General features: G+C 33.1%; 3 protein-coding genes and 1 pseudogene across 3 annotated transcripts in view; 3 read left to right on the top strand and 1 right to left on the bottom strand.

Moving 5' to 3' along the window:
* Window positions 1-21465: 21465 nt before the first annotated feature.
* LOC105628998 (DNA/RNA-binding protein Kin17, conserved region) lies at window positions 21466-23730 on the top strand. Its single transcript, XM_012210515.4, has 2 exons — window positions 21466-21606; window positions 22257-23730. Exon 2 carries the CDS (start codon window positions 22299-22301, stop codon window positions 23499-23501), a length of 1203 nt encoding a protein of 400 aa, XP_012065905.1. The 5' UTR covers window positions 21466-21606; window positions 22257-22298; the 3' UTR covers window positions 23502-23730.
* Window positions 23731-24694: 964 nt separating this feature from the next.
* Window positions 24695-30325, top strand: LOC105629026 (very-long-chain enoyl-CoA reductase pseudogene; annotated as a pseudogene).
* A 5929-nt stretch (window positions 30326-36254) lies between these two features.
* Window positions 36255-44549, bottom strand: LOC105628997 (ankyrin repeat family protein). The gene is made up of 7 exons (XM_089721645.1): window positions 43940-44549; window positions 43757-43844; window positions 40233-40297; window positions 37314-37382; window positions 37184-37233; window positions 36649-36803; window positions 36255-36518 (listed from the first exon to the last, which is right to left on the bottom strand). Exons 1-6 carry the CDS (start codon window positions 44015-44017, stop codon window positions 36692-36694), a joined length of 462 nt encoding a protein of 153 aa, XP_089577771.1. The 5' UTR covers window positions 44018-44549; the 3' UTR covers window positions 36255-36518; window positions 36649-36691.
* Window positions 44550-68195: 23646 nt separating this feature from the next.
* The window catches only part of LOC105628995 (uncharacterized), a 6273-nt gene continuing 2379 nt past the window's right edge, over window positions 68196-72089 (top strand). Inside the window, exons 1-2 of the mRNA XM_012210513.4 lie at window positions 68196-68562; window positions 69052-69185. Of these exons, the coding sequence (XP_012065903.1) occupies window positions 68491-68562; window positions 69052-69185 (206 nt within the window). The 5' untranslated portion in view covers window positions 68196-68490. The remainder of the gene's footprint in view (window positions 68563-69051; window positions 69186-72089) is intronic.

Below are 72089 nucleotides of genomic sequence, written 5' to 3'. Positions count from 1 at the left end.
GGAGAATTATGTAGGAAAGAGATATTTGATTTAAAAAAATTTATCTATTTAAAAATTTGATTGTAAACATTTTTCATTCAGACATTGAAATAAAAAGTTTTGAAAAATTCGGACACTAAATTAATAATTAACTAAAAAAAAACTCAAAGTCTTATATTTACTATTTATATTAATAATATCAAAGAATTTGATTGTAGAGCAACCTCAATGGATTTGTTAACATTAGAGATTTTTAAAAGAAAAGGCAGCCAACTTTAGTTTTAAAATTATCAATTTCAGTTCTGAAGAACCGTGAATTGAAACCCAACCACACTCTAAGACAATATATAGATGAAGCCAAAATTCCGATTCGACACTGAAATTAAATTTTTTTTTTTCGATTTTTTAAACTTTTTTTTAGTTTAGCATGCATAAATAATAAACAAAATTAATAATATAAAAAAATATTAAATGAGTAAGTAAAATGTTTTAAATTTATTTTAAAAATTATAATAAATAAAAAATAAATTTGAAATTCTTTACTAGTAAATTTTTTATATTTAAAAAATAAATATCGTAAAGTCTGAAAATGTAAAATTAAAAACATTTAAATAAGGGGCAATAAATTTTTCTTATTTTTTCATCTTTATTCAATTTCAGTTTATATTTTTTTTTTTGTTAGCAAATTTTGAAGTGACGGTATAATTACTGCATTTAATGGCAAAAATAGAAATTAATTTTGAAAATTAAAAGTCAAGTGTAATTTTTCTTTTTTCTTTTTGACATTTTTAAATGGAATAATTAATTTGAATATTTTGATTTTAACTTATAAAAAATCAGAATTAGATTCTCACTCCGATTCCAAATCCAGCGGAGTGAAAGTGAATTGAATCAATTAAAGTTTTTAAAATAAACCGTTTTCAAGTAGTTTAAAGTTTTTTATAAAAAAATTAAGGAAGTAATTAATTATTTTAAATTAGAACAAAAACAAAAGTAATTTAAAAAATTATATACACAGAAGTCTAAATAAATTTTTTACTGTATGATACGTTGGATTTAGAATGTTAAAAATCTAAAAAAAGCAAAAGTGAAAAAAGATAAAATGATAATTTATTTAATTACTTTATATTTATTTATAAAATTAATTAATTATATTTTTTATATAAGTATGTGCAATATAAAGTTATTTAAAATTAATTTATTAATATTTTTTAAATTCAAATACATTTTTTTGAAAAAAAATGTCCTTAAAACCGAATTATTTTTAAAATAATAAACATATATTTAAGATTGTGATCGAAATTTTCGGTTTATCAAAATCAAAATCACGCCGAAATAATAAAAAAAAAAAGACCGAAGACAACAATCAAGCACCAATTTTATTATTAAATTGAATGAACGGAGGATGCGAAACAAAAATAATTAGATTCTATATTTGTAAATTTTTTCTTTTAAAAGATTATTTAATAATATTTTTATTATATAATTAACTTAGAGTGAGATGAAAATAATATTAAAAAAATGTTGATTTTCAAAAAAAAAAAGTTGAAGAGAGAAGGAAGGTAAAAGCTGGAGAGTGTAAGAGAGAGAGTAGACTAGACGGACACAGCACAAGAAACAAAGGTACGGTCTCCTCCACAACCAAACACGCACAAACACGACACGGCACAAACCCTTCCTTCCTTCCTTACCGCACTCTTCCCGATAAGAAAGCGGCGCTAACACTTCTCTTTCTCTTTCTTTCCATCTACTTTCTTTTAATTTCATTTCTACCTTTCTCTTGCCCTCTACAGTTTCCATTTTTATGCCACTTCTTCTCTTTCCCAAATCACACTCTTTTCAGTAAGAAAATGGGTTTAAAATAAAATATCAATAGGAGTGAATTCTTTTTTTATATATATTCAATTGAATTGCCCTAATTTGATGTTAGGGTACAATTATTACAAAAATTGATAATTAGATATTAAGAGAGTATAAGTTTGATGTGAGTTTTGTTTTTTAGAAAAAAAGAACTACTAAATATGTTAGTTATTTTTCTCATGACGTGCACAACCCTTCGAGCACCGGTGGGAAATCTTACTCCTTTTCTATAAGATGATAGTAAGAATACCGCCTAAGGAAGCCCATTTTGAATAAACCAAGCTTCTCAACAGCAGAATCAATATTTAAATATCATAAATATATAAGTATCATGTCTAACGGGATATATTTATAAAAATTTAAATCCTGATCAAACAAGCAGATGATCAAACAAGCGGGAGTTACAATATAACAAAATATAAAATTGAATGTATTTTAAATTATTTTATAAATTAAAAAATCAAACTATTTGACATTTTAGTAGAAAAATCCTATTAAAATTGATTTAATGACTCAAATTTAAATAATTGTACAGAGATAATGAGTTCAATTGACAAACTCGTTACTCCTACAAAAAGTCAAGTACACGTCTATTTGTCAAAAATTAACGAGAAAAAATATATAAAAATAGAATTTTGTATCAGCATTTAATTAAGAAAAATACATTTTGAAATTTTACTATTTAATTAGAAATAAGTGAATGGTACCAAACATAAAGGAAAAGGGGGTGTGAGTGTGGTGCAGTAGCGTGAGGGTGAGAGTAGGAAAAAGGGGAAGGAGAGGAGGTGGATATTGTAATACAGCGCAGATCTAGTGTAGTAGGGGGAGGCAGCTTTTGAAGCGTAGGTTATGTAGATGCCGAGGCAGAAGTACCTCGAGCCCTGTGTCAGTTTCTTACTACGTGACCACTGCCTCAATTAAACCTCGCGAGAGCTAGATCTCTCTACTTTCTGTTTTGCTTCCCCCAACACTAACCATCTTTCCCTCTCCACGCGCCCCCTTTTTCTTCATTTCTCAACCGTTTCCCACCTGCCCTCTCCTTTCCTTGCTTATCCTTCATTCCTTTTTTTTTTCTTTTCCTTAAAAAAAATTATTAATATTAATTACAAGAAAAAGTAAACTCAAACCTATTTGTCTGTTTTCAATCTAAACCCTTAAATTTAGGCCAACTCATTTTCTAAATAACAGTGTGATAATAATATTCCTTTGTCCTTTCTGCATTTGTCAAATAATGTTATTCTTCTAAAAGCTTAAAAAAATAAGCCTATGTTGAGTTAGTGAAACAGTAATGTATAATAATAATAATAATAATAATATGCAGGCGGGTTTAATAATGCAGGCCGGACATATTAAAAGAGGTTTTAGATTCTATCTCCATTAAAGGCATTTACAGCTTGAGAGGAGAAGCTTTAACTATGACGACCACGACGACTATAATAATAATAATAATCTTTCCATTTTTATAATTATTGATTTATTATTATATTTTTTCTGGTATTTATGGTTAGAGAAAATGTTAAAATTTGTCTTTTGAGTGATGTTAAGATTCTATATTTTCACATTAATTTAAAACATTTAGAAATATCACTATTTGAAATTATTTTAAAATAAATTTTTATTTTCTATATAAATGTTATTTTGTACAACTTGCCCTTATTTAATTATATGAATTTAACTTTTAATATTGGTGGAACTCAAAGAAAAAGTATAACAATATATGTAGTTAACATAAAAAAATTTACTAAAATTGAGAAAATATTTCTTTCATATAATTCTTTTTAATTTTTATCCTAAAATTAATTCTATTTAATTTTAGGTTAAAGAAGTAATTTCCTCTTCTTTTTATTTTTGTGCAATTACTTGAATTACAAAAATTTAAATTGATTGGTATTTTATTGGAATACATAAATTAGATTAAAATGTGATGCTATATTGGGCCAGAAGAGGAAGTAAAGTAGCATAGGCCCATGGCTTAAAAATTAATGAGGTAGGCTCCCACGCACTTACTTGTCTTGTCACTACTCAGTTGTGATTTGCATGCTTAGGGTTAATCTTGGCCCCTCAAGTTTTTTACACGTGTCACTTTATGGCCTATATTTCACAATTGCTAGGTATCTCTAGGCTCAGACTAAGCCATTGCCCCTACATGTAACATGGTACACATGCTCGTTGCAAATTGTTTTGATATTGTATACTAATCACGTACTCCAATATTGTATTCTAATCACGGACTACAAGGCACATAGCCCAATGACGGTAAATACATGTATAGTCTCCAAGTTGATTCGGATTCGAATACCCTCTCATATTATTTAAAAATAAAAATTTTTTTATGGGATTTGATTTGGTGCAAAGAATTACAAGAATTATAAAATTATATTCCTCCCTCAACTAAGAGGGTTATAAAAAAATAACCAAAGGCATTATTTAATTTATGAAATAAAATGAAAAAGGATGAAAATAAATTTAGTCTTAATTTTGAGTTTGAATAAGAAATAATTATCTCATAAAATGGATGTATAATTTCAATTTTTAGTTGAAAATATTAAATTTGGAATAGTGCTAGATAGGATTAAGGAATCGTTTGCCTTTGCAAAATAGTGAGATAAGTATTACTTATTAGCTAAATGCTTGTGCTATGCACAATTTTAATAAATATTAATTTTAACATTTAATTTTAATATTTTACTTTTATTAAAATTATTTTTTAATATTCATATAACTTATTTGTAAATAATTTTAAAACTTGTAAAATTCAAATTTATAATACTAAATTTTTTTATTTTAAATAATAAGAACATCATGATAGAAATAATAAATAATAATCAATAATTATAATACTAAAATATTTAATGAGGATTAATTGAAAATAACACTTACAACTTACTACTTCCGTACCATAATACTTATCATATTTGAAAAAATAGTTTGTTTCAAAATACTTGTCACATTTGTGGTTTTAAGGAATAATAAATCTTCTTTTTTTTTCATGTTTACTATTAGTATATGATCAATAATTATTATTTCAATTTAATGGTTTTCTTAGAAAATTAGTATTAAATTAAGGGTAATATAGTCAATTTACTCATAATTTATTATAACTTGAACAAATTTAATAGTTTTCTCAAGGTACGTGAAATTCCTAATGTGACAAGTACTCCCTCCGTTCTTTTTATATAGAAACAACTAAATTTTCACCAAGATTAGGAAAGTAGTTTAACCAACTTTTTTTTATCATTTTTTTTCTTAATTTACCCTAATATCTCATTTATTCTTTCTTTGATATTATTGCATGCCTTAAATTATGTTTCAATCTTCAATCATGCCTTAAATTATGTTTCAATCTTTAATGAGATTTTAAATGCTTAGTTGGAATGAAATGAATACAAACAGTTGTAAAATGAAGTTTATCCTTTATTTGGGAAAGTTGGGTGGAAATAGGAAAAAATTTAACATTTCAACTGCTTTTGATTATTAACAATGTACTTTAAATATTCAGCGAAGTCCACAAGAATTCCTTTCAATGTGGTCAACTTGAAAATTTTGTGGACTTTTTTTATTCAAACTCCATTTTAATCGGTGCTCATATAAGCTATATGAGCACATTTTGTTTAACGAAAATTGATGTAAAAAATTCATTCTCCAAAATTTATGCACATTAAATACTTATCTATACTTTTGTCTGTCACTGTCTTGAGAATCTCCCACACTAAAAGCTTAATAATGGACTAAAATAAGTGTAAGATAGACTTTTATATTGGTACGGTTTCCAAAATTACCAAATTAGGCAAAATTTCTTATATAAAAAGAACACCAAAAATGAAAACTTTTCCTATATAAAAAGAACGGAGCAGTATCATAGAACAGAGGTAGTACATGACAGTTAATAAAGTGAGATGAAATGCCAAGTGTAGAAATAAATATTAATAAATAACATTTAAATAAATATTTAGTTTTTAAAATTTTTATGTCTCAATTTTTATTAAAATATTTTTAATATTTATATAATTGATTTTTAGATAAATAATTTTAAAATTTGCAATTTTCAAATTTAATTTAACAATTGTAGATAATATTTTGTAAATTGTAATTATGATATTAAATTATTTTTTAAAAATATAGGATAAAAAGGTTGCAAAATAAAATATTCTATTAGTCAATTCTATTTATTTATATACTCAAATAAAAATTTGTGATTTTGATGGTTATTTCATTTAGTGGAAAAATTTTGATCGAGCTAATTATTTATTTAATCTTTTATTTAGTCAAAGATTATTGTTTCATATATTATTATGTCTTGACATTTATGAATCGGCATTTAATTATTTAATTGCAACATATACTAAGTGGAGGCTAATTAACAAAAGGAAGAAGGTTCAATTTGCCCCTCAAATTTGGGACGAAACTACAATTTGCCCATATTTGATCTTTTTTGACACAAAACACACGAGCTTGGCACAAACAATACAAATTAATCATTTTTTATCTAGGTCAGCGCGTATCCTACAAACAGCTCAGAAAATGTGTTAACAATATTTCTTATTGTTTTGTGGGTGCCAATTTAGTTACCTAACTCATATCTAGTAACAATTGGTGGGAAAATTTCCCCCTAAATTGTTTTGCATAGTGAAGTAAAATGATTTCAAGAGAGAAAACAATTTAGGTTAAACAAATAATTTGAAAGACTTGGTGCAAGGGTGGCTTTGAGGAGAGAAAACGAGGATTGCGTTTCCGTTTCTAACTCTAGTGATCTTTCGACTACTTAGTGTTCTAGGTATGTGTTTCTGACTCTACCAATTCTTCTTCTTCTTCATCATCCTTTGCTTCTTTTTTTTTTTTTTTTTGAAAGGATATCATTATTAGTTATGGAAGATTATGTAAGATGGTGAGGCAGTGTGGTTGTGGGGGAAATTTTAAGTCTCACTGGTTGCCAAAAGAAAGTTTAGTGTCAAATGGGTTGATTCTCATAGAAAATGAGGGTACTGTGCATGACATGTTGGGTTGTGGTTATGAAAAGGATGATGATGTCCATATATATGTGGAACACTTAGTTGATATACCACATGTAACATTTGAAGTGCATATGTTGGCTACAATGAGGATATGAATGCTGAAAAATAAAACAAAGCATCTAATAATGAATGCAATGCTCAGAATGGTTCTAAAAATGTGGACAGTAATGGTGATGGGGTAAGCTCAGTCAATATTGGTATAAAGACAGGGGAAAATGATGAACATGAACAAGTGGAATTGGATCCTGTTTACCATTGAAATATAGGGAATGGAGAACTTAAAGATGATAGAGAAAATGTTAGAACTTTTCATGCAAATGAAAATGTTAATGATGAAGAAGACAGTGATGGAGATGGAGATGGACTTGAACCTGAACCTGCAACTGAGGAAGCTAATGTACCGAAAGCTGATCTTGAACCTGAGGAAATGTCCTCTGATGAGCTATAACAGGGAGGTGGAGAAGAATAACAAGATGGGAATGGTTATGATTTAGCTGATAATGGTGAAATATAGGAACTATCAGGTGATGAAGAGCATTACAATGTGAGAAGAAAGGACGTAAAGTGTGACATCCCGACCCGACAAAATGATCCTAAGCGCGGGGTAGAACAAAAGCTCCTAGCTAGCTTCTAGGATGACAGACTAGCTATGGGTAGTGGAATGCGGGACACAAGAATGAATCAGATCATATATCAAAAAGGGGAAAACTAATCATCAGAGGTACCTTTTGGTGAAATGATTTGGAGTGTTGGAAGAACTCCAAGGTTAAGCGTGCTCACTTATCGAAAATCCTAGGATGGGTGACCTCGTGGGAAGTTTTCCATTTCACCTGCGGGACAAAACCGTGCGGGTCTTGCCATTGGAGTATGGGATGGAATTGGCTTGATCCAGAGCGGACAATTCCTTTAGTGGTTGGAGTCAAGCGTGACAATTGGTATGAGAGCTAGACCCCTCCAGTAGATGTATGGTTCGAGGATGAACCACACAAAAGCTGTTGGGCCCGTGACATCCCGACCAGGCAAAGCTATCCTAAGATGGCGAGTAGAGCAAAAGCTCCTTGTTAACTTCTAGGATAGCAAGCTAGCTATGGGTAGTGGAATGCGAGACATGGAATGAATCAAATCATATATTGAAAAGAGGGAAACTAATCATCAAAGGCGCCTTTTGGTGAAATGGCTTGGAGTGTTGGAAGAACTCCAGGGTTAAGCGTGCTCACTTAACGGAAAATCCTAGAATGGGTGATCTCCTGGGAAGTTTTCCATTTCACATGCAGGACAAACCGTGCAGGTCTTGCCAATGCATTATGGACTTGATCTAAAGCGGATAATTCCTCTGGTGGTTGGAGTCAGCGTGACAATTGGTATCAGAGCCGGATCCCTCCAGTAGATGTATGGTTCGAGGACAAACCACACAGAAGCTGGTGGGCTTATGACATCCCGACCCAGCAAAGCGATCCTAAGAGGGAGGATAGAGCAAAAGCTCCTAGCTAGCTTCTAGGATAGCAGGCTAGCTATGGGTAGTGAAATGCGGGACACATGAATGAACAGAATCATATATTAAAAAAGGAGAAAATAATCATCAGAGTCGCTTTTTGGTGGAATTGCTTGGAGTGTTGGAAGAACTCCAGGGTTAAGCTTGCTCGCTTAATGGAAATGTACGATGGGTAACCTCCTAGGAAGTTTCACATTTCACCTGCGAGACAAAAACTGTGCGGGTCTTACCAATCGAGTATGGGATGAAAGTGGCTTGATTCAAAGCGGGAAATTTCTCTGGTAGTAGGAATCAGACGTGACATGAAGAGAATACATCATGACCCCAAATGTCAAGTGCTTTTGAAAGAAATGAGGCTGATAGGGTTAGATCGAAGTGCACATTTCAACGATGCCCATGGTTTATATTTGTATCAAGGAGGGGTATTACTGAGGATTTCAGCATTAAGACATATGTGAACCAATATAAATGCTTTAGGATTTTTTAAAAATCAAAGAGTGAATATAAAATCCCTAGTTGACTATTTCAGACCCACACTTCACCAATATCCAAAAACCAAAGCAAAAGACATGATTGAGCAAGCACAAAACCAACTAAGGGTGAATGTAGCCTATAGTATGGCAAGAAGGGTAAAGAAAAAACTAAAAGTGAAATTTGAGGGAGATTACAATGTAGAGGATAAGAAGCTAGAAGATTATGTTAAGGAATTAAGGTTGAGTAATCCAAGAACCAATGTAGTAGTGTAATTCAAAAACTCATAAATTTGAGTCTTTTTATGTATGTTTTGATGCACTAAAGAGGGGATGGAAGACTAGTTGTAGATCAATCATTGGAGTTGATGGCTGCTTTCTAAAAACATGTTGCAACGTAGAGCTACTCACTGCGGTTGGTAGAGATGCAAATGAGCAGCAATATCCATTTGCTTGGGTTATTGTAAGTGTTGAAAATACCAATACTTGGACATGGTTCTTAAATTTGCTATCCAAGAACCTTGGATTGGAGCAATGTAGAGATCTTGTCATCATATCTGACATGCAGAAGGTGAAAAGTTCTATAAGTCCTCAACTTTCTTTTTGCATGTTTTCTTTATTTTCTTTTTGTTTTTTTGGCTTCTTACTAATTATTTGTTGTATTTGTTTTAGGGTCTTATTGATGCTATTAAAAAGGAGCTACTTGATTGTGAGCATAGATGGTGTGCCATGCATATTTTCAGTCGTTGGCAAAAGAAATGGAAAGGGGGTGATTTGAGAAAGCAATTATGGATTTACTCTAAATCAACCGATTGATAGCGGTTTGAGGACAAGTTAAAGGAAATGGATGATTTAGCTTCAGGGTCGACTAAGGATTTGCTCAATTAGCCACCACCAAAATGGTGTAGAGCCTATTCCTCAACTTCAAGCAAGTGTGACATAGTTGACAACAACATGTGTGAAAGTTTTAATGGAAATATTCTTAGAGCTAGGGCAAACCATATTATAACTATGCTAGAAGAAATCAGGGTGATGTTGTTGAATAGGATAGTTGAGAGAAGGAGCCAAGCAAGTAAATGGGTGATAGAATATAGCCCTGCTGCAATTGAGAAATTAGAAAGGAACATATTAATAACTTGCAATTTTTCATGTGGAGTGTAATGGAGAGAATGGGTATGAAATTAGTAAGGGAAAAGGCATTCATTCTATTGACATAGTGAGGAGAATGTGTAGCTGTAGTTCCTGGGACCTTTCAGGAATCCCATGTCCTCATTGCATTTGTGTTGTGTGTCAGAAAAAGGGAAACATATTGGAGTACATTGACCAATGGTACACAAAGAAAAGGTCCTTTTTGTCTTACAATTATCCTTTGCAACTTGTGAGAGGAATGCAAATGTGGCCAAGGACTGAAAAAGCTCTAACATTGCCCCCTTAACTGAAAAGATGCCAGGAAGCCAAAAAGCAATGGAGTGAAAGAACCTGAAGAGCCTGAAAAGTGTGGAAAGAGATCAAGATATATAGTTGTGTACTGATATACTATATTTTTTATATATTGATATAGTCATATCAATATATAAAAAATAGTTGCTACTGATATAGTCATATCAAATTTACCAAATTTTTTTATACATTGATATACTTGCATACTAATATAGTCATATAACACGTCTGTCACATTTTACAAATTTACTAAAATAGTTGTCTGTTTGATGATTGACAAGTTTCCTGGGGTTTTGATATTAAACTAGCTTAATTTAATTGTCTGGTAAATTTTGGTATGTTGTGGTTTTATTTGCAGGCAAGAGGAATTTGAAAAATATGTTGTAGGCTTCTTGAGATTTTCTTTCTACTGATAAATGTACTTCTAGTTTAACATGTCAATAACAGGAAGGCTTCTTGGGTTGATTCTGCAATTGACATGATTTTGTCATTAACAAGATTCATTTGGGATAATATGGATAAGTGCTTCTTGGGGTTGGATATATTGCCTAGGAAGGCTTTTCAGTCCCAAATCTGACATACTCTTTACACCATTTGGATATCATTTTTCTCAATTTCTCTAACACTATGATCCCCTTTTTTCTCAATTCAATAATAGATATATTGTGTGCATTCACTATCAAAACTTGACAAGCATACTATTGCAACAAAAACATTTGAACCAAAAGTGTAATTTCAATTTCATTGCAAATAAAGAAGTTACAAATTAGTTGCAACTGATGCAATGTACAAATCAATTATTACATTTGGACTACCTACTTCCAACACAATTGAGGACAATCACAAACCAACTAAAACACAGTGCAAACCATAACTATTTAATCCTTCTCTTATACACTACACATTCTGCTCTTTTCTCACTCAGCTCTTGCAACACAGACTCAACTTCAAATTCCAATGTTTGATGACTAAAGTACCCAGCTGAAGTATTTTGATTTGCTGCCTTCAACTGTTTTATAACAGCAACAACTCTATCACTCATCCTCACATCATGCCACTCAAAGTAATGGCAACCCCTCTGCTAGAAAAAAATCCAAGTAGGAATCACACAAACTGAACCAATTAACCAATAGAAATAAAAGAAAATCATACTTTAAAGAATCGACAAGATCAGAACCTTTTTCTTGAGTTACTGTCACTCCAGGGAACCCAACGTGGAGCCTTTAGTCCACACCTGTAATACTTCGCTGGATCATTGTAATCATACTCAAGACGAGCTATACCGTGATTTTGATAAGCTTAGGATGTTCAGTATTGGCTGCTGGAGCTCATGCTTCGTCGATTTTCTTCAGATACAATTTGGAGATTTGTGTATTTAGGGATTTCAGTCCTTTGCCCATGTTTCACCCCTCTTTCAGATATACCCGTTGTAAATAAATTTACTTTTCTTTTCTTTAATTAGATTTTAACAATGGTTGACCGCGTGTTATTCATGCCCTAGACAAAGATAAAAAATTATTAATTTGTATTGTTTATGCCAGGCTCGTGTGCTTCGTGTCAAAAAAGGTCAAATATGGGCAAATTGTAGTTTCGTCCCAAGTTCGAGGGGCAAATTAAACCTTCTTCCTTAAACAAATTGTTAGAAAATTTTGAAAATGCTTCAAACAATGTAATTCTTAGTTAATAATTTAAAAGGAAAAAAATGTTAAAAATGATATAATTTTAGACTAAAAATTTCTCTTTTTTTTACTGTTTTACTCTTTTCGATTTTTAACTTTTAAAGTAAAGTGTGTTTTTAAAAAAAAATCTTAAATAAAGTGTATCATGTAATAAAATATTATTTAGACTTTTAGAGGTGTATATAATAGGCTAAATGATTATCATTTTAAAAATAAAAAGATAGAAAATTTCTGGTTCAAACTGGACCGGAACCCCTGTTTAACCACCGGTTCCGGGCCAGTTTAGATTTAGATTTTAACATTCACATGAACTTTAATCGGCCATTGAATCGCCGGTTTTGGTTCAAAATTTTGAATCGACAGTTCCGCTTAGATTCTGATTCATCTACAGTACGGTTCAATTTCGGTTCAAAATGAACTGATGGCAATGCCTAATAATAAAATATTTATTGGCTGTTAAAAAAAAAAGCATAAAAGCATATTTGCAGTATTGCTTAATTAATGAATCCATATTATACAATAACAAATATTAAAGGGTTAGAACATAAAATTAGTAATATAAAATACTAAAAAAGGTTCCTTTTATGATAGTGGTATAATTGGTACCTTTAGACTTTTAGTGCTTATTATATAAAATACTCTACAAATCACTCTAATTAAAATTTTAATTGCAAAAGTTCTATCTTGTAGTTTATAATTGCCTAACTTTAAGTGCTAAAATGGACTTACTTGTATTATATGTTTTTTTTATGTGAGTGTGCATTAGAATCTCTAATTATCTTTAAAAAAAAAATCTAATTATTCTTTAATACTTTTAAGTATCATGAAAAGTATTGCCTTTAATTAAAAAATTAGTTTGGAAAATATTATTTTCCTAATAAGTAAATGTTTAGAGGTTGGCAACCATATAAGTATATATATATATATATATATATATTAATGATTAATTGAATATGCTTTTCTTTTCTTTTGTTTATCATTTATTTTGGAACCGAAGAATTCATGGGTGACAGTTGAATAGGAAAAGAAAAAGGTAATATACCCAATAAATGGATTGTAAAAGCTCCATTCGATCATACTGTATACCCAATAAATGTCTTTTAACCAAGCAAACTAAAAAATTGTCCGTGTTTGTTTGTTTAACTTCCTCCGTTGGTTTGCATTAGTCTTGAGTTACTTTTAATGCATAGGCAATGTTATGGGCAATTTTATGCATAGACATCGTTTTCTTGACTAATACAGTCAAAATTAAGAAACAAATACACAAAAAAAAATTTGGGATGGTTGGAAAAAAAATATTCTAGGAGAATATTTGCTAAAATTTGTAATTGTATATAGTTTAATTTGGTTGGATTCATTTAATTATCATTTTTGTAATGAGAAATGCTAGTTCTGCAATTTAAATTTATCTCACCAATATGAATCGGTCCATATCGACTACAACGTGGGAGAGAAATTTCCACAGGAAAAGACAAGTTAATTATATAAAATAAATATATTAAATATCATATTAAATAAATATATTATATAATATAATAATAATAATATATAGCAAAAAGATAACTTAAATTTTTTAAATGAATCAAATTATTTTGATTTAGCATATTTAAGAAATAAAATATTTCTTTATATTTGCTATATATTGGATATTTTATAATCTAAAATTTACTATTATTTTTCAATGGGATTGTCATGACTGTTTAAGTTGTGAAGAGACGAAATAGAAGTGGAAAGGACAAGACCGCTTTCTTTTCTTCTTGTTGAGACACTACCAACCTATGAATCATGTCTAGAAGGTAAAATGACTAAGAGGCCTTTTCCCTTAAAGGGTAATATGGCTAATGATATTTTAGAATTAATTCATTCTGATTTGTGTGGCAATGAATGTCCAAGCTAAGGGCGATTTTGAGTATTTTGTTACTTTCACAAATGACTACTCAAGGTATGTGTATATTTACCGGTTGCGCTATAAGTCTGAATGCTTTGAAAACTTCAAAGAATTTGAGGTAGAAACAGAGAAGTGACATGGAAAATATATCAAGTAACTACGGTATGACCGTGGTGGCGAATACCTCTCTAAGGAATTCATTGCTTATTTATCAAAACAAGGAATCACTTCACAATTATCTGTATCTGGTATGCCACAACAAAATGGTGTAGCAGAAAGGAGAAATAGGACGCTTATGGAAATAGTTAGATCAATGATGAGTTATTTAGATTTGCCACTTTCTTTCTAGGGACATGCAATTGAAACAACAACATATATTTTGATTTTAATTCCTTCTAAGTTAGTACCTTTGATTGGGCGTAAGCCTAGCCTAAGACATGTTCAGATGTGGAGTTGCCCAGCCCATGTGCTGAAATGGAAAGCGGATAAGTTGGAATCAAAAACAAACTTATGTTACTTTATTGGATATCCTAGAGAAATGAAAGGTGGTTTAGTCCTAAAGATAAAAAGATCATTATTAGCACCAATGCACATTATCTTGAGGACTGTATTCTAAACCATATTCCTAAAAGCCAATGAGCCTTGCGAGAATTGAGAGGGGATACCATACCTACTATCACATTTCTAAAGAACATGAATTTGAACCATTCACAATCTGTGCTGACATACCATTGCGTCGTAGTGGGAGAAATGCTAATGTTAGTACTCAGTTTGATCAACACATAGTTCTAGATTTACCACTACAGCCCCAAAATAGTAGGAGTGATGTTGATTTACATACACAACAGGTGGAACCTACTGACATTTCTTGACTTACTAGTATTGAAGCAAATGTTGAGGAGGCTCCAGAACCTGACCAGGATTTTGTTGCACCACTCGTAGACTTGTCGACTTTATAACCAAAGCAAGATGACGGTGTGATCGATCTGGTGGTACCTCATCGTAGTGGGAGAATTAGACGACCACCTATTCAGTTAACACTTATGGGAGAATCTTTTGATAGGGTCCCTGAAGAAGTGAATACCGAACCGCTATGTTACGACGATGCACTACAAGATGATGATGCTGATAATTGGCTTATAGTTATGAAATCTGAGATGGAATCCATGTACTCTAATCAAGTTTGGAAACTTGTAGAACCACCTAAAAGGGTTAAACCCATCGGATGTAAGTGGATCTATAAGAGAAGGAGGGGTGTAGACGGTAAAGTGTAAACTTATAAGGTAAGGCTTGTTGCAAAAGGGTATACTCAAAAAGAAGGGATCGACTATAAGGAAACCTTTTCGCCGGTAACCATCCTTAAGTCTATTAGAACCCTTCTACCTATTGCAGCTCATTTTGACTATGAAATTTGGCAAATGGATGTCAAGACAACTTTCCTAAATGGAAGTCTTGATGAATGTATCTACATGAAGCAGCCAGAGGGTTTCATATCTAATGGCCAGGAATACTTTGTAAATTGAATAGGTCTATTTATAGACTTAAACATGCATCTCGGTCTTGGAATACTTATTTTGACCAGTTGATCAAAACCTTTAGTTTTAAACAGTGTAATGATGAGTCTTGTGTGTATAAGAAATGGAATGGTAAGAAGTTTGTGCTTTTAGTATTATATGTGGATGATATTTTATTTCTGGGAAACTGTGTAGGTATGTTGTCTTCTGTCAAAGACTGGCTGTCTAAGTGGTTTGATATGAAGGATTTAGGAGAAGTTGCCCATATTCTTGTATCAAGCTTATGCGAGATTGCAAGAAGAGAATGATTGGCTTATCTCAAGCACTTTATATTAATACCATTCTTGCTCGTTTCAACATGCAAGATTCCAAAAGGGTTTTCTACCTCTCAGACATGGAATAACTCCAAGGATCAATGCCCTAAGACTCTTGAAGAGATAGAAAGCATGAAGGCAATTCCTTATGCTTCAGCAGTAGGAAGTCTCATGCATGCAATGTTGTACACTAGACCTGATATCTGCTTTAATGTTAGCATGGTTAGCAGATTTCAATCAAACCTTAGGCGAGAATATTAGACTGCAGTTAAACATATAATCAAGTACTTAAAAAAGGACTAGAGATTACATGTTGGTCTACCAGTCTGGAGATCTTGTACCCCTTGGGTATATAGATTTAGACTTTCAGTCTGATAAGGATTCTCAGAAATCTACTTTAGGAAATGTGTTTGTCCTGGGAGGTGGAGCCATAAATTGGAGGAGTATTAAGCAAACTTGTGTTGCTGACTCCACCATAGAAGATGAATTTATGGCAGCCTATGAGGCAACCAAACAAGCAGTATGGCTTAGGAGCTTCCTAATGGATCTAGGTGTCGTTCCATCAGTTCAATTGCCTATTACACTTTATTGTTATAATAACGTGGCGGTTTCCAACTCGAAGGAGCCACGGAGCCATAAAAAGGTAAAACACATTGAGCGGAAGTATCATTTGATACGAGACATAGTTCAAAAGGATGATGTGGTGGTGACGAAGATTGTATCGGAAAATAACCTGACTGATCCTTTTATAAAGAGCTTACCAGCAAAGACTTTTGATAGTCATGTAGAAGGAATCGGAGTTAAAATAATATATGCATGGTTATGAGTCTAAGTGGGAGATTGATAGAGATATAATATTAACCATGCAAATGTAATATTATGTTTTTGGTGTTATTTCTTTAAACAATTATTTCTATGTATTTAATTCGAGATTTGCTTTACATGAATAAATTTTTCAGCATATTTTATAATAAAAGTGTTAGTACATTTTTTATGCATCTAATTGGATCAAGTAAAGAATGGTTGTTTTATACTGACTTTTAAAACATATCCTCTAGGACATTAGAAATAAGATTTATGTTCTTAATCTTGATTTAATTAATATGAGCAAATATACATTGCTTTGTACTTTAATTCATTAAAGAAAGTTTTATTTATCGGGACAATAATTCTCGGTGAATTGGGGAAAAATAACTTGTACTTGTGAAATATCAATTAATGATAGAATCCATGTCTCGGCTTAGAGAATGATGATGCACTTTAAGTAAGCTTATAAGGTTTCATTATGTAAACCTTGCAGGTGGATTTTTAATCCGATATATAAAATAAGTTAAGCGACAATCTTAAAGATTAAAATTGTTATTTAAATAAATTGTCAGTGATTTATTTTATTTGACAGACATCTATAATCTTTACCTAGAGAATATAAAGTATTATGTTATGAAAAGTTAAATTAATAAGGAGTTCAATTGTGAATTTTTAGTGAAGTAATTTATAATTAATTATAATAAGAATATACTCATCCTGTATGGATTCTTATTTATCTATTCCTGCAGTCCCTGTTGTGTCTTAATTATTTGGATCCTATGTTGATTATGTATTTTAAATAATTAATAGATTATTTTTTAATTAAAAAATTTTATTTATTAATTTTTTAATTAAAAAGGATAATCTATTTTATATAAAATATCAACTACGAGGGTAATAGAATAATTATTCTTATCGTTCGCTTCCCACGCGGATAAGAGAGATATTAGTTTTTTGAATACGCATTGTTTTTTGAGATAACAGAGTACTCAGAGAAAAATGCAGTAGTCTCTCAAGAAATAGACCTACAGTGTTTTTCTGTCCATTCAGAAAAATATAATTTATAGAATCAATTAAGGTCACACAGTAGAAGACTATAAGGTGACTTGAATAATTCTGAAAAGAACTCTAGTGAGCGATTTTGTGCTACAACAAGTCAGTTCTTGTGTGATTTGTGTGGTTGGTTTGCTTTCGTACTTGTTTCGATCTTGGATTATTTCTGCTACTTAATTCCCGGCTCCCTCCACTTTTTACATTATTTTAATCAAAATTTCGACTTTAGTTGCTTTTAGGGTGCATTTGCAACAAATTGAGAAGTTCATGGTGTTTAATTCACATTTTGGGTGCAATTGCACCTTAAAAGCAAATTATGGTGTAATTGCAACTAAGTTAATAAGTTTAGAGTGTCTAGGGTACAAAGGTTGATTTAGAGTGAACTTGCAACTACTGAAAAAGTTCGGAGTGAAATTGAAGGTTAGACCATTATTTTAAACTGTAACTTGGAAATAAAAATTAATCATAATGAGAAGCTCAATTTTAAACTTCTCTTTTTATATATTATTGTCTCAATAAAATTTCTAATTATAGTTACCTTAAAGAGTAATAAGGATTACACTTTTACTATAAGATTACAAAGCCATTAACACAAGCAGGGCAGAGGCATAAATTTTAGTCAGTATGGGCAAATTAAAGTTAATGGAAATAATAAAAAAAAATGTGCAAAATAAATTTGCCTAAAATATATTTCTATTTTTAATTTTCAATATAATAAATTGTTAATGTTGGTTCTCAAATTTATAGATTACAAGTTTTGTATTGAATCCATTGATAATATAATATCTCAAAAGGTAAAAAGTATCCATTGATCTATAATATTTCTCAAATTTCTTTAGTGGACAACAAGGATAAAAGGTGTAGCTAAATAAATTAATGTGTGTCTAGATAAATGGAAGAAGTATTTGACTATATTATATATTTTAAAAATTTAAATTTTCAGTATGAATATTTTTTTAAAATAATAAATTCAAGCTTATTTTTAATGAATCTTTTGTCCAAAATTTAATATATATTTCAAAGCCTATACTATATAAATTTGTTATATATGCATATGTCTCTCAATAAAAATTAAATGAAAATTTTATTTATTTATCATTAAAGCTATAACTAAAGTCTCAACAAATACTTCATATTTGAGGCTCCATTGGGTACTATGGGTCTGCAGCTTTCGCATGTGCCGCCTCCTGCACTAAAGTGGTGCTTAGATGCTAAGTTGGGGCCATATGGCCCAGTGTTTACTAGTTACGGGCTTCCGACCCTCCTTTGACTATAAAAAAAAAAAAAAAAAACACTTTATATTTGATCTTTTTGTCCATGTAATTACAAATTAGCAAATGCTAACAACAAGTCATATTCTTGTATTTAAAACATGAAAAATAGCATTATTTTAAGTTCCATCTAAATGCTTGAAAATTGAAAAGTTTTTTTTTTTTGTTAATTTCAGGGTGGGCACATGCCCATGCTAGGCTGCATGGGGCTCCGCCCCTAAACACAAGTGCTTGTATGTGAATATGATGATATTGAATATCAACAACCTTTCCCTTCATTCCTTTATTTTTCTGAGTGAGTGCCAAGCACAATTTCAAGATGCTTCACTTAAGAAAATACTTTATATTGTAAATAATAAATAATAGTTGGACAGAATATTCTTCATTTTTTAAAATTTTTGTTCCATCTATTTGGATGGAATATGTTCATCCGTGCGCTTTTTTTCTTGAGAGAAACTCTAGATTTTTCAATTATTTTTTGCTTATTGTAAATAATTTGAAGTAAAATTGATTCAATAATGAGAATTTGATTTAATTATATGTTGAATTCTATAAATTTTGATTTTTTTTTTTTTTTGAGAGTTAAGTTAGCATTTTCACTTATACCAAATATGAAAGTATGAAATTTCAAATGAACTTTACAAAATTGTGAAAATCAGTATCTAGAAAAAACTAACCCGTAGAAGGTTTGCATAATAATAAGGAAAAGTTATTTTTGGGTCCTTGAGATTTTACAAATACACAAGTTCCTCCTCATTGTTTATACAAATTATTCTGTAATTCCTAACATATGCATCTGTCCAACTCTTTATTCTTTCCGTTAAAAAACAAGCATTTTTTCGTTAATTTTACATAAAAAGATGGAAAAACTCTTATCATGAGACCCACAAACATAATTTTTGTTCACTGATTTCACCAAACCCTGCCTTCCTAGTGGTTTTAGGTGCTCCTTGCTCTACCATGTGAATTGCAGCAGATTTGAGATTGGAGAGTAGAGGTTGTTCACTGTTGGGTCTCTTCCTCACAGTAAACACTAAGAGGAGATTTGGGATTGGTTTTCTTCTTCAACAAAGAAACCGAGAACAAAAACAAGAAAATATCAGGTATTCCGTTTTCTCTCTTCATCTTCAAGAAGCCCCTCTTCTTCAATCACCGCACGCTCCTTCCATTGCTTATGTTCTTTTCTCCAATTGCCCCTTGACCCATCATAGGAGAGATTTTGCGCGATCTGGGCTTCAAGGACCCAGTGAGGAGGAGATCCCATGGGACTAAGCACAGGCAGGGAGTGAAACGATGTGGGCATTTTCTCCCATTGTGAGAGTCCCTGGATGTGTTGGCGGCAAGTGAATCAACAGAGAGGGCTGACAGTATTTTTGTCGGTCACTGTATCCACCAGTCGCTTTTTATACGTCCCATAATACTGCATAATTAAGAGTAATTAAAAATTAAAAATAAACATGGGTGTTTGTGGGTCCATAATAAGGGTATTTCTGTCTTTTTATATAAAATTAACAGAAAAAATATTATTTTTTCGATGGAAGGACTAAAGAGTCAGACGGATACATTCGTTGACACTACCGAATAATTTGTATAAATAGTGAGAATGAATTTATGTATTTTGTAAAACTTTAAGAACCCAAAAATAATTTTCTTTAAGAATAAATCAGTAAGCAAAAGCTAGGTAACTTGTCATGGTCCCGTGTTAGTGATCTGGTTAAAATTGTTGGTCCAAGGACTAATTAAAGAGAACCCTTAGATCTCATATACAAAAAACAATTCTAGAGGAAAATTAATAACTACCTTTTGTTTGATATTTCCTTCCAAATAAATAGTATTTAGATGATATGAAACAAAGTAACTCTATCATTTCTAAAATTGAAAGATAAACACTAATAAAAGAAAATATTTAATTACATAATATCAAAAATACATGTTTTTTACATCTGTTGACAATTAAAAATAAAGATGTAAAAAACATGTATTTTTGACATTTGTTTAAAATTGGACAATTTAATTAGCTTAACATATTAGGATTCTAGGCTTAGAAATAAAGAGGCATAAAAACTAAAAAATCAATGAGTTTAATTTTTAAGAGGACCATATTTTAAGAAGGAACACATTTTGAAAAAAATCCAGAATTGAATCGAACCATATTAATATTGGTCCAGATCACTGATTTTTAGCCGAATTTCATTCTGTTTTTACCAATTTATGTCGGTTTTTGAAGCTTTCAATTTTATTATCCAATTCAAACAGGACTACAGTCAAATTTTTTTGATTACATTGGTTGAACCGGCCAGTCTTATCAGATTTTTTAAAAATGTGATTTACATGACAAAAAATTAATAGAAAAAAAAAAAAATATATATATATATATATAAAGTAAAAAAAAATATATAAATTAAATTATATTTATTTATAACGATTAAAATTCAATGAGTATAAACAAAGTGAGTTTTTCAATGACCAAAGGTCAATGAGTACAAATAAAGTGAGTTCAAGTAGGAGGGAATGAGTTAAACCATAAACATGTATAGTGAGTCGCTAATCAATAATCAATAATGAATACTAGAGGGGGAACGAACCCTTCATTGAAACGACATCATTTAAGACGGGAGCAAAAACACGACGACGTAGGGTTTTCAAAGAAATTCGGTCTTCCAATACCGAAACTTATTTTTTCTTTCCTCAATCAAGCAATCGCTCATCATCATCGTCGTCGCTTTCTCTTCTTGGTTTATTGCCTCTTATCCAATCTCCAGAGATTGAATCAACGAGCGGCCATCTCCGCAACTCTGTGGCTCGCAATTCGCAACTCTGTAAATAAGTATGTGAATAATTTGTTTTTTTTTTTTTTTATTTCCGCTGTAAAATGAGTGTGCTGTTTGTTTTAAGGGTTGTTGATAACTTGATGAATTCTTAGGGTTTTGCTATTGCTATCCTTCGTAATTCTTAACGATTTTCTCTTCCACACGCATAATTGATATTCTTCTTGAATTGCTTCCTTGTCCTGCTGACCTGCTCTTTTTTTTTTTTTTTTTTTTTTTTTTGAGCTGCTGTTTCTGGTTTTGTTGTTAAATTTTGAAAATTCACAAGTGAATTGGAGTATGCTTATCATTATTGGGTAACGAGTTTATCAATAGAAGGAAATCCAGGCTACAAAAAAGGATTAGATTAATTAATTCTATTAAATTTTATTTCAAATTATAAAAATTATACGTATTATTATTTAGTACATTTTGTCATTGAATTTCATTATTCAAGTATGATGTATAGATATTGGTTAATGCCAGGCGAGAATTTTCGTTTTCTTTTGGTTTTGTTTTGCGGGTCTGATTGGTTGTGGGCATTATTATATGTGCTAAAGAGAAAAAACAAAAGTAAGAGGATTAACATGTTACATTTCAGTCTTCAATAGGATTTGGCAGCATGAAATTAACTTTTTCAATTGTTTTGTTATTGTTAAATGACAAGCAGGATACTCCTCTCCCTCTGCGATTAAGTTGTCATTAATCCCAAATGGGCAAGAACGATTTTCTCACGCCAAAAGCAATCGCTAACAGAATCAAAGCGAAAGGTCTCCAAAAGCTCAGATGGTACTGTCAGATGTGCCAGAAGCAGTGCCGCGATGAGAACGGCTTCAAATGCCATTGTATGAGTGAGAGCCATCAACGTCAGATGCAAATCTTCGGTGAAAACCCTCACCGGATTGTCGAGGGTTATTCCGAGGAGTTCGAAAACACCTTCCTTGACATGATGCGGCGGAGCCACCGCTTTTCCCGTGTTGCTGCCACCGTCGTTTACAATGAGTATATTCATGATAGGCATCATGTACATATGAACTCAACACAGTGGGCTACTTTGACTGAGTTTGTTAAGTACTTAGGTCGAACAGGTAAGTGTAAAGTTGAGGAGACGCCAAAAGGGTGGTTTATTACTTATATTGATAGGGATTCAGAGACTATTTTTAAGGAAAAAATGAAGAATAAAAGACTTAGAGCTGATTTAGCTGAGGAGGAGAAGCAAGAAAGGGAAATACAGAAACAGATTGAGAAGGCTGAGCAATTATTGACAAATGTTAGAAATGTGGATTCTGAGAAGGAAAATAATGAAGTAACAATGGAGCCAGCTTCAAAAGAGTTAAAAATGGATGGTGGGGTTAAGATTGGATTTGTTCTTGGTTCAAAAACTAATGTTAGTAAAGAAAAAGGAGAGACTTCTACTAGATTGGTTTTTGAAGAAAATGAAGAGAAGGAAAGGAAGAATGCAAAAAATAAAGAAAATGGTAATTTAGGTAAGAGTGGGAAATCAGCATTGGAGGAATTGATGAAAGAGGAAGAGAAGGCAAAGGAGAGGAGTAATCGGAAGGATTACTGGCTTTGTGAAGGGATTATCGTAAAGGTGATGAGTAAGACATTGGCAGAGAAAGGCTACTATAAGCAGAAAGGAGTCGTGAGGAAAGTGATTGACAAGTATGTAGGGGAAATTGAAATGCTTGAGAATAAGCATGTATTGAGAGTTGATCAAGAAGAGCTCGAGACTGTTATTCCACAGATAGGGGGTCTTGTGAGGATAATTAATGGAGCATATAGAGGATCGAATGCGAGGTTGTTGGGAGTGGATACAGAGAAGTTTTGTGCCAAGGTGCAACTAGAGAAGGGGATTTATGATGGACGAGTGCTCAAAGCTGTTGAGTATGAGGACATTTGCAAACTTGCTTAGTGAGTTTGATTATTAAATGTTACTTTGGTATCAGAAATATTCTTAGCTTTGTTGTTGTTCCTCAAAATTTTTGATCATTTCTAGAATCTCTGCTGATGCATCCTTTTATCGTGTTGTATCCTTCTATTCTTGATCAATGATCTAGAAACTGTTTATAAAAGGACATGATTTGAGAAAGTCCTCTTAAGAGTTCATTTAATATCACATAGCTGTTGTGAGTTTGATTCAAGTTTTTCTGCTTGTTAATTTGTCATGTGCCATGTAAATTTGCTTACTTTTCATCAATATAAACATGGCTGTTTTGGAAAATAGGATTCATATCCATGATTTATTTTATCCATTCTAGGTTTACATGAAAAGCTGTTACTTTGCTTTTTCTAACAGTCTAGTTACTCAAATTGATTTCCAACTCGATAATGAAAAAATTTAGCTGGATAATGTGATGAACATGTGAATGACAGCCGCCAATGGTTGACATCTTTAGTTTAGAAAGTTACCAACAGCAAAAAATAATTTCCTATTTATGGGTCTTACAATGTTAGTTGGAGTTGAGGTGTCTCTGTGGGCAAATGGAAAGGACCATATATATTTTGACGGGAGGAAATGTTCTTGCTGTTTTTAGGCAGTTGAATCTGAGGGGCAGGATCAACAGAATACTCACTTTCACAGGTTGAAAGTAATTGCAAGCGAAGTTAATAATTTGGCAGAATATTTTTCCTTTTTTATTCACTGAATCGGCTTATCATGTTGAAATTCAATTTGAATGGCTTGTTTTATTTGAATTATTGATTTAATGTATCATGCCTACTAAGAAGAAACTCATAGGATCATAAACTGCGGTTAAGATATTTATTTCTATGGTGGGGTTGGGTGGTGGGTAGTGGTTAAGTCATGTGCAAGATCTTTCTTTCAAGAACAAGAGACCTAAAAGGAATGAGATCATCTCCTGAGTGCTGTAAACAGAGTTAGAGAGTTCAAACGACAAAAGTCGCCACAAGATTGTCACTTTTTGAGAACTTGAGTATCTCTATTTCATGATTCTGGACTTCTTGGTTCTTTGACCGAGTATGTTCTTCAAGTTTGTTTGAAAGCGCAATCCTCATCTCAAGGAAAAATATGCAAATAAGTAATGTCTAGATATTTGTTGCATTTGCAGCATCAGATGTGATTTATTTTAATAACCTGTTTTACTAATGACATCAACTGCCAAAAATTTCTACCCTTCTAGACAGCGGCCGACCATCCCTCTTCTATAGGGATCAAAGGAGAGGTCTGTAGTCCTTAATAAGAAGAAGAGTTGAGGATTATTGTGATGGGAAGACAAAATAACTGTAGTCTTCAAGGACCTGGGTCCATGAGTTTCCTACTGTATCATCCTTGTTTTTTTGGGTGTACATGAGTCCTTTCGTTCTTTATTCCGTCTTTTACTTCTTTCCTGTTTACCAGTACTTTGGCTTCAAGGGAGAACTTGTCATCAAACCAGTTAAGACATATGCTTCCTCTACTTCAAATGTATCATGGAAACACTTTTTTGTTCTGTGATTTAGCCATGCACCACCACTGTGTAATGTGTTCCGAAATTGTTCTTCTTACTGGACATTTGGTTGCTACATGGCTTACTATGTAAACCACCCACTTTATGCTCCTGTTAGTGATCTTCAATGAAAGATTGGGTTTTGGCTTTGGTTTGATTTGTCAAGTTGCAAGCTTCTATTGCCATATCTTGTTGGAAAAAAAAAAAAAAATCTTTGCAGTCCAGATTGGAGTGGAGGGTATCAAATCCCACGTGGGTTTCTCTTTAACATGGTGACATGTTCAAATTACACAACAGAGGTTTATCAGTGGTTGGGTTTCAATATTGCTATGCAGACTGTTGCAGGCTACTTCTTTCTTGTGGTTGCTTCTATGATCATGACCAATTGGGCTTTTGCAAACCACCGGCAATTGACAAAGGTAATCTTCTGTTCTGTTTCAACTAGTTTATATTATTTTATATTCTACGTAAGAAGTTTACAAATCATGATTTTGCTTTAAAAACAGGTCTTGTCATTTTGAAGTTTGATATGTAAACGTGTGTAGCATTAGGACTCTACTGGTATATTAGACTTGCTGCTTTAGCTGATATCGATATCATAAGCGTATATCGAAATCTGGTCATTGGGGTTGTGTAATACAACTTCAGATACCAGCAAATGCAAATGTACTTGCATTTCAAGGTTTACATATATTTTCTTGCATTATTTTTCCTAGCTGATTTGGTTCATCCAGCTTAAGTGTTCACTAGTGACTAGGTTCTTTAATGAATCTGAAATTAATCTTTCTTTCATTTTTTTTTTACCCCTTCTCCACTAACAAGTATTGCCAATGCAATTATTGGGGAACAATGAGGGTGCTGAGAGGCAAATGATCCATCTAGATAAGATGGCAACAAATTAATGTATGAGCATGTCTAGAAAGTATGAGGTAACATTCATCTATTGTCTATGTTCTTGGACTTTTTAAAGTCTTGATACACATATGCCATGCTTGAAACTATATATTATTATTGTATATTGGAAGTTGCAAAAGTATTTTTATAATAAAACGAGAATCTTTTCTTTCATCCCATTTTTTGCTGTTACGTTTATAATCCTTAACTGCTAAATATCAAATCCACTCTGATGGTTTATACTGCCCCTATTCCTGTAGAAATTATAAGCTATTCTGCCACTTATCTACTGTTTTGGCACTTGTTTTTCATGGATCAAGAATCCATTTTCTGGAATTCAGTTTTGGCAAAACCAGCATAGCCTGTCATGGCCCAGCCCATGGTCAATATTGTCCGCTTTGGGGCTCCAGCCCGTACGAGTACCCCCTCACGGTTTTGTTTTCAGGCAGGCTTTGCAACCCGCCCAAAAGGCCTCAACCATGTTCTGGAACCACCCCTCTTATGTATAGGACCACCCCCTCGTACTTAACCGATGTGGGATTTGCCTAAGGTGTGCTGGCCTTGCCACATACACTCCCCCTTGGGGACTCAGCGTCCTCGCTGAGGTTTGCCCCACCACCGGCCAGAGGAACGAGGGTCGGCTCTGATACCAATTGTCATGGCCCAGCCCATGGTCAATATTGTCCGCTTTGGGGCTCCAGCCCGTACGAGTACCCCCTCACGGTTTTGTTTTCAGGCAGGCTTTGCAACCCGCCCAAAAGGCCTCAACCATGTTCTGGAACCACCCCTCTTATGTACAGGACCACCCCCTCGTACTTAACCGCTGAGTCCCCAAGGGGGGGTGTATGTGGCAAGGCCAGCACACCTTAGGCAAATCCCACATCGGTTAAGGACGGGGTAAACGATCTATACATAAGAGGGGTAGCTTCTAACTTGGTTAGCGCGCTTTTGGGCGGGTTGCAAAGCCTGCCTGAGGGACAAATCCGTGAGGGTTGCAAAGCCTAAAGCGGACAATACTGACCAGGTCAGGGCTATGACATAGCCAATATAATATTAAGAGAATTATTGGTTTCTATTCTTGATCATCATAATAATTCTTCTTCCATCAACAATACAAGCTCAGGTGGTGGCATTGGCTCTAATTTAGCTTCATTTGGAGCAACAAGGTGCTAAGATTGTGGAAAACCAGGCTAAGGAAGATCGTACTCATAGGAAGTGTAGGACTTGTTGTAATAGTCGTGGTTATGATTGTGTACTCACTTGAAGAGCATGTGCATGCCTGCTGCTCGGAGAAGAAAGCATCAGTTAATTGCAGCTGCAGCTGGTGTTGTTGGGTCTACTTCAAGAAACCTAGACTCATAAATTCATAGACCAACACTACTTCTCATTCTTATATTTCACCAAGAAGCTTTTGTTGAAATCTTTGTGATTAAAGTAAATATTGTGTTTCCTAGTTTAGGTTTATTCCTAATTAGTGTAAAGATTATGTTTCTTAGTTTATGGTTATTCCTATTTAGATTACTTTCTATATTGGAACAATTTTATATATATATATATAGTGGAGTAGGGGTTGAAAAAATATAACACAATTGAAAGAAATAAAACATATTCTTTCCTTTAATTTCTACATGGTATCAGAGCCATTGCCGTGAATTTTTCGGCAACGGTTTTGGTTTGAAATAGGGCTGAGATACACACAGTACCGTCGGGAGTGGTAGTTGGCAGTCACCGCCCAGCTCAGAAGGAAGAGGGACCGCCGATCGGCCCTCCATCCAAGCTGCGTCGCCATCCGACCATGCGCGTGTGCACACGTGCCTCCAGAAGATTTCGGCCGTTCTTCACGCGTCGGCGCGTGCAGCTGTTTCCGGTGAGCTTTGTCGACGTCTCTTGTTCCGACGAGCTCGACTTGTTGTGGCGATTTTCCCCTACTGTTCTTCAGCACCAGTTTTGCATTTGGAATTTTTTCCATTTTTTTTAGGTGTATTTCTGCCACTGCTGGTTCTTCACATTGCTATTTGAATATACTTTTTTTTAATCTGACAGTATGGGTGACGGAAAGAAGGTGGATATAAGTTTTCACTCAGAGAGTCCCTCACTTCATATTAGTCGAGTGAAGTCAGATGGAACAAACTTCCTGGCTTGGTCTTGTTTATTATTTATTGAAGCAAGAGGTTTGCAAGGATACCTTGATGGTGGAGCGATTAAACCAGTTTCAACAGATCCGGGTTTTAACAAATGGAAATCCGAGAATTCTCTTATTATGTCTTGGTTAATAAATTCTATGCAGCCAACTATTTCCCGAGGATATTTGCTTCTTGATACAGCTAAGAAGATATGGGATGCTGCTTCACATGAAACCAAGCAAGGAGATCTGACTATCGCTCAGTATTTTGCTAAACTTAGTGGGTTATGGCAGGAACTAGATTGTTATCAAGACTTTCAAGCAAAATGTACTGATGATGCGACTCAAGTTCAGAAGTTGATTGAAGTAGAACGTGTGTATGATTTTCTGGCTGGCCTAAATAACGAGTATGATCAGATTCGAGTCCAAGTTCTTGGATGAGATCCTTTTCCATCCTTACAACAAGCATACTCATTTGTACAGTAAGAGAAGACTAGGAGGAACGCTATGGTTCACAGATCTACCATTGACAAAGCAGGGTTGATTTCTAATTCTGCAAGAGAATATATCCAGGATGCAAAGAACAGTTCTTCAGATAAAGATCAATTATTTTGTGACTATTGCGGTAAGAACAGGCACACTAAGGAGTTCTGCTGGAAATTACATGGACGCCCAACTAAAGGGCGTGGAGGAAAGCGGATCAGTTCTTCTAGACCACAGACACACATATCTGATAGTGGAACTTTATCTGAGGAACCATCTACTGCTGAAAGCTTTTCTGATAAGGAGATTCAGTCCCTGAAACGATTATGGTCACAGCTTGATTAGTCCTCAACTCAAACTGCGGCCTCCAATTTTGTTAATTCAGGTAATGCTTTCCTTACCTTTCTTGCAAAAATTGCAAAACCCTCTTGGGTTATAGATTCAGGAGCAAATAAACATACAACAGGCTCTAGAAAACATTTCCTCACATATTCTAAATATCAAGGCACAGACAAAATTCGCATTGCGGATGGCTCCTTAGTACCAATTGCTGGCACAGGTTCTATTGATTGTACTTCCAATATTAAACTCTCCCATGTTCTTCATGTTCCCAGATTTCCTATTAATCTGTTATCTGTCAGCTTAATAACAAAAGCACTTAATTGCAAAGTAACTTTTTACCCGACTCATTGTATATTTTAGGAACTGAACACGGGGAGAATGATTGGCAGTGGTAGCTTGCGCGATGGACTGTATCTATTAGATGATGTTTGTCGTTTTTCAAATTCGGGTACCAGTCAAGCTTTGTTAGGAACTTCTAGAAATCCTTCTGATGAAATTATTCAATGGCATAGGAGGTTAGGACATCCCTCTTTTTTTATTTTAGGACATTTATTTCCCACTTTGTCTGCTAAATGTGATTTTAATTCATTAGTATGTGATGCTTGTGAACTTGCCAAACACACCAGGCATTCTTATTCTCCGATTAATAATAAAAATTTGATTCCTTTTGCTACTATTCATTCTGATGTTTGGGGTCCTACTAAAATTGTCTCTCTTTTTGGTTATAGATGGTTTATGACCTTTATTGATTGTTGCACTAGATTGACTTGGGTTTATTTGATGAAAACAAAAAATGAAGTTTTTTCGTGTTTTCAGAATTTTCATAAAATGATTTGTACTCAGTTTGATGCGCATGTTAAAATCCTAAGAACTGATAATGGTACTGAATACATGAATGCAGATTTTCGTACCTATTTAGATTCTAATGGTATTATCCATCAGACTAGTTGTGTCAATACTAGTACTCAAAATGGAGTAGCGGAAAGGAAAAATAGGCATTTACTGGAAGTAGCTAGGTCCCTTATGTTCACTATGAATCTTCCCAAACCATATTGGGGGGATGCTATTTCGACTGTTGCTTACCTTATCAATCGTATGCCTCTTCGTACTTTGAATTTTAAAACTCCATTAGAGGTTCTTCAAGGAAAAAACTCTTATATTATACCTCCTAAAGTCTTTGGATGTGTTTGCTTTGTTCATCAGAATGGTCTCAGCAAATTAGATCCTAGAGCCTTGAAGTCTGTGTTTGTTGGTTACTGTACTACTCAAAAAGGATACAACTGTTATCATCCTTCTTCTAGGAAATACTTTGTGAGTATGGATGTTACCTTTTGAGAGTTTGAATCTTATTTTTCTTCCTAGTCACCTCTTCAGGGGGAGAAATATCAGATGAAAGAGGTGATGGTTGACATTTCTTTCCAGGGGGAGATTCCTGTAGACATAGATTAGTAAGAGAGAGTAACCACCCAAATCTCTAGGAAGATTGGATAGACCTGATTTGAAAACCTACACACGGCGGACTAATACAGATACAACCATGGAGCATGAGACCTCTGATCAACCGTCCTCTCCAATTTCAGTCCCTGAAGATATAGAAGAGCAAGAACTTGGTGAGTCTTCTTTAATTCCCGTTGATTCTGATCCTAATCTTGATTCCAGTCCTTCTGAAAATGACCTTGATATCCCTATTGCTATTAGAAAAGGAGTTAGAACATGAACTAAACATCCCATCTCCCATTTCATCTCCTACAATGCTCTGTCCCCTTCCTATAGAGCCTTTGTTTTATCTGTTTCTTCTGTTTTTATATCGCAGGATTGGCAAGAGGCATTACAGGATTCAAAATGGAAGGCTGCAATGGTTGAGGAGATGAGAGCTTTGGCACAAAATGAGACATACAATCTTGTAACTCCTCCACCAGGAAGAAGCCAGTTGGATGTAAATGGGTGTTCACAGTTAAACATAGGGTAGATGGTTCAATTGAGAGGTACAAGGCTAGATTGGTAGCCAGAGGATTCAGCCAGACCTATGGTGTTGATTATCAGGAAACATTTGCCCCTGTAGCCAAGATGAACACAATTAGAATTTTGTTGTCTTGTGCAGTCAATCTTGACTGGGAGTTACATCAATTTGATGTTAAAAATGCTTTTCTACATGGTGATTTGAAAGAAGAGGTGTATATGGAGATTCCTCCTGGATTTGATGATGACAAAACCAGAGGAAAAGTTTGCAAGCTGAAGAAGTCATTATATGGGCTAAAACAATCACCAAGAGCATGGTTTGAAAGATTTAGTAAAGCTATGCTTTCCTTTGGGTATATTCAGAGCGATGCTGATCATACTTTATTCATTAAACATCATGAAGGTAAGATCACGTTGCTTATTGTCTATGTTGATGATATAGTGATGACTGGAAATAATGAAGAAGAAATGACTCACTTGAGAAATTTGTTAGCTAGGGAGTTTGAGATTAAGGATTTGGGAAAGTTGAGATATTTCCTTGGGATAGAAGTTGCTAGGTCAAAAAAAAGGATTTTTATTTCTCAGAGAAAGTATATCTTTGATCTCCTTAAAGAAACTGGTATGTTGGGATGTAAACCTGCAGAATCACCTATTGAAGCTAATCATAAGCTTCAAGCTGGAGTGGGAAGTTCAGTTGACATTGGCAGGTATCAGAGATTGGTTGGGAGGTTGATTTACCTTGTGACATCCCGACCCGGCAAAGCGGTCCTAAGAGGGTGGGTAGAGCGAAGCTCCTGGCTAGCTTCTAAGATGGCAGGCTAGCTAGGGTAGTGGAATGTGGGACACAGGAATGAATCGAATCATATATCGAAAAGGGGGAAACTAATCATTAGAGGCGCCTTTTGATGGAATGGCTGGAGAGTTGGAAGAACTCTAGGGTTAAGCGTGCTTGCTTAATAGAAATCTCAAGATGGGTGACCTTCTGGGAAGTTTCCCATTTCACCTGCGGGACAAAACCGTGCGGGTCTTGCCATCTTGTATGGGCGATTTGGCTTGATCCAAAGCGGACAATTCCTCTGGTGATTAAAGTCGGGGCGTGACAGTTGGTATCAGAGCCGGACCCCCTCCAGTAGATGTATGGTTCGAGGACGAACCACGCGGAAGTTGGTGGGCCTGTGACATCCTGACCCGGCAAAGCGATCCTAAGAGGGCGGGTAGAGCGAAGCTCCTGGCTAGCTTCTAGGATGACAGGCTAGCTAGGGTAGTGGAATGTGGGACACAGGAATGAATCGACTCATATATCGAAAAGGGGGAAACTAATATCCTAGGATGGGTGACCTCCTGGGAAGTTTCCCATTTCCCCCAAGAACAAAACCGTGCGGGTCTGTGTGGCCCAAAGCGGACAATATCACACATGGGCTGGGCCGTTATTGTATTTTGAACTTTTCAGTACTTGCAATTGCAGTCTAAATCTACTTTTGTATTTTAGGTACCCTAAACTATCAATATAGTTGCAATCACATCTAATTTGAATAAATATTCAGCTCATTGTTTTTAATCTTAAAATTGGTTCAATTTTAATTTTTTTTATTTATATGAATATTTAGGCTTGATTTTATTATTTATTGTTCAAAAATACTTGGATATGAATTCTATTTTTTAAAATATTTTAATCAAAATTTCAACATTTGTTTATTTTTAGAGTGCAATTGCAACAAATTGACAAATTCAGAGGGTTGTAATTCACTTTTACAGTGAAATTACACTCTAAAAGCAAATTAAAGTGTAATTGCAACTAAGTTGATAAATTCAGAGTGCTCAAAATATAAAGACCGATTTAGAGTGAAATTGCAATTATTTAAAAAGTTTGGGGTGATATTAAAGGTTAGGCTTGATGTTGACATATATCTTTGAAATTTTCAGTTTCTTGGTTTTGGTTTTCTTATTCTTGTCTATTTAGTTTCTCCAATGTAATTGCACTAAGCTGAGGATCACTAGAAGCTGCATTTTCTCACCACTAGTCTCATTCTGGCACAGGAGGTGTTTGATAGAGGATTTGCTTATTTGTAATTATGAGGTTCTTCACTTTGTGAGAGTTGGCAGGCATTTGTATATTCTGTCCGTTTGGTTCCAAACTGAACCAAACAGATCAAACCAAAAATTGAATTTTGCTTTTTATAAAAAACGAATCAAAATATAGTTAGTAGGAAGTCCATTTGAATTGAACTAAAATAAAATGTTTCGTTTTGATTATTTAATTGGTTAACTGAAGTTCAAAAAATTCGATAAATTATTGAAAAAAATAATTATAAAGACCATATTGATTAGATTTGAATTTTAATGCTCTTTATTAGATAAATTTGTTTTTGTCAATAGATAATTAGGTTATCCCACCTTGGTTCTTAATTTTGATTTTCTAGAAGGCGATCTATTAAAATAACACGTCTGGGTGAGAGTGATTTCCAATTGAATGATAAGTTGCCTTATTTTGGGTTAAGGGTAATTATCAATTATTTTTTACACTCCACTGTTTGATATGTTAAATCCGACGTGTCAAGCTATTGGCCTTTCTATTCAGTGTTGTTTTAAACATTAAGTGGGTTTCATATGTCTTATTTATGTTTTTGATAAACCACGTAAGATGAAAACACCTGATTAAAAAAAAATTATTGGTTCAGATACTTGATTGCAAATATTTTCTATTGAGACACAAATAAAAAGATTTTTCGAAAGTTTAAGCACTAAATTTATAATTAAGCTTTTAATTTTTGCAAACCAATGAATTGATTCAATACTTTTTCGTGCTAAAAATTTTTATATTTAACTTTTCCAGCACTTATGAATAAAAGTATAATTTATTTTAACACATCGCAAATTCTAAAAATGCGTAGTATACTTTTAGTTTGTTCAATACGAGAAATAAATAGATTTCATGTGTAATAAAAATCATTTTCAAAACGTTCAAATTGTACATATTTATCAATCAAAATCATAAGATAAGATGAAGAGAGGTACATTTTTTTTTTTTTAAAATAAAGAGAGATATAATATATTGCATGTGTTAGTTTTCTCCATATCACCATTAATTAATTTTTTTTAAATAAATGTGATCTTAACCATAGTGTCTACACATTAAAAGCACAGTGAAGAATCGCTGAAAAAATTAAATATAACATTTTTAATCATTTTAAATGAATTTATAAATTAAACTGACAGAAAAGATTAGATATGATCTTTTTAATTTTAATTTTTCTAAATAAGTTAAAAGAGTTAAATTAATCTTTCAAAAGCTTTATTTTTTTATTTTTATTTTTATTTTTTTTTGAAAAGAGGGAAAATAATGATTACAATAAGAGGAAACACTTGTGCAGAGCACAAGAAAGCATATCTGCAGTGTTGCTCGATTAATGAATCCATATTATAAAATAATTAATATTAAAGGGTTAGAACATAAAATTAAAATATAAAATACTTAAAAAAAAGTTCCTTTCATGATAGTGATATAATTGATACTTTAGTGCTTATTATATAAAATACTCTAATTAAAATTTTAATTGCAAAAGTTCCTTCTTGTAGTTTATAATTGCCTAACTTTTAGTGCTAAAATGCACTTACTTGTATTATATGATTTTTATGTAAGTGTGCATTATTCCCCAAGTCCCTAATCCTTAGCTTCTATTATAAAAAATATTCTCCATAAAGATTATGGGTAGTACTTCTAAGCATCCTCAAAAATATTGCCCTTGATTAAAAAATTAGTTTGGAAAAAATTCTTTTCTTACAAAGAAATGTCTTTTTTTAGGGCAAAGAAAAAAGTAAATGCTTAGTGGTTGGCACTCATGTAAGTATTATTTTAGAGATTAATCAATATGAAAGGGTAACTCTTAATGGAAAGAAAATATTTATATTTTTTCTTATTTTAGAAGCTACTAGTTTACATTTGTAAATCTTAGTCTTACATTACATATCATGCATATAGTAGGAAGGGTTTTTTCTTTTAAATATAATATATCCGTTCCATAATACTTGTCATATTTGAAAAAATAATTTGTTCCAAAATATTTGTCACTTTTATAATTTTAATAAGTAATAAATAATCTTTTCCATGTTTATCCTTTGAATATAACTAATAATTATTAATTCAATTTAATGATTTTCTTAGAGAAATTAGTTTTAAATTAAGGATACTATAGTGAATTTACTTAATAATTTATTGTAATTTACACAATTTTAATAATTTTCTTAAGGAACGATGAAATTCTAAATATGACAAATATTATGGAATAGAAGTAGTAATTCATTAATAATAATATCAAATATTATAATTACTCATATAAATCAGCCATAAAACTTTATCATATAACAAAACGAAAATTAAAAAATATAATATTATATTTTTCCTATCGAAGATGATTTTGATAAAATATATATGTTTCATAATAACAACTAGTCTATTGATTGTTTAGACGTTAAAATAATTTCTTTAAATTTTTTACGCTTGATGCAACATATGATAAACACATATTAGTTTCCATCACTATGCATTGATAGTATCAATAGAGGAACATGTCACACTATCATATTCATTGACTGAAGACTCACACTTGAAAATTAAGATCTAAATTTTCCAATCAAATCAAATCAAATATCATACTTTTATTCAATAATAAACCTTCATAAAAAAAAAAATCAAATCTTCACAATGAAAAGACAAAAACACTTTAAATACGGTATCAAAGTAACAATAAAAAAAACTATTTAATATATCTAAGTTTATTAAAGTGAATAAAAGATTAAGAATAAAAAAAAAAAAAAAAGTAAAAGGTAAAGCGAAAGAGAGTAAAAGGTAATAGCAACATCAACAACCTAAAGTTAGAATTATAAAATTAAAATATATAAAAAGGTATTACAGTTGTTAATATATGAATAGTAATGTTCTCCCTCATTCTTGAATCATTTTCTTTCAATTGGGAAGAATTTCATTTGTGGCCATTTCTCAAAATAAAAAAAAAAATAAATAAACAAATAAAATTATGAGCTCTCATTATTATTATTGGTATTTTCTTTCCTTTGTTATTTTTCTTTTACTTCCAAACAAAGAAATGTCTGAACAGAGGCAATAATTTTTATGAAAATAATTAAAAATTTAACCATATTGTTGAGTGTGTTTTGAACTGAAAAATAAACACAGCTAACATTCATGGAATCAAATTCCAAATTCTTACATTATAATTTCTTTTCCATTAGATACATAATCCAAATTATTAAAGTTAAAGAAAATCATTTACAGCTTTCATATTCTTTTTGAGATAAGATTTGTTCACATCTATTGTTTATATTATTATCATCATCATCATCATCATCATCATCATAGGATTCTCTTAGATTGTTCACAAAGGTAAAGGCATTATGAGTTCCATTTAAAAATAAAAATTCTCTCTATATATTACTTTCTCGATCAAAATTTCTAATCATACTACAAGGAGTAATAAGCATTGCACCTTTACTATAAAATTAGAAACCCACAATTTATAAACACGAAAGCCTGCATGTGATTATGGAGATAATGAAGATTAATAATCAGTCCCCTTTATTCCTCCATTTGCATATCTGAGTGAGTGGCAAGCACAATTCAAGATGCTTCATTTGAGAAAATTCTTCCAACCGAACAAAACATAAATAGCTGTTCGACAATTATAGACAGAAACTATTTATTCTTACTAAATAGATAAAAAAATTGTCTCAGATCAGATAACCAAGGACAATAATTAATAGTCATAAACCAAAATATTCAAACTACAAGCTTGCAATACCTGTAAAATATCAGCTCATGCTTTATATCAGGAAGTTGCTGCATTAGGAAACTTGAGCGCCAGCAAGTTCCAGCTGTGCCACAGCTTCATTAATTGCATCAAGAACATCTCTTTTTCCTTGGATAACAGCTTCATCTACAGGAGTGTGCTCGTGACTGCAAACTCATATAGTGATACAACTTCAGTAAGAGGACATCTCATTTGCATCAATTCGGACTGCATATATTCATGCGTGCATGTTATTTTTTTGAGAGAAACTCCAGTTCCAATTATCTCGTTTTACTATAATTGAATTTGAAATATCAAAACACATGCATGGCACACTGGAGTCGAGTCACTCTATTTGCCTTTCGCTTGCTTCATTTACAAATGGGAATTTCATTTAATTAGGTTGAATTCCATAAAATTTTGAATCTTTTAGAGTGAAAATAGAATGTTCATTTATATCAAATATGAAAAATATGAAATTTCAAACAAATTCCATAGAATTTTGTGAAATTCAGTTATTACCACACATGGCCTTGAAATAACATACCAGTTCAGAATGCTTAAATTTGCTCCAGAAAGGATCAATTTCTTAACCACCTGTACATATAAGTGTTTCGTTAAGAACCCAATAACAAGTATCATAGTACTGGTGACACAAAAAGGACCATGATAATTACCTCGATACGACCATTGAGACAAGCCCAGTGAAGAGGTGTATTCTTCTCCTCGTTACAAGCATTGAGATCCTGCTCAAAAGACATGCCAAAAAATTAAGCAGGTTTTTCAAAACAATTTACAAACAGCACTCAATACGAGGCCCAAGGGTATATAAACAAACAAAAATAGAAAAGACTACTTAAATAAGAAAGTAACAGGCAAACACAGCATGCTATAATCAAGAGGGTGCAATCTCATTCATGGCCTATGTAACTTGGACTTAGGGATAAATGTTGGATACGTATCAATCTTCAACATAGAGCTACATTATTATTCAACGAGCATCCTTCTGTGTGGAGGATTCCCAGGTAATATATTCAGTTAAGAAATAATAAGCATTCAATTCAATTGAGGGTTTATGTAAAGTATGCAACATTGTCATTGTTACTTTACAAGCATACGCTAACGGTTATACACACAAGTAAAGATATTTTTATACAGGAAGCTAATTACATGCAATATATTTTATCAAGAGTACACAGTTACTCACAAATACAAGTAGACCTACGTTATAGCAAAAGGCCTGCTTCTGTGAGCTGCTATTACTAATGCTCCCAACTCACGGGGAAAACAAGACATTTGTGTTGGATTTGCACAAATAATGCAGTTAATCTACTTAAAGTGGGAACTTCTCTCTTGCATTTGCCTAATCAATAAGTGGCTAAAAGAAACTAGCCTTTAGAATGTTTGCATAATAATACCACCGATTTACATATTTATCAATCAGTAAGCAAAGATTAGGGAACCGCCCATATTTGGTTTTAATTGTAGCAAAAACTATATTTTGAAAAGAAATCAACATTTAGTGATCTATTTTACATTAACTTCACAGTGTTGAAGATTATATCCTAATATAACAAAGACTAATCTCTAACCAAATCTAACATGTAAGGCATTAAGCTAGTAACGATGAACTTCTACCAAGCTTTAAATCAGATCTGGAAAGAAAGAAAGGAACATTAGATGAATCTGTTGCCAAGCTTACTTGTGCCAATGCTTATTTAGTGAACAAGCTAAAATGTGTTCAGACTAATTCCTCATATCAATAACAAAAAATAATTTGTATAAGCCCATCATAAGTTCAGTGAGTGCATTGGTTATTGACATTCCTCAGAATATTATGTTCATCAAGAGTTTGTGTTTAGGGTTTGGACCAAATTTGCTTGAATAACAGCTCATGTAAGACCAAACTAGAGATGCAAAGATAATAGAGAGATAAAAGAGAAAAGGCAGAAGAGGGATGAAAACAATAGAGAACGGAAAGTGGAGAGAAATGAAAAAAGAAAAGCAGCAACAAAAGAAAGAGGGGCAAAAGAAGAATAGAGCATTACCATGTTCCTTAGATTTGGATGCATGTGGTATGGGTGACAGGGTATGTGCATGGATTTAAAGTGTCTGGCTTGTCTACGTCCAAATTTAGGTTATGGAACCCCAGGGAAAATAATAATAATAATAATAATAATAATAATAATAATTAAATCACAAAATTAGTTCTTCTCATTCTTAATTTAGTATGCTTGTACATGTCACTCAATAAAATTCTGCAGTTACATTCTGAAATCAGCCTTCAGCCTCCAACACAATGAATTCCCTGTTCTTAAATAAATGTACTAACCAAACTTGATACAAACATTGAAGATAAATAAGAAAGACAACTAGTCCTACTATATCACTGTTTCACCTTCATTTAGCCTCGCTTTCCCCCTTTAGTCCATGAACTCTCATGGCTATGATAAGTTAATAACAATTTGATGCCAACCCCTAAACCAAGAGTTTTGAATTTGAATCATAAACACAAGCATGCAACAAAAAGATGACCAGAAGACAAAAGGAAGACAAAAACTCAAGTTAATCCTAGGGCTGTTTTGCATCACCTAAATGGCCTGTCCAAATTGCTAGATTTGAGATGAGGTCTCTGAGTTGAAATGTTTGACTAATGATACTATTTTCTTAAAAAAAAGGCCAAATCCATAAATTCACCCTCCTATATTACGTAAAAACTTTGTAACGCCCCCAACGTTTGGTTTCATCCATTGAACGCTTTAACTTATAAAATTACACATATTGAACACTTCAACTTGCAAAATTTTTCTATTGAATATTCCAACTTGTAAAATTAGTTCAATTAAACATTTATTAGGTAATTAAAAATTGTGAAAATTATTGTTCCAAAAAGTTGAAACGACCACACATACTTTGCATATAGAAGCCGAAAAGACCATAAAACTACTATTGGTAATGTGGAAATGTGTAATATTACCAAAATTTATAATTTTAGGGGCACAATAGGTTCCCTGTAAAGTTTGGGTGCCATTATGGTTTTTTTTGCGTAAAAGATAGGAGAGAATATATGTAATTGGCCACTTAAAAAAGTTTCCCACTAACTTAACATGGCCAGGATAGGCAGGGATATTATAAACCAGAGTCCATCTAGCTTCATTGGTGGGCTCAATTTAAGATCAAGCCCAACTCAAAGAGCATTGGAAAATTGCCACAAAATGCTGTGAACAGTAACCTGTTACACAAACATGAACAGTTCTAGACTTTGGTCCTGCATCATTGAGCCTGGCAAATGGTCTCCGGCCAAACCAAATTTACGAACCAAGAACTATAGATACGAAAAATATGTAAATAGTAGGAAAAAAAAATCTGCCATTAATGAGCTAATTTCCTTTTCAATGATGGTAGAAGTATAAAAAAAACATCGTAGTTAGGAAATGCCATCAAAGGATAAGCTTGACAGTAGGTTTATAAAATATGTAACAAGCAATCATACCAAACAAAAAATTAACTTTTCAGTACACCAATGATAAGTTATTAATCACAGACTCATGGTATAATATGATACCATGAAAAAAATTGAGAGCTAGACACATTACCACCCCCTGGTTGATAAGATACTCCACGACATCAAGATGCCCATTAGCTGACGCCATATGAAGTGCTGCAATTCCATTGGCAAAACATTAGTGAACCATGCAAAACTCAATAGAACAGAAAAATCATGTTCTAATGCATAATAAAATGATAAATTACTATCAGTAGCCAGGAATGCTAAAACACGATAAAATTACCTAGATGATAGTGGAATTTGTTTAAAAATGACACATACAACTCACACACACATGCTAAATAAAAACATAGAAAAAGACACAGAACAAAACACAAATTATTTTGTGTGATTCAACAATGTGCTTAGGAATAAATTACTTGTGATTGTTCACTATAAAACAAAAGGTTACGAGCATCAATTTTTAACTAAAGCTCGTTTGTTATTGATGAAATATAGAAACCCAAACTACAAATCAATCCCATAATTAGAACTGCCATAAGCTTAGCAAAATGTACCATTTGCCTTCCTCCCAAGATCACCCTTCTTTTATTGAAGCCTTTAGCACAAAGCACCTTCCTTGAATATAAGCCAGAATCTCAAAAGGATTGCCAATGTGTAATGAATTTGTCCTTCTGTTCTTCAGCAATGGAAGGCTTTTCCATTCTTATTCAAGAGAGGATAAGATGAGTGCAGGTTTTACAAAGCGAATGCTCCCATTTGAGTCCCTTGGGAAGTTAATAACCGAAAGGAAAATGGTGCAAATTTAATGATCATTACAGTCATTAAGTAACTATAGTAGGCTGCAAATTGTCCCCTTCTAAATCATTTCTGTACTCCTCTTTTTGATATAGAAAAGCTCCAAAATACCAATAATTTCTTAAAATTTCCAACCTTCATTCCATTTAACCAAGGAACCAAAAAAAGATAAGGTTAAGTCAGCACCATAGTGTTAAACAATCAGTTTCCTTTTTACGTTAGAATGCAATTCCAAGAGTCTAGAAGGAATCCAGTTTTGTGGGTTTTTGTATCCAAATTTACATAAAATGATTTACTTTCAAGTATAGTTTTAAACTACATTAATTCATACTTAATTATTTTAACAATAAACTTAGAATGAGAATGTTGGAAATGAGACATCTATTCCATTTTCAGTCCCTTTTCAAAGCAAACCAGGAATTTACTAAAGCTATACTAAATGATCAAATCAAAGTATCAATGTATTGTAGGACAAATTTGGTGAGCTTATTGAAGATTGTGGCTCAAATTCAAAGAAGAAATCTTACACTAAAAGCTCTACGCCCCTCTTTTTGAAACACCTCAGTGACTATCCAGCATTTTTTTTAGCCCATCAATAAATAAGCTGGGGGCAACGCAATGACTACAGTACAGCGTTAACAGCTTGACACATTCTCCTGCTACTAATTTAAAATGCAAAACCTCGTTCTCTCTACATATATAGGGGCTTGTAAGCTTTTCCTTCACGACAAAAAATTTCACATGGCTACCCATAAGTAGGCAAATTACAGAACCACATGGAATTTCTTTTTTTATTTTTCTCCGTTCATCAGTGTTCTTATTCTGATATGTGTGAGTTGGGTCTGTTACTTCTTCAACAAACCCATTATTTATGCTTTTTTGGTTACTAGGAGTGAGAATCAGAGGAAATGGGACGAAATTTAGGAAGAAAAAGGAGCTTTTATTACTTATATTTATTACCATTTGGGACCAAGTATTAGAAACCAAGATGAGAAGGAGAGACCATTTAGATTTTCCTGATCAACAGTAACCAAATGAAAGTTAGCTTGTTCAAAATCTTCAAAGGGTAGGAACTAATAAGGAAAGTTCCTTAGAATATTTAAAAGTAAGAAAATCTATGCCTTACAATGACAAGTAGGTAAAGGAATTTGAATAGATTTCAAAAGAAGATTAGACTCAAACGTTTGGGAGCTGTTGAAGTGCAGATTTAGTTTTCATAATAGTGTGATTTAGACAATTAAACCTGTAGCTTGCTTTGATAAATAGTGGTTCGTAAGCATCTACACTCAAGTTCCTATTGACATATAGCATTAAAATATCCCAAAGAAACATATCTCTGGAAAAATTCTATCTAAATTATTAATCAGAAATGCAGTACATGCATTGGCAGTTATGGACTCAAAAGCCCATGAAGAAATTTACTCCTAAAAGTAATTTTGATTAGACAGAAAAATAAGAGGGCATTAATGCTTTCCACCACTAAAGAGACTAAAATCAATAGCAAAAATAAAAATGAACATTCAAAACATGTCTTAAACGTCTGGTGCAATCAATTCAAGAAAATTAAGATGCTACCAAAATGTTCCTAATTTCTAAAATTGTACAACAATGAAAAATTAGCTAATTTAGTTTAACAAACATAATGCAAACCTCAGGTATGACTAAAAGAGGCTTTAAAAAGTCTCATACGAATCATGTATGTAAACTAGACCATAATTATAAATTTCCTAAGTCTCCAGAAAAGGAATATTCCTGAGTTTTATGCTGTTCGAATCATAGTAGCTGTAAAAGCTTATAAACATTTCAGCATCAGGAAAAAAAAATATCCATACATACAATAAGACCAAGAAGTAAGTGTCATTAGCTCATCAAGAAACTCCTGAAACTCCTGACACTACCAGAGTATTAAGCTTTGAACGAGTAAAGATGCTTTTCTTCAATATGAGTAAAGAGATACCAATAGTCATGTTCCTCTACAAACATATTAACATTGCAAGTCCTGTCACCAAATTGGATCTCACATTGAGAAACCCTATTCAAGAAAACACAATGAACAAGGAGAACAAATTTATGTCCATCCTAGTCTCAAGTGGAGAATTAAAACATAAATTTTCTAACGAACAAGAAGGACACAGACAAAAAATTATAGATATTTTCTTTATCACACGATAAATTTAAAAAAAAAAAAAAAAAAAAAAAAATCTAGCTCATATATAAAGCATACTGATTACATGCCACACATATGTTATGCCGAGCAGGCATATTATTGTCGATGATACACAAAATGCAGACATATATTAAGTTGTTTATTAGTTACCTTGGTTGATACAAATTAAAAAATGATGTCAATCAGTTCTAGCCCCATTAGCATTTCATTCAAATATAAACTTAAAATTTTTCTCTTTTTTGTTTGAGTTTGTTGCGGGAACAAATGAAACCAATGCTGCAGCTGCCCGGAATTTACCAACCAACAACTATACAAGACAAACCAAGAACTCAATCCAACTAAACTATATCAGAGCGATACACATACTGGTTACAGGCCCTGCTTACTTACCACCATTCAATCAATAACTACTATGTCAACTAATGCCCAAGGCTTAGACAATAAATAAATAAAAACATAATAAAACCCATGTATTAATAACTAGCTTCTAGAGGACTAATCCAAAAATATAGCAACCAAAACCAAAAAAAAAAAAAAAAAAAAAAAAAAAAAAAAAAAAAAAAAAAAACGCAGGTAACAGTTAGAAGCTAAACAGTACAACACCAAAAACATTCAAAACCCTGACTCTATATATAGATATTAATAACCTGTTCGACCCAATGAATCTTTGGACTCAAGAGAAACCCCAGCAGAAGCTAAGCTTCTAATGTCATCAATATCATCATATCTAGCGGCCTGTTAAAACAAAAAAGATTGAAAAAAATGGTGGTGTTCAAGAGGAATCAGAGGGAACTTGAAACACTTTTAACAGGAGATAATTAGAGACGTACCTCAAGCAAGGCATCAACATGGTCTGGCGTTGTTTCGAGTTGGGTATGGTCCTCTGCTTGATTTGCCTCTGTCCCCATTTTTAGAGATTACTGAATTTGTAAAGGACAATACTAAAACAAGCTTTGAGTACGAGTCGATGCTTCCACTATAAAGAACAACTCATAGCGGCTGACTATCCAAACCCGACCGGAAATGTGTCTAACCCGATATTTCGAGTCGGTTTGGGTACAGAGACAACGCAAACTAACGAAAGTCGTGATAAAAGTTGGGCCTAACTAAGCCCAATTCATTAAAGCTTCTGCAAATGGATTACATTCAGAGCCCGATAGACCAACCTGAGCAAAGGGAATTGCTGGAAATGCTTGAGCTCGCCGGAAAGTCGAGAAAGAGAGAACTGTCGAAGGAGGTAGCAGCGTCGCAGGAGTGATCCTTGTTTCGCGTTAAGCAGGCTTCGATCGTTGAAGGGATGGCCGGAGTCAAGGTCACCGTCGCCCGAATCGTCGATCGCTGCCTTGGCCTCGACAACCGGTGGCTGAAACACTGATCGGGGAGGGGAAGGAAAGGAGATCGCGGTGCTGCGACGGGGAGAGGAGTTTTGGGCTTCTTTTCCGTTTTTGGTTATTTCTCTCTCCAGTTTTAATCGGTCTATATCTGGTTGGGCTCAATTCATTGGTTCGGTTCAATTCAAACGGAAACTAATAAATTTTAACGGGTCCCAATGAGTTTATAGTTGGTTCGATCCACCTGGTTAGCAGTTTGATTTTTCTTGCCTTATTAAAAAAGTTCTATTTTGTTACAATAAAATAAAATGATATTGTTAAATTTAAATTTAAATTTTAAGGGTATTACGGAACATCCTATTATTCCACTATAGTCCTATATTTATATATAATATAGATATCCAAATAAGACGAGTACACATGTTTAATTATATTGTTACTTTGAAAAGAATAGATGGTACACATATATATCAAATTATAAAGGATAAATAAGTAATTGAGAATTTTTAGTAAAAAAGGCAAGTTAATTCTATAATCCCTCTTCCCTCGTCATCATATTATGCTCATTTTGGATAGCAATTGCGGCCAAATTATATAATGGAACGATAAAGAAAATCAATGCAAGCGTGAGGAAGTAGATTTCCACTGTAATCATAGTTAACATATTTGAAGAGGGAAAGATCAATCGATTATATAGAATAGGACAGTTCAGCAAGAACAATTGATTCATGTCAGGCGACAAAGCGACCAATCCACCATGCCCTGCCCTGCCCTGCCGTGTGAGGATAATTAATCGATAAGCCAAGTCTAAATTAATAAAATTTTAAGTAATTGTCATTATTGATTTGGCATTGAAGTTATATAATTAAATTTATTTGTTTTTAATAATTTAAGTAATTGATGCTAGATAGAGATATAAACGGAGTTAATCTAACAAACTTTTCATTTTGTTGTAATCCATATATTTGTATGTATTTTGGTTGGGATAGAGCATAGTTAGTTAAATCAATTGAATTGAACTGATTTATTTAGTTTGAATTTTATGAAATTCAAAAAAATATGTTTAAAGAGAGTTAATCTAATAAACGGCTTCACGAGGTGAGAGCAACAAACTCTTTGGAGCGACCACATAAAGATGTCGACAACAATAATAGTTGCATTTTCGTTACAATTGAATATAATGTCGAAGATGGCAAAGTTGATGAGTCACAAAAATCCTTAAAACCGAAAGAAATAAGAGTTAGATTCATAATATTGTGGTTGGTTGGTTCATTAAAGGTACTAGATGCTCATATTTACAAATTTAATTGTATGATATAGAGTCCAAATGTCCAACGTCTACCTTTAGCTTTTAGGGCATTAGTAAATCAAATGACTGATGTCAAGAAGGATTGGATTAAGGAGCTACAGTTCTGTAAATTACTGAAACTTCCAAAAATAATTTGAGCTGCAAAGTTTGGTATTAGTTGCATGAGAAAGTAAACAGTGAAAAGACAAGTCTAGAGTTTTCAAGTGAAGTGTCAATAAGGATATTACCAAACCATGTAAGGTTGGATGCTGGGAATTCCATCAACAGGAAGTGCTTTTATTGGAAGGATGACTGTGCGAGAAAAACAAGTTAACAGTTTTCTTGATGAATATAAGGATTATGAAGCAGTTGTGGAGCAATGGTGTTGACGAAGATAAGAACGAGTAAGAAAAATGAAGAATTTCAAAGGCACTTTTTGCTATATACACCAGGCATTTTGCTTTGTGCAACAAAGTGCTCCAAGTTCAACCATCATTTGATGAGGCTTGTTAGTGATATAGAAGTAACACTTAGAATGAGTTGGGTTGACTTTGTGCTGCAATGATTGGTTAAAAGCATGCAATAGTTCAAGAAAGAGATTAGGAAGTATGAGAGAGCAAGTGGTCTTAGAGGTTGCATGTTGTTTCTTTAAGTGCAATTATGTATTCTGCTTATTTGTTTATATTTTGGCCTTTATACTAAATTTCATAAATTTATTTGTCATTTTTTACATAGACCATTTATACTTAAACATGACAATTAAATGTGACATTTATCCAAGGGTGTGCACATAAGAAAGGCCTGAGATTCATTGCGCAATTACTTTCAATAAGGATAAAAGAGGTGGTTTCGAATGTGGAGATGTTAGTTTATTAAAATCATGTGGCATTTGATATCTTCTAAGGTATGTTGTATAGTTCTTTAATGTATTTACTTTATTTTAAATTAATTATATGTTTCACTTTGAATTGCATATGTTGCCCATCAGCTACAGGAAGCCTCGTCCATTGCAGGTTCATGATTTGGATTGGGGATTTATTCGGCAGAAGCAAATGAGAGATATTACTAATTTTGATAAAGTAAAAATTATGGGGCCTTTTGATAAAACTTGTAAGACGACGAGGCAATGTAAATATTATATCATTTATTATATTCAAGACCACCCAGATGAAGAGCCTTATGACATAGAAGAAAATATATCCGGTATAGTAATAACGATTAAGAGTTGAAGTGGCTAAGCTTATAACTTAGAAAGGTTAAATATGAGTTGCAGGTCATTGTGGTTGTGATGATGTTTGTTTGGTGCAATGTAATGGAATATAATGTCGATCTTGAGATGGGTCGAGAGGTAAGGCAATTACTTGTATGTGTATGATCCATTAATCAAAATTTTTCCGTTAAAATTTTTCCCTCATAGAACAATTGTAATTAATATTTGTAATAAATAATTTATATCATTATTTTTAACATAAAAGAATGTGTAAAGTTATAATAGATATTTAAATAGAAAGTATTGAGTCCATCTATCTATTTTTTCTCAATATATTATAGATGGGAATAAATAAATATATCATACATTCTAAATATGCCGAGCATGCAAGGTAATTGAACATGAAAATAGCCCGAGCACTATTTAGATTTGTAACGTATTGGTCAAAGGGTCATTTAAATTGGGCAATTAATGTGCAAGATTCTCATTATTATTTATTACCAAGATCCTTGTTAGGCATTAAAAGTCTTTCTGTTACAACTAGGAAATCATTATATGTATATATGTATCATATCCCATTAGTGGACATAATAATATAACTCAATAGCAATTCTAGCATTTCTTAAGTTTTCTCAGATTTTACAACTGCCAAATTATTTGATTCTATTAACATTGATCCCCACTCTCTTTTGTAGAACTAATGTCACGAGCAAACAATTATGCCTGATCAGATAAAGCTTGGAAGACGCAGCAGCAAGCACAAGCCAAATCTCCTACCAAAAGGAAGAAGGATGAGCCAATTAGGAGGCCATCACCTCCACGATTTATTAGACCATATCTTACTCGGTCGAATTATGCGTCTAGAATGCCATATTCCCCAGTAGGGTCTACAGAGGAAGAACGCTTCACATCCTTGACTCGCAGTCGAACATATATTTTGGATTGGATTCAAAGGCACGATGAGGCTGTTTATATTAAATCTCTCCAAGAAAATGCGAGAACAATCTTTCGCATATAGGGATAAGAGCAAGTATTGTGATTTCTATAGAGACATGGGTCATGATACTGAACACTGTTGGCAATTGAAAAAAGAGATAGAAAAGCTAATCCAAAGGAGAGTGCTCAAAAATTGTGCAGGGACAAACATAAAATAATACAAGTGAAAGAAAAGAACAAAATTCATTGTCTAAAACAAAGACAGTTGGTGTCATCAACATGATATTTGGAGGCTCCATTGGGGGAGACAGTAATACAGCTTGGAAGAGGAATGCAAGGGAGATATATTCAATTTGTGAGAAAATTTTGAGCAAGCAACCTCCAATAACCTTTACTGATGAAGATGAAGCAAGAGTGCAACACCCTCATGCAGATGCATTAGTGATTCAAGGAATCATTGAAAATTATAGGGTTAAGTGCATCTTGGTTGATAATGGCAGTGCAATAAATTTAATGACTTGTTATGTTTTAAAGCATTGAAATTGAATATGGATAAATTGAAATCTGTTCGAACACCATTAGCAGTTTTTGTAGGTAAACATATTCAAGTAGAAGGATCATTGACGTGACCATGGAGCTAGGCGATGAAAAGCATACCAAAACCTTCAGAGTAGACTTTGTGGTTGTTGATATTCCATTTCCCTATAATGCCATTGTTGGGTGACCATTATTATATGATTTGAATGCTTGTACATCCATAAAATCTAACATTAAAATTTCCATTTGATAATGTTATTGCAGTAGTTAGAGGTGACCATTGGGCAGCAAGAGAAACATACATGGTGGCCTTAAAAGGGTCTCAACATTTTTTGCCCACTCTAATCCTAACTTAGGAGAAAAAGAAACAACCATTTATCGAAGAGGCCGAGCCATTTGATATACCAAGGGAGCGAACGGAGTTGAACCCCGAGCTAGAGACAAAGCCAATAGAAGTGGAGATAGAGAATGGAAAGAAGGTCAAGGTGGGGACGGACACCAAAGGCGTAATACTACAAAACATCATCACATTTATAAAAACTCAAAAATTAGATTTTGCATGGCAAGCTAGTGACATAATAGTAAGTGACCCAAATGTCATGCGTCATAAGCTTAATATAGATCCAAATATTAAACCAATAAAATAAAAGAAAAGGAATTATGCTCCCGAATTACAAAAATGATAGCTTCAGAAATTGATAAATTGATTAAAGCATGTTTTGTTAAGGAGGTACTATATCTAACTTGGTTGGCAAATTTAGTCCTTGTACTTAAACCTAACGGTAAATGGAGGTTGTGTGTAGATTTTACAGATTTGAATAAACATTGTCCTAAATATTCTTACCCATTGCCTAATATTGATAAAAAACAGTAGACTCAACAGCAAGATACGAAATGTATAGTTTCATGGATGCAGCAGCAGGGTACCATTAAATAGAGATGAGCAAGGAAGATAAGAGAAAATAACATTTATAACAAATAGGGGAACCTACTGTTATAAAGTTATGTCGTTTGGATTAAAAAATGCAAGAGAAACTTATCAGAGATTAGTCAATAAAATGTTCAAAGGTTTGATTGGAGATTCAATGGAAGTCTATGTAGACATGATAGTAAAAAGCAAGAAGGTCAAACATCATGCTTTTGATTTAGAACAAGCACTTGAGATATTACACAGGTACGAGACGAAACTTAACCCTGATAAATGTGTTTTTGGTGTTACTACAGGGAAATTCTTGAGATTCATGATCTCTCAAAGGGGAATTGAGGCTAATCCATAAAAAACACGAGCTATAGGGATATGTAGCAGCCTCAAACAATTAATGATGTACAAAAATTGAATACCCGAATTACAGCGCTTGAACGATTCATGTCATGCTCGGTTAGAAGCTATTTGCCCTTTTAAAAAACATTGAACAATTTACAGAGCTTTGAATGGACAGCAGAATGCAAAGATGCATTTGAAAACTTGAAAACTTTTCTCTCCTCTTCCTCTTGTCAATAGACCACAACCAGGTGAACCTTTATACTTGTAGTTATCAGTTGTAAAAGAAACGACAGCTTATGTCCTAATCAGGGAAGAAGGTACCGAGCAATTCCCAATATATTATGTAAGCAAGGTTTTAAGAGAGGCAGAAGTAAGATATTCATAGAAAAATTAGCATATGCAGTATTGATTACTTCAAAAAAGCACAGACATTATTTTCAGTCCCACATAATTTATATTCGTACTAATTCCTCTTTAAGAAAGATATTGCACAAGACTGAGACATTAGGATTAATGGTTGAATGGTCAATCTGACTTGGAGAATTTGATATATAATATGTACTTAGAGCAACATTGAAAGCTTAGGCACTTTCAAACTTCGTCCTTGAGTTAACAAGGATTGCAAAAGAAGAAGACCAAAAGAGTCTACCCAAATGGCACTGGCTATTGTACACAGATGGAGCATCAAATTATGTGGGCGTTGAAGCAAGAATCATCTTACAAGGACTGAGCAAAATCAAACTTTAGTATATTGTACAGCTCAACTTTGAGGCTACTAATAATGTAGCCAAATACGAAGCATTAATTGTAGGACTTAAAGTTAGCACAAGAGGTAAGACCAAAAAGTTTGTCCATTTATTTTGGCTCACAATTAGTGGTTAATCAGTTGATAGGGAAATTCAAAGCTAAAGAGCCTATTTTGGTGAAACATAAAGCCTTGGAGATATAATTATTATCCCAAATTGAAGAAAGGAAGGTGCACCAGATTCTAAGGGCAAATAATACGACAATAGATAATCTAGCTAAAATGGTTGCATCAAAGAATGAGTGGATAGATAACTTTATACCAATAGAGATACAGCAAGTACTCAGCATTGAGTAAGAGCAAATAACGGTAACCTCAATACAGTAGGGATGGATGAAGCCGATAGTGGATTTCCTAGAATAAGGAATACTTCCAATAGATAAAAAGTGGCAATCAAACTATCAAGAAAAGTTTTTCCTACGATCAACAAACTTTATATAAGAGATCAAAAGCACATCCTTGGTCCAAATGCTTGAGCAAAGACGATGTCAAATATGCAATAAGGGAAGTGCATGAAGGATTGTATGGAGCACATGAAGGAGCAGATGCCATTATAAGAAAGATTATTTTGCTCGGTTATTACTGGCCAACCGTGAAAAAAGATGTCAAACAAAAAGAAAGAACATGTCTAGAGTGCCCAAAATATGACAGAGTGGCTAGGCAACAGGCAGCATATTTACGACCTCTTGGAGGAGCTTGGCCTTTTGCGCAATAGAGAATTGACATCCTTAGACCATTCCCATGAATGGTGGGGTAAAAGAAATTTGTGGTAGTAGTTGTGGATCATTTCTCTAAATGGGTGAAAGCAGAGGCATTGTCTTCGATTACTCCAAATAAAATCATATCCATTTTTCAAAATAATACCATTTTGCGATATGGGGTACCAAATAGTGTAGTCACAAACAAAGGAAAATGGTTCGATTCAACTAATTTTTGCTAATTTTATGAAAATTGGAATATCATGCTGCATTTCATATTAGTGGCACATCCCCAAACAAATGGACTAATAGAAGTCACTAATAGAATTCTTTTGCAGGGATTAAAAAAGAGATTAGATGAAGAAGGAAACTAGGCGAGTGAGTTAAACAGTGTATTGTGGGCATAACGAACAATGCCAAGAAAGTCTATAGGAGAAACACCATTCTCTTTTGTCCATGGCACCGAGGTAGTTATACCCATTGAAATAGGCTTACCAAGTACTCTCACAGTATATTACAACACAGAAGAAAATAATGATAAAATAAAAGTAGCTCTAGATCTGCTAGAAGAACGACGAGAAGATGATGTTATACAAGCAGAGGCATGCAAAATGCAGATGATGAAGTTCTATAACAAAAGAGAAACTTAGGAGTTTCAAACCTAGGGACTTTGTCCTTAAAAAAGCTGAGATCATAAAAGGATCAGTAGGAGTGAGTAAGTTGGGACCGAACTGGGAAGGACCCTATAAAATAACATAAAAAATAGGTCCGAGCACCTATAGAATAAGAAAAATAGGCGAGCAAGAAATGCCTTGAACATGGAATGTTGAAAATCTCTAATAATATCATGTAAGAAGATCTTTTAGTTGGAAGTCACATTTTTTCACATAAGTGTTAGGATCTTAGGAGTATGGGTGTAAAAGGGAAAGCTCAAGGGAGCTTCGGGAAAGAGGATGATCCAAACAAAAAGGTTTTTCCTAAAATTCCATAAAAAAATAAAAAATATCATTATACTTGCTCGTCCAAATTCAAACAACAATAGATTATAATAGAAAAATGCTCTAAAAAATGTGAGCCTAAGTAAGCTCAGGATAAAATGAGTTAAGGAACTCAAAAATTAAAGGCATTAAAAAAAAATTCTTCATTAAAAAGAAGATATATGTACATAAAAACAAAAAAAATCCCATTAAGTTGGGTGAATGTCAACATTCTCCTGCTCGGTGGAGGTGTTTTCTTGATGTTGCTCAGGATGATCATTCGAATGAGCATCAGAGGGTGCTATAAGAGGAATGTCACCAATAAAGTTAAAATCATCATTCATTTGTCAACTTTGAAGAGCAGCAATAACTCGATCTTGAAAAATATCAACAGTGTCAACTAAACTATTGATAGCATCATTTATCTCTTTCTAAGCAAGAGTTAGCTCACCCTTCAACTGATCACACTGTTACTTCAACTCCTTGTTTTCTTTTTCAATAGCTTCCTTAGCTTTCTCCAAATTAGCTTTGTCTTTATCTAATCGGATATTCTTTGAATTGGTGATCAAAGCCTCATCGGTAATTTTCTTATATTCCCCATGCACACAATTGAGTTCTTCTTTCAAAGCACACATTGCTTGATTATGAGTAGCAATGAATTTTTCTAATATCTCTCGGGTAGTATCAGCAGTTGGCTCACTTTATTCTTTGCTACATCCAGTTTAGTGCAATGGACTCGAAGACTGTGAACACATTTTTTCATGATTGCAGTTTGCTAAACAAGCTACAAAACAGAGAAGTAAGCATTAGAAAGAAAGAAGGGCAAGAAAGAAGAATAAAAAACCAAGTAATGACTTACAGTAAATTAATTACAGTTCCTGCCATCAAAGATAGCACTCTCATCCATTGAATCAAAGTAATTTCAATCCTGCTCCAACACAGAAAGCCTAGCAAGATCCTTGCTCATAGGACTTTGAAAACATTAAGCAGAAGCTCTGTGCACAAATTTGATGTAAGACTCTACATTGGGGCGGCTAAGATGTTCTCTAACAACCTTAGATCGAAGCCTTTTCTTTCTTCTTGATAAAGGTATTTCATCTTCATCAGCTTTGGCTTTATCTGCATGAACTATGAATTCAGGTTCTTCCATAGAAATCTTGTCTGTTTCTTCTAGACCTTGAAAAGAAGGAGGAGCAAGATTGGTTTGTACATTTGGTGCAACAAAGTGCTTGAGTTGTAGGATGATCAGAAGGTATGGAAGATTTTGGTGATATTGGCTGATCTAAGGGTGCGAGAGTAGTATCTATTTCTTCCTCTCCCTTAGCTCCAAGCCCTCTTTATTAGATGTTTTCTTTTTAGTTTTGAGCAGAAGCTTGTGCCTCCTTTTTTTTCCTTATTGGCTCTTCCGCCTTCTTCAAAAAATCATTGCCCGCTATATCTGCAATAAGTGACAAATGGTAAAATTTAGTTCAGAAGAGGTCGAGCGTACATGCTATACAGTAAGTACCTTGATCAGTCTTTCTTCGATATGAACGTTTTCCTGAGCGAACTATAGGATATTGAAGTTCCAATAAACTGTCTATGTGTATGGGTCTTTTGCAATATTCAGCTAAGGTGCCTATCCTAGATTCTTCCTTATTGGTTAAAAGCCTATCTTCACGAAAGACGGGCCAGCTCTCGACCAGCAGGTGTTTATATTGAAATCTTTTTGGCTCTTCACCACAAAGAATTTTTTCCTTCCATCTCCTGTTTAAAGAGCCGGGCATTCCATTGAACGCCTAAAGATGGTCTCGAGCAGATAGGTGGGAATGATCTTCTTTCTCATGATTGTTTAGATAGTACAACCCATTTATCACATAAGGGGTGAATTCCAAGTTAGGCTGTCGAGCTAAAATACTAAGCCATAACACTATCCTAATGTTATTAGGGATGAGCTAAATACAGTAGCTCCAATTTGGTTCAGGTATTTGCAAAGTTCCACTTGTAAAGGGAGGCGAACACCTGCTCTCAATTCTTCTTCATATAAAATTAATAAATTAGGGCTCTGCTCAGAATTGGCGCGTACATTTTTTCTGTACACTCAATAGCTCAAATTCCTTAGGAATTGAATATTTTACCCTAATCCGACTCATATATCCTTCCTTAGCAGAGACCTAAGCTCTGAAACTCTATTTTCTCTTTGTGCCTTTTTGGGTCTTACAGGAGTTGAAGAAGGGTTGGAAGGATGGTTAAGGTGGGGGGGGGGTATTGTTATCCCCAATAACATTGCTTTTGGCCCTAATAACACTGCTTTTGGCCCTAATTCTCCTTGGAGAGATGTTTTGATGGCAACTGGTTGTAAAATCGCCAAATTTTATGGCCTCAAAACTCGATTCTAATGAGGATTCAACGGTGATGGCATTGCCCTTGTTCAAAGAATAAGCAAGGGAACCCATAATAAAAAAACAAGTAAAAGAAGAAAAGTAAATTAGCTCTCTTTAAAATTCTTGTAAAGTTTTTTATAGGAAAGAATGTGATTGAAGGAGTTGATAGCAGAGTTAAAGGCATTTTCTTTTCGAAACTGTAGATTTATACAAGGAAGAGATGCAAGAGGGAAAATGAAGAGGTATAGTAGGAAAGAAAATCAAGAGATGTGTTTTAATATATGTATATTGTTCAAAGCATCACCGTTGTTTGAAGTGCATAAATAATTTCAAATGTTGCACTCATTAAAGACAAGACCTAATTTGACAACTGAAAACTTGAGTAAATGTGCATAAAGTAAACTGAGAAGTTAGGGCATATGTAGAAGCGACTCAGTTTTCAAAAAGAAAAGAAATCCACTTAAGCGCCTAAGTTAATAAGAGGAGCAGTTTAAATGGAAACATTTTTCTTCAAAGCTGAACTTAAATGTCAGCACAATGTCGGAGGACTTTTTATAGGAATTAATAAATATACCAAATATTCTAAATATGCCGAGCATGCAAGGTAATTGAACATGAAAATAGCCCGAGCGCTGTTTAGATTTGTAATGTCTTGGTCAAAAGGTCATTTAAACTAGGCAATTAATGTGCAAGATTCTTATTTATTATTTATAACTAAGATCCTTGTAGGCATTAAAAGTTCTTTTATTACAACTAGAAAATCATTATAAATATATGTATCATTTACCATTAGTGGACACAAAAATATAACTCAATAGCAATTCTAGCATTTCTTAAGCTTTAGATTTTACAACTGTCACTTATTATGCATATAATAAATTTTTGAAACAAATCCAGAAAAAACAAAATTATATAACGAATAAAAATAACGAGTATCTAAGTCGTGCAACACACCTTCTAAAAAACTAGTTATTTGAAAAGTGAGAAAAATATCAAACAAATAAAAATATGTATTATTTTCTTCTCAGTGTAAAAAAATTTGAATATCTTCTGAAATGACCCGCAAATTTAATTTCATAGAATTTTCATATAAAAACTAAATTTTAAATTTGACCAATTAGATTATACTATAAATATTTTATTATTGCTAAATCGGACCCGTAAACCAATTTGAGTTATTTGAAAACTAGGTAAGAAGCTTGAAAACCAAGCAAAATTGGGCCAAATCATTGAATTGAGCCAAATCGATTCGAATCGAACCGAAATGGCTTAGAAAATTCCATAATACCACTTTCTTTTTCCCTTCTTCTTCTCTTCTTCTTCGCCATCGCTAGAGCAGTGCCGTTCTTTGCCCCTTCCATCCCATTTTCGGCCACCGCTCGACGAGAGCGAGGTGGCGGTCGATTTGTTTGGTGCTGGAGGTCATGTTTCCAGCCTTCTCTCACGTGGAAAGAGCTTCAGTTCAAGTGAAATGGAGCTATTTTCCTTGACAGCTCTCGTTCACCAATTTTCAGCGATCCACGCTGTTGCCGGTGGTTGCAGCGTGAAGGTGGGGTATCGATGGCTTCATCTCTCCAATGCGATCATTTCGTCTCCATCAATCACTGCAACGAAGCTCAGATGGTGAAACCGCCATGAACAGAGACGCTAAGCTCCTGTCAAGCCCGATTTGTCGAGTTGGAGGTCCCATCTCGCTCGTTTGACATCGGAAATAGAACCCTTAGCAAAATTTGATTCGATTGGTCATGTCCTTGCAAAATTTTAAGCAGAATCGCTTTTCCGGCCACCTTGCACGGCAGCCCGCGGCTGGTAGTGGCAGTCCGGTGACCGATCGACGAGCATCCAGCAAGGCGCCAAGAGATAGAATTTTCCTCTTCTTGCGTGGATTGTGGAATCGTCAACCGAATTTCGATTGGTACGTTCTAAGATATAGTTCGTCATTTTTAGTATAAATTCCAAATTTAAAGTTATTGGTCGGTTAAGTTGATTCTGAGAATGCAATTACAATTGTGTAGCTATTTAATTCTATATATATGGAAACATAGTTAATAAATTAAAATAGTCATTAAATTACAAAGTAATACAAATTTAGTACATAGGCTTTTAAGCTAAAAAATAGTAGAAATGGTTGAAATAGCAGTTAGCGTAACCTTGGAAAGACTCTGTCAATTAGTTAGATAATTGTTAATTTAGTTTAACTAGAATCGATCACTATAGTGAGTTGAGTTATTCACTATAAAGGGAAAAAGAACCATTTGTGATTTGTTTATTTTGATAAGGTAATTATGTAGCGTTTTGGGGAACTAAGAATATGATGTTATTTAGAATATTTTAGCCCTTATGTTATATTAGTTGATTATTGAAGTAGATATAATTAAATAACAAGAAATTAGATTATTTGAATAGCTTTATATATATAAATAGAATATTTTAGTCTGTTATAAATAAATTAATTTTCATTAGTTTACAATATTTATGGTAGCTGATTATGATTAATTAATTGGTTTGAAATCTTAGAATTATTAAATGCAGATATGTGGGCTTAATGGTTAATAAATGTTGTCTAAGGCAAAAGGGCTGTTTGAAGTGAGTAAAAGTTTGAATGAATGTATGATGGTTATGGCGGACGGGATCAGTTGTTGTGAATTGCCGGATGGATGGGCTTTGAGAATTTATGATTGAATTGTAGTCTTAAACGGGTGGTCTAATCTAATTTTTAGGGAGGTTCTGTCAAAATTTCGCTAGGATCTATGCTAGCTACATTTAATGGTTAAGTTAGTAGGCTTATTTGGAACAATTTTTAACTTGATATATCTAAAATAAAGTTCTTTATTTATTCTTTTTATTATTTAGTTATTTAGTTATTTATTTAAGAATCAATTATTATATTATATTGTTAATTAATACTCATGTATTTACTTGTATTTGAATATGAATGTCTAATTGTGCATTTGCATTATGATATGCTTGCATTTAAGTGCAATGTTTGATTAATTGTGTTGTGACATTGCTATGCTTTGTTTAGGTGGAATTGGGATGAAGTCAGTCACCATGGGTTTGTGAGGATGGTCTTGGAAATGACGAAAATATGGAATTTGACCGTTGGCCAGGTATGGGGAGATCGGCGCCCCATGTGCACTTGATGATATGATATGGATGATATGGAAAACCACAGGGTGGCCTCCTGTTGCTATAGAAAAGAAAAGAGAGAATGAAAAAACAAGGAGAAGGCTGGTCAAGTGAGGATTAGAGCGGTCGGTCATGTGTAGGGGATCAGCTCCCTGGTGCACACGTCATGAGAGGATGAGCCATGTGGGAGGACAGCTCATTGGGCATTTCAGTGACACTACAGAATAATTTCCATATGACGTGATTATATGAAGTTGTTAATAATTGTGCGTGTTCTTGTTATGCCATTTGTGTGACTGTCAGCGTGATCATATAACTAGTCGAATGACTAGATTGATATATTTACACATTCATATGAATGCATGTGTTGTGCAATAATTATTATTCCTTATAAAACTCACATGTCTTGTTTAACTTTTCAGGAAATAGACTTTTCCAAACCCCAGTTAAAGCTTTGTTTCCTTCACCGTGGAGCTAGAAAAGAAAATATTTAATTCCAGTTTTTAGTGTAATTGTGAGTTTACAAAATTTAATTGTTCTGTTTGATATTGAACTCTGCAGTTGTAGGAATAAAATCAATAAATTGATGAGGATGGTCGATGAATCATTTATGAAAATGCTTGAATCTATTAGCCCATATGATGTATATATTGTATTATATTTGGGCCCGAGCTATAAATTGTTTAAGATGTTAAATTTGGGCCAAAGAATAATAAATTATGAGATTTATGGTGCATGACAATATGACTGGATGTTTGAAACATACATTGATATAGTTAAGTTTTGTAGTTTAGGCTTATTACGGGCCTCGGGGCCTTAAGCTTATCTAGGCCCTAATGCCGATCCAGCACATGGAAACAGGTCGTGACAACTTCAAATTTAAAAAATATGATGAATTGAGAAAATATAATATAATATAATTATATTATTAGATTTTTTTATAAATGGAAGGTCCAATGAACCAGAATAATGTTATGGGTCACAGCATAGAGGGCAGTCCTCCCCTTTGAATAACATTCACCAATTTGGTGATAATTTTTATGATGGACTCGAACTCAAGACCTCTCACTCTCTATATCTTCTACAAAAGGTAAGAAGACGACTGATTAGCATATTATTAAATTAGATGATGTTAGTTAATTAATAAATTTGTAATGGTTTTGGCATGCTCGGACAAATTAATATGGGAAAAATAATTATTTCGTCCTAGAGATTTGCCATAATTATCTTAGTAATCCCTGACTTTTATGTAAATATTTATAATATCCTTGAGGTTTTCTTCTATCACAAAACTTAGTCCTTGTATCCAAAAAACACATTTTTTACCGTTAATCTTTTAATAAAATGACCAAACTACCGTAAATCCTCTACTTAAAATGTCCTTTCGTTCAACTCACTTTTCTTTCCTTTTCACTCACTCACAAGAATGGTAAATCCAAACCAAAACTCATTAAAAAAAATACAATATAATTAAAGGAAAAAACTAGAAAACAATATGGAAAGTTATGGAGAAAGCATAGAAGAGCTCTTGCAAATTCACAGCAGCTGCATACTCTAAACGCAGGTCCTACTCATTAAAGGAAAGTAAAGCACAAGTATCTAATACTGTAGTTGACTTGGTAAATGGGCAAAAAGATGCAATTTTAACTGAGGTCAATCCTTTTTGCAAGGAAAAATCCATTTCATAGTACCAAATGGGATAATTTGTGCATTTCATAGTTTTTGTTTTTAAATCATAAAGCAATTGTTCAACACCATATATATGTAGGAGTATCCTCTCCTCATACAATTTTTTAGCCCTGTAAAGACAAAGTGACGATTTTAGTACCTTTTTAGGCACAAATGAAAAATTAGACAATCAAACATGATACATACACAAGAAGTAGTCATTTGAAGTCACAATATTAAAATTGAAAAATAGAGAAGGTAATTTTTCTCTTAGGCCTTTACTGTTACAAATTAGTGCATCCTACTGTCAATTTGCAGTCAATTGTTTGGTTGTTATTTGGTTAATCTATGCTCCTATTTTATTGGGATAATAAAAGAGTTTTTCTACTCTTAATCAGATAGGATTTCACATGAGATTTTATAGGGATTTTCTTTATTTTATTCTTTAGTATAAGTTTCTTTGTATCTACTGTAATTAGGTCAATAAAGTCAATCTTCTTATTCTCCATTGATCAATCTCTTCCCTTTCTTCTGTTAAGAATTTTCTATCTCCTTTTTATTTTATGGTATTAGAGCCAGGTTAGGTTCTTTCTTCTTCATCTTGTTATCTTGCTGAGAGGATTCTTACTTCACGGTATGGAACTACCGATTATACCGATTGGGGGGAAAGATACTAATACACAATATGGTGTTGAGAAACTTGTAGGCACAAATTACAGGTACTAGGATATCTTCAAGGTTAGGACTTATGGGAACTAGTTGTTGGTTCTGATGTAGAGTCCAGTTAACACTCCTGAGAATGTTGAACCTTGAAGGAAATGAAAGATCAAATGTGGAAAGGATCTGTTTGCGTTAAGAACATCGATCAACAAAGAGTTCATCAATCATGTTCGTGATGTTAGTTCCCTAAAGCAAGTCTGAAAACTCTTGAAAGGTTATTTTCCAAGAAGAATATAGCAACGTTGCAGTTCTTGGAAAATGAATTGGCCATGACAACACAAGAAGGCATGTCAATCTTAAAATATTTTTTATGGGGGAAAAATATTTATGCTAAGATATCTTAATTGGATGCTGATGAGAAAATTAGTGAAGATCAGTTGAGAAGATTTCTTTTCAGTGGCTTGAAGAAGGAGTATACACCTTTTGTTACCTCCATCCAAGGATCCAGTTCAGCCATCAGTTGAAGAACTACAAATTTGCTTTCAAACTGAAAGGCCTTGGCTAAGCAAATGGCTAAAAGCTTTAACTTTAAACATGATGTTGTTCTTGTTTCAAGAAGAAATCTTATGAGGTTGACTTAGAAGGCACCAACAGAAAGAAAGTTGCTGAAGAAAGTCCACAAAGTAACAAAACCATCAGGTACTTCAGATGTGGAAAGCTTGGGCATATTAGAAAGAATTGTTGTGTGAAGATTTCCAAAGCGAATGTTGTTTGTGAGAATGATGAAGATGACCAACTTAAATAGGAGCAATGTTTAACTACTGAAGTAGTTAAATTAAAAGAGAATATTGATGTTGAATCTCCATAAGACTAATCTAAAGTTAACTACATTGATTATATCAAAGAATGGATCATTGAGTCTGGTTGCTCACATCATATGACTAGCAATAATTAGTTATTTGCAGAACAATGAAAACATAATGAAGAACAAGTCATCATTACAGTTGACAATTCTACTTATCTGGTAGTAAAAGAAGGCACTATGAAAATTGGTGGTGATAGTATAGACATTAAATTGAACGATGTCTTTTAAGGTTTGAAGAAAAATCTTGTTTCAGTTTCTTAAATTACCAATTCTGGAAAATATGTTTTATTTGGACCAGGTGCTTGATAATATGAAAAATGTCATAGTTAATGTTGTTCTTGCTAGCAATAGGAAAGGATCTTTGTTTGTTTTATCAGCAGACAAGGCTTATGTAAAGAAAACAAGCCAAAGTGATACTCCAGCAATATGGTATGCATAATTGGGGCATTTGGGTTATCAAATGCTGCAGCAAATCTCTTCAAAGAAATTGCTAGATGACTTACCAACTTTGAAAAATGTACATAAAAGCATGATTTGCCAAGGTTGCTAATATGGTAAGTCACATCATCTTCCTTTCAAAAGCTCATCTAATCGCAAGTCAATTCCTTTTGAATTGATTCATACCAATTTAATGGGGCCAATAAGAACAGCAAGTTATAGCGGATGTCAGTATCTCATGATATTGGTAGATGAATGTACAAGATACACCTGAGTGTATTTTTTGAAAGAGAAAAATGAAGCATTCACTAGATCGTCGTGTGATAAATCGTCATGTGATAGACGATTTATCACATGAGAAAAGTCTTCCTTGAGAACTTTAGGCAGAAGTAATTCAATGTGCTTGTCATGTGATAAATCGTCTACCTCCATGGCCAAGTAAGGAGAAAGCTCCATTTGAATTATTGTACCGTTTGAAACCAAATGATAATCATTTTCGGGTGTTTGGTTTTAATTGTTATGTTCATATTCCTAAGACAAATCGAACTAAACTTGACCCAAAAGCAAAGAAATTTGTATTTGTTGGCTATGATTCCTATAGGAAAGGATGGAAGTGTGTGGACCTAGAGACAAAGAAGTTTATCACACCCACAGATGTTGTATTTGATGTGTCAACTTGGTATTCAACTCAAGAACCAGAAATCAGAAATGTTAGTCTTGGTGATAGTCAAGAAAACTTAGAGTTTTAAGAAAACTTAGAGTTATTCCTTGAGACTAATGCACAAAGAAGTGATGATTCTCCTGTCTTAAGGACATATTCTTCAAGTTCAGAAGATGAAGAGCAAAAAAACTAAAAGACTAACAAGAGAGAAAAAGCAACCAGACTGCCTCAAATATTATGAAGTATAATTGAATCATTGTATTGTGACCTCTTGCTTCTTTGCTGGAGCACTAAATGATGAAGAACCTACATGTTATGAACAAGCTGAAGGTCATCAAGAGTGGGAAACAACAATGCAAGAAGAGATTAAGGCCCTAAAGAAGAATGAGACGTGGGAACTTGCGCCAAAACCAGAAAATTACAAACCAATCACGTGCAAATGGGTCTATCAATTGAAAAGGAAACCAGATGGCACAATCGATAGACACAAAGCTTGTATTATTGCTCGTGGATTTTCTCAAAGTTATGGGCAGGACTATGAAGAGACCTTTAGTCTAGTAGCAAAAATGGTGACTGTGAGATCAATTGTTTCACTTGCTGTATTTAGAGGTTGGAAGCTATGACAACTTGATGTAAAGATGCATTTCTTTATGGTGAGCTTGATCGTGAAATTCAAATGGAGCAACCTCAAGGATTCATCTCTAAACAATTTCCAAATTATGCTTGTAGGTTGAAAAAGGCATTGTATGGCCTCAAACAAGCACCACATGCTTGGTATGGTAAGGTTGCTCAATACTTCATTTCTATAGTTTTAAAGTTTCTGATTGAGATTCTAGTTTGTTTGTAAAATTAGAATCAAAGATGCATTTACTAGTTGTTGCGTCTCTTTTGAGTTCCCGCAAGTATACGGATCGCAACGTAGTAATAAAAAGATCGATCCCACAAGGAACGGGTTAAGTCCACTTTACTACTTTATTCTTAATTTTATGTTTACAGAAATTGAAATGTGAAATGATTTAACTATATTTCTAGTTATGTTAAACCTAATTATTATTTAATTCTATAGATAAGTGTGTAGTAGGATACTTAGAAAAATTGATCATGCACATGATTTTCTTCTTCTATATAAAAGCATGTAACATATAATAAATAGTTCTTTAATCACATATGATAAGATATAATTCAACCTTTCGATATAGAATTATTCTATCTATTATATGTATTTCTACTTATAATAAATACCTTATCTTGTTAAATATTAAACCTAGTACTTATTCTTTGATTATTTCAATAAGACAGATTTAACTTTGACAAAACAAGTGAAACATGCAAATATAAATTCAACTGAGAGAACTAAATCTCTTTGATCTTTACTAAACTATTTCTTTCTGAGAATATAATTTAGTATACTTGATTAAACAAAAGATCAAAAGATAACTTAAACAACTTTTATTGAATGAAACCAATTGAAATTGTTGCATTGTATAGAAGAGTTATGAAGAACAACATATAATAAGTCTATAAAAACAAGAGAAAGAAGTAATCAAACTCAAGCCTCCGGAGGGCGTCACACCTCGAGGAACTTCTTGATGTTCTTGGCACAAACAATAATAAGTGACTCTCGTCAACTTACTTCTAAGTAGTACTATCACACTTCTCTATTTTTACACTTAATATTTGAAATACAATCTAAGTCTGAATATCTTTATGAATCTGAATCTGGATGATTTCTTCCTTCACTTGGATTGCTATTTATAGAAGAGGAGAATGATGTTGGGTATGATGGTGATTGGTGGGCCAAGAGGTGCTTTAGGTGACTTCTCTTGGGAAGAGTCCCGACCCATGCATGGGAAGACATGTTTTTCTAATGAAAGGACAACAATTACGTCTCCTGGAAACACGACTCGCGCTCGCAAGGTTCAAGGTCGCACTCGCGACTTATGCTTTAAAAGTCTCTGCCTCTCTAGAGTGCTTCTCGCGCTCGCGCAGATGAATGTCGCGCTCGCGATCTTTGTTTGTAAACTCTCTGACTTGCTGGAGTGCTTCTCGCGCTAGCACAGATGAATGTCGCGCTCACGACTTGCGTTTTGGTGCTTGTTGAGTCTTCCGGTATGTAGGTTGCGCTCGCGACTGTATCCTTTCTTCTTTCCAACGCGACTGCATTCGCGTCGCGAGGTTTGCTAGTCGAATTCTTCCATACTTAATCAACTTTTTGGTCTTCTTTTTCTATAAGAGCAAGCCTTTTCATCCCTTTGCTCAAATTGTATTCTTACAATCATTTTAAAACAAAAACAACAAGGGTAAACGTAAAATGTATAAAAACAACATGCAATCATGCAATTTATATGAAAATAACATAACAAAATTTGCCCGCTTTGCGAGGCTATCACTAGTCTTGTTGTATGTGGATGACATGATAATTACTGGAAGTGATGAAGCTAAAATTTCTCAATTGAGAAATGATTTGTCAATCCAATTTGAAATGAAAAATTAGGTGAGATTGGATGTTTCCTTGGCCTAGAAGTGATGAAAATAGAACAAGGGTACTTTATATCTGAGAGAAGATATACAGAGAATCTTTTGCAGCATTTTGGCATGGGGGGTCAAAAGAAACGACAACTCCTATGGAAATAAATCTTAAGCTGAAGAAAGAAGAAGGCAAGTTATTAAAAGATGTTAGAACATTTCAACAACTTGTTGGTAGCCTAATCTACTTAACAATCACAAGAGCAGAGATTGCATACTCTGTTAGTGTCATTTCTCAATTTATGTAAAATCCAAGAACTCCTCACTTGGATGCTGCCAAAAGGATCCTACACTATATAAAGGGTTCTACTAATTATGGCCCTATGTACAAGAAAGAGGATGAATTTCTATTCAAAGGATTTACTAATGCGGATTGGGTAGGAAATATAGATGACCGACGCTCAACTTCAAGTTATTGCTTTAGTTTCGGCTCTACTGCTGTTTCATGGTGTAGAAAGAAGCAGACAACAGTTGCTTTGTCAAGCGCAGAAGCTGAGTATATGGTGGCAACAATGGCCGTTCAAGAATGTATTTGGCTGAAAAGTTTAATGAAATATATTTTTGGGAAGGTTGACTATGTTGTACAAGTTCAATGTGAGAATGGGACTGCTATTAAATTTGCTTCAAACTCAGTCTTTCATGGGCAAAGAAAACACATTGAAGTTCGTCATCATTTTGTTTAGGAGGAAGTCTTGAATTAAGAAATAGAGCTGAAGGAGTTCATACCAGCTGTCAAGGTGCAGAGATTTTTACAAAGGCTTTAACTAAGCATAAATTTGAAGATTTTAGAGCTGCTCTTGGAGTTATTGACACTGAGTATGCACTATGGGGGAGTGTTACCAATTAGTGCATTCTACTATCAATCTGCAGTCAATTATTTGGTTGTTATTTGGTCAACCTGTGTTCCTATTTTATTGGGACAATAAAAGAGTTTTTCTACTCTTAATCAGATAGGATTTCACATGAGATTTTATAGGGATTTCTTTGTTTTATTCTCTAGTATAAATTTCTTCGTATCTACTATAATCAGTGTATGCTTTCAATAAAGTCAATCTTTCTCCAATTATCAATCTATTTCCTTTCCTCTGTTAAGAATTTTTTGTCTCCTTTTTGTTTTATTTACTGTATTGATTTCATCATTTTGCATAAGATACTTCAGTCCTAATCATTTTGCACAGACAGGCCAACGATCATATTAAATTACTATACTACGGAATATAATGAAGACAATTGGATACCGTTATTATTTGACTTTTTGTTAGGGAAAGTATCTTAGCAAATATATTAAAATCCAAAAACTAGGTTTCATGTAGAAGCTTACTTCCATTATCCACAAGCAAAAAGAAATGCCAAAAACTTATAGAGTGTGGTGTTTGGATGAGAAGTTATCAAAAGTGTGGTGGCTGCAAAATAAATCGATGACAAATGAGTAAAGGTTTTATTTTAGGGATTTTAAGAGAAGAGGTGATCAAAGAATGAAGGAGAGATCGAGAGAGAGATATAGATGAAGGTTGATGATGGCTTGATTGGGTTTCGAAGTCGATATTTAGCTTCAGCTGATGATTTAGTTATGGAGATAATGGTTGATAGAGACACGGTGATGGTTCATGGCAATGAAGACGGTGTTGAGCTCAGGAAAATGCTAGAAGTTTGAGTTTTAGGTATTTCAAAGGAGAAAGATTGACAACCAATAACAACAAAAAAATTATGAAGGTTAATTTTGTATTTTTCATATGGAAGGACAACTAATATGAAGGATGTAAATATTAAACATATTATAAATATTTATATATAAATTAAGACTATTTAGAAAATTATAATCAACTACAGGACGAAATAATTATTTTCCCTTAATACATGGTTATGTGATAGATTTGAGACTTGGATGCAACTTGCACGTAGCTAATTAAAAGATGAGTTAGCATGTACAAAGTGCAACGTGGCAGAAGAGTATCAAAATAATGTTACGTGTACCATCGGACAAACGAGTAATTTGTCTTTCGCTTGTATTAGACTGCCGTCAAAAAACCAGGACACGGTCATGGAGGAAGTTTCATTCCTCTACCGCTTGAAACAGAAATGTTACTGTTAGTAAGAAACTCTAATTTAATTTTTTTAAAATGTATTATTTTTCCACATGTTTTCTACCTTTCTCCTAACTTATGTCAAAATGATAATATTTCTCTTTTGCGGAAATAACATTCAATTTTCAAAATAAATAAATAAATAAATATGTAAGCAATATCTAAGCGATTGCTTCATGGAAGGAAGTGTGGACTTCATTTTTGGGAATAGCTCCATGCTTTTTGAGCATTGTCGTATCCATTGCAAGGCAACAGGTTTTGTTATTGCACAAAGCAGCAAAAACTGCAGAGGATACAAACTAGTCATTGAGTGGGTCTTTGTGTATTTGATTGGCTTTTAGAGCCTGTTTGATTCAGATAAAAAAAAATCAAATGATCAAATGCCAAGGAAGAAACATCAGTAAGGTTTTAATTTATTGAAATCATTATTATGGTAGAAACATCATCTTTTTTTTTTTTTTTTTTTTTTTTTTTTTTTTCAGGTTCCTTTAGTTTGTATTTCATGTGAATATTTCAACTTAGATGACTATTTGTCTTATAAAATCCAACTCTTTCCTCTCCATTAACCAGTAATTCCTATAGATGGAATCGATCATGTAAAAGTTTATTATTTGTGAAAAATTTTAGTATTTTTTTATTTTATTTAAATAAAAAATAACATTTAATATGTTAAAAAATTTAAATATCTTAATCACTTATATTTAAAATATTGATCTTATCATTTAAAATTTAATTTTATTATCGATAAACAAATTATATCTAATAATTTTTTTTTAAAATTATTAAACCATTTAAAAAAATTATTGAAATATTATCTACATTTATATCTATCTTAAGTTTTAATTTTTTAAGTATTCTATGTAAAATTAAAAATTAAGATTTACTTATAATTGTTCTCCGTATCTATCATTCATTTTTTTATACTTATCTTTTCAAAAAAAATTTAGGATAAATTATATTATAATTTCTATAATTATTCGTGTATAATGTGAGAGTTTAGGAATTAATTATTTTTTTGAAATTTATTTATTGTAAATTAAATAATTTTTAAAAATAATAGTACTCAAACAATATCTAAATATTTCGCGAGCGGTTAATGGCTAGTTATTATAATAACTAATAATAATTTTTTTATTTATTTCAGACTGCTATTATATACGAAAAAATTAAGTTAATCAAATTTAAATTGTTATAGAAAATTCATATAAAATTTGGCTATCAAATTATAAAAAATATGTTTTTCCTTTAACAAGTTATTTAATTATTGAATTTTTTTTGTAATTTCATGAAATGTTTTTTTATTTTATTAACACTTTTAAATTTTTATAATAATATAAATTATTCATATTATTATGTTTTATAAAAGTCAATAAAAAATTAGATATATAAATTAAATTACATTTATAAAAATCAACCAATACGATTATTATTATACTATTAATTAAAAAAAATATTATTTTGGGAAAATATATAAAAAATCAAATGAAAAATCAATATAATAAAAGAAAGAGGGGCAGTTGAAAATTAAGGAAAAAAAAGATAATAGAAAAAAAAGGAGGTACGTACTGGGGATGGAATATTCCAACTTGGGGGAAGCTGCCGCAAAGACCTGGAACTGGAAAGGAAACTATTTTATTTTATTTCATTTTTGAGTAGAACTGTAGCGTTTGATATCATCCACAATCCTTCCCTCTTTATTTGGGTCTTTTCCATCCCTAACTAAGAGGGTACCTTCCCCTCTCTATTTTCCCCAGTTCTATGGAATCTCAATCTCAATAGAATCATTCTTTAGCATCTTTCTCTTTCTCCCTAAATTTTTCTTTTAGCTTTGTACAGATTTTAGGTTTAGATTTAGATTAGCAGAGACGACGACAACAACAACAACAACAACAACAACAACAACAAACCCTTTTGATTTTTATTGTTAACTGCTATATTACCATGACTTCGCTCATCAACGTTGAAGCTCACCAATTAACCAATACTCTTGCCCATTTCTCCATTCAAGATCAGGTAATTATGATTTCTTTTTCTGGGTTTTTTTCATTTCTTTGAAAAAGGTTTGTTTTCTTTAAGGTGGGTATGTAGGAATTATGACTTTTGGACAAGATCTACTTGATATGATTGTTTTTGTTTGTTTGTTTATTTTGATATTTTGATTTCCATGTGTTTGATTGCTGAGAAATCAGGGAGAAGATGAAGTGATGATATTCTTGTTTTGTTTTGTTTTTCCTTATATAATTCATTTTAAAGCTAAAGGGTGGAGTATTTTAAATTGAAATTAACGCAATTAAATTTTGGTGATACAACGACTTTTTCAGCTATGCAATCAGTATGGAAATGGGATTCTGAAGTAATTGAATTTTGGTTGATTTTATGGACCATGAGACTTCATAACTGAAACAATTCTAAATTGGGTCTTTCTTTCTTATTTATAATAAAATAAATTAAATGAGTGTGGTTTTGTTGGTGAATTGATCGATATGGTAATTTTGATTTCAGGTGGAAGCGCAGTCTAAGGTGGAGGCTAATAATGAAAAGTCTTGTGGAAATCATGGTGGAGTTTGCGCCATATGCTTGGATAAGATAGTGCTTCAGGAGACTGCTCTTGTGAGAGGTTGCGAACATGCTTACTGGTTAGTACAAGGAATCACTCTTCTGTTTACTCTTGTGGGGATGTCTCTCTTGGAACTTAGTTGTATAATTCTTTTTATTCACTATACAGTTTTTGGAATAAATGAACATGGAATTCACTTCATTTGCAAATGAGTTGTATTATGTATAAAAAAAGGAATTTTTATGTTTGGATTAAATGTAGGATACAGTTTGATTAGCCCTCCTAGCTTGTAATTATAATTCATTAACTTTATTAGTTTGTACTCTTGTTAAATTTAGCTGCGCAATTCTATCAACTTTTAATAGAATTTGACTCCAGTTTGACCAATTTCATTGAATAAAAAATTTGAAGTTCAAACTAACTTTCATTCATGGTTTGATTTGAAAATGATTTCCTCAAAATATAATGAAGTTCATTTATCTAAAGAAGAAGCTCTTAGTGATTCAAACATAACAAACATGAGTTCCCCTATTTTACTAAATGTGGTTTCTAATTTGTGGTAAATGAATAGGTTGATTATGGGTTTCAATTTCTAAATTTCTAAGGTACTTTGAATCTCTGTGCATGATTTTACTTGTACGGAATTCCTTTGTGGGCTATGAGCAATAGTTAGTTGTTTAGAAAACAAAGTTTGGAAATCTCATTCTCAATGAAATTTGCTAAAGGAACATAGGAACTTAGGACTTTGATTTTTTTGGGCCTGTATTTGCCATAGATTTGAGATATTTTGCCTCCTATAGTAATTTTCTATCAAGTGGTCTCTTTACAAGTATTTGAGCTATAGTCTTCTTGTTTGGAAGTTTATGATTACCTGTTTGCCTTGTAACTAGTTTGATGGAAGTAACAGTTTCGTCATAATTTATCTGAACTCAATGCTCCATTTCCCTTTCTGACTGATCATCGTTATTTTTATTTTACTTTTGGGTTGGGGGGATAGGTTTTGATGTTATCTGAGGATGAATCAATCTGAGTGTCTGTAGGACACATTTCTTGACGAATTGTTTAGCCAACAGTCTGTAAGGATGCGATGCTCTCATTTCATACTTTACTTTTATGCACCTGCTAGTTTTTCTTCTTATTTTCTTATTTTGACTTGTTGGCTAATTTTGTTACTTTTATTTGTTTTTTTTTTCTTTTTTGAGAAATTGAGATAACTTGCATGTATGCTATGAGGCATAGACTGCGCCTCACTTTTGAGGAGTAAATTAAAAACTTCAAAACTTCATTGCTTTCCTGTCGCCTTTTGAGACCATGGTTTATATATTGTGAGCAGGTTGCTGGAATTTAATACAAGAGGTATGTTGTTGATAATCTTGTGTGAGTCTGTTATAAATAAACTTTAGTTTCTTGGCATTGTTTTGCAGATAAGCTTCCTTTTGATGCTAACATCACCTATTTTTGTATGTGCTATAATCTGTGTCATGTACAGTGTTTTTAAATTATGAATTAAACTATGTGCATATATGCGGCTTATTCCTAACTTATTTTCTTGCATGATAAACCTTAGTTCTTCTTGCTTGCTGTCCGCCTCCCATGTGCTTGTTTGGGGCTTTCTCTGACTGTGCGTGCAATTGGTCTTATATTTTACAGGGGAAGGTGAATGAATTTTGCATGTCTAATGAATATGCACTATGAGCTATTCACTATTCTCTTCTAATCGATAGTCTCTATCAGGAGTGTCAACTCAGCGTAAAACACTTGTTGGTCATAATGCATTCTTTTCTAGAAACTGATAAAATAAAATAACACGACATTTACATTGACAGCATGAATTTGCCTGATTGCCTATCTTTAAATATATTTGCATTTTTTCTTTGGTTTGAGCCTAATCTTTTGCAACTATAGTACTATCCTTTTTATTAGTTTTGCATTGAGTCAGACAATCAACCTGTGGGGCCTTTTTCCCTCCTTGAAGAAGCAAGTTAACACTCTGAAGTGAAGTGTAGATTTTCTGGATTCATGGATTAGAGTTTCTTATCTATGAATTGCATCATACACATACATTTTATTTTCAATTTCCATAGTATGTTGTAGAAAGAAGAAAGGAAATGCTTTTTTCATTCACATAATTGGATAAGAATTATAGGTTAGAGCTTTTATGGCCTCAGTAGGATCTGTCCTACTTGTGGCTTGATCCTGATGACTAGGGCCTTGGAAGAATGTGCATATTCCTTAGTCTTGCTTCTTTTGATTTTAAGTGCTATTCCATACAAAGAGCCTCTGGATATGGATAAATAAATTATCCTATGTGTGACTTTCGTCTGCTGTAATTTACTCTCTGCACTTTTTATGCAAGTTTAAGGCAAAAGAATGGTATAAATATTATTCATTCATTAGGCAGATGTTGGACATAAATATGCTTTTCAGGTACTGCCAGCCCCATTAAAGTTACTGAGGCTTTGACTGTATAGATGCTGTAAAGTGTGTTTTACTCTTTAAGGGGGTGGTCAGTGCTTCACACTTTCTTAATTTTAACATAATTTCCATCTGAAGTTAGTTGGTGGACCCCATGAGCTTGAGCTTTTTTAAACATGGAGTAAAGTACCAATGTGTTCTGGATTATGTAAACTTAAACCGAGGACTTGCCCTGTTGTCCCTATGGAAAAAATGTTTAATTTTTGAAAGGGAGTTGTACTTCTTAGAGATTTTCATAATTGTTGACATACTTCCCTTTGAAGGTAGTCTATGGTCTCTAGGAGCATGAACTATAAAAAGTGGAGTACAGATGTCACTATGTTCTGGATCAAGTCAAGTCAGTTTGAGGAATGAGAAAAGTTCATATGAACAAAAAGAGCAAGCCCTTGTGAGCATTATAGGTTAATTATGAGCTGCAAGGTTTAGCTCTAAATTCTTAGACTGTTATTTTTGGCAATCCTTAAATGTATAAGTTGGTTCTGAAAAATTCTAGAGGAATAATAACGAA

This window comes from Jatropha curcas, chromosome 5, assembly GCF_041381405.1.
Source record: "Jatropha curcas cultivar XTBG-Jc1 chromosome 5, XTBG_Jcur_1.0, whole genome shotgun sequence".
Classification (NCBI taxonomy): Eukaryota; Viridiplantae; Streptophyta; class Magnoliopsida; order Malpighiales; family Euphorbiaceae; genus Jatropha; species Jatropha curcas.
The sequence above is the reverse complement of the archived record's forward strand: the minus strand, read 5'-3'. Positions and strand labels throughout refer to the sequence as shown.

Excerpts from the sequence above, each read along its gene's own strand:
- LOC105628998 (XM_012210515.4), top strand. The coding sequence starts at position 22,299 with ATGGGCAAGAACGATTTTCTCACGCCAAAAGCAATCGCTAACAGAATC.
- LOC105628997 (XM_089721645.1), bottom strand. The coding sequence starts at position 44,017 with ATGGGGACAGAGGCAAATCAAGCAGAGGACCATACCCAACTCGAAACA. Across the intron at positions 37,383-40,232 it reads ATCTTATCAACCAGGGGGTG|GATCTCAATGCTTGTAACGA; the intron begins GTAATGTGTCTA and ends TCTTTTGAGCAG. Across the intron at positions 37,234-37,313 it reads GTCTCAATGGTCGTATCGAG|GTGGTTAAGAAATTGATCCT; the intron begins GTAATTATCATG and ends TTATATGTACAG.